Here is a 71,377-nt window from a genome sequence, read left to right as displayed (position 1 = left end):
TTCTGTTTCTAGGCAACAGAGTTTCCCAATCTGGTCCTTCAGAATCCTCAAGTATCCCGGAGCGTGTAATTTTTCCACTATTGCACCGAGGAATCTTTTGATTTTTGAGGGCACGTCCCTCTATAATCCTCAATAGTGGAATTCAGCTTTTTCACATGGGGATGCAGGTTTTCAGGCATGGAACAGAGCAATTCCTATCTCTGCTCCATGGGGAGGGATGGATACTGGAAATAAAATATGGAAAGTTGGAAATAAGGATTCCATGCAGTTAGCATGTTGGTATCCTGAAATACTTTTATTTTTGAATGAAACTATATGGGAAGTTACATGTTTTGGTTCAAATTATGAAGAATTTGGTGAACCTTGGAAATCTTTACATGCAAATGTAATGCAGGTTAATGAAACCTTGAGAAAGGAACTTTTAGCTAATGGTACTTTAAGACCTGGACATAAGACAGGTGAAAGAATTCAATGGGATATTCAGAGAAATCTGTGTAATAAAAGGTTTCTTGGTTCAGCTACTGGACCACTTAAATTGTATACTAAACATACTGCTAAGAAAAAGGTTATCCTATACTCTTTGGGAAAACATTGTATCAATTGGTTAAGAAATGGTTATTCATTTCAGCAAGTACAGGATCATTTAAGTAAATGGATTCCTGTCAATAATTGGTATCAAACTTATAATGCCAATGTGACAGACCTTTTGAATTTGTTCCCTGTCAAAAAGGTTAGAAAAACTAGACAAGCAAATGCTTTCATGGAACATTTTACATGGTCTGAAGTTTTACGGTTCTTACTAGGGATAAATACTGGTTTTGCATTTACTCAGCGTAATTTTCAGGTCACAAAGCAAGCTATTTATCAGCTCAGAGATCAGCTAATAGCTGCTTTGCAAATAATCACAAGTGATCTATCTGAGATTCAGACTGAATTCTTTGCTCATGAAGTGATCCAATCTGTGCAAAGAGAAATTGACATCTTATTGAGTGGAAAACCTGTATGGGAACATATTAATTGGAATGAGATTTTTAACTTATTGAACTTAACTCAATTGCAAAGGATTGCTTTAAAACAGAATGCTCAAGTGAGTATTATAGCTGTCTATGATTTAAATGGCAAAAAGACTAATTATTTTCCTTGGATCTATCCAAGAAATAAATGGATTGTTAAGACTCTTTACAAGGTTCCAATTTATGGGAAGATATATACATCTTGTCAAGAGATCTTAAACTGGGGACATTTTCAAACTCAAGATAATGTAACCTTACATATCTCTCTAGATATGAAACACACACACCTGTGCATGAATGAAGCTTATCAGTTTGAACTTATTCAAGTTGCAAAATGTACTCAGTATCCAATTGTTTTTTGTGAGGAAGTCTATCACTCTCCTTATTCTAATCTTGTAAATTTTACTGACTTTGCTGTCAAAGCAGTTAAAGTTTCTAATAATGTGACTAATCTGTTGCGTTTACCTAACGGATCTTATGCTTTATTATCCACTGATAGTTTTTGTTCAATGCCAAAGGGTAGAACTTTAATTTTAACCACACCTGTAAAGACAGTATGTAATGATTTTGTCTTCTATCCTCCTCTTTCTCAGCAAACAACTAATGTGAGTTATGCATTTCTGCACTCATTGAAATTGAAATATCCACTTTTAGGTGCAATCATTTCTGCTTTGAAAGATATAAAAGTGATTTTGTTGCAGCCTTCAGAAAGCTTTGACTCTGCAGTCTACCGGCTTTCCCAGCTCCTGTCTGCTGCAATAACTACTGACTTTAACTTGTTGAACTCTATATTCCAACACAGTAATTTTTCTGCTTTTGGACCAGTTTTGAGCAACTTTCTCTCTCTTCCAGCGTATTTAGCCTCACAGATCCTGAATTTGGGAACTGGAATTTTTGGCTTTTTTACTGGAACTCTGCATTATTTTTGGCCGTTTTTCCTTCTAGCTGCTGTGTTAATTTTGATTTGCGTCTGTAAAAGATGTCCTCCCTGATGCTACGTGAAAGATGGAGCCTTTCCAGATACAGAGCTAATCTTGCTCGTCTTTTGGGATGTGACAACCTTGCAAAGCTACACCCATTTGGTCGTTTTTTCTTTCAACAAGACCATGGAAGGGTGACGCCTGTCTTCAAATGCTTTACTTGCAACGAGAGAATTTTTCTCAGAGATGTCTCTCTAGCTGGAGATGCCTTTGGAACCCAGATGCGGTCTGCCTGCATGTCGTTAATCAGAGCTCACCTCGATGTCTGCTGTTCGCTTCGTTTCCTGCCCTGGCTGGAAAGCATCACCTTCGAGGAGCCTATGTGTGTGCATTCTGGGCGGCATCTCCTGGAAGTGCTATTTGCTCCGAATCGTGCAGAGCCTCAACCTGATGGCAGAGAAGCTGTGATTCAGCCCCGTGTCCTTCCTGGGCCATCTGGCCAAAATGGAATTGAACCTCGAGGGAATCCACACTCTGTCTGGTTTATGGCGTCTCTGCAAAGCAGCAGCATGCAGTTTTGTTTTTTAACTACGGCCTCACAGCGGAAGTAGAAGCTTCGCTCACAATGAAAGATTTTTTCCAGTGATCGTGCTTTGCGATTTTTGTAGTCTAATAAAGTTTTTTTTTATATAACTTACAAATATATATATATTAACACATTATGCTAAGCATTTATATTTTTGCACCATTTTTATATTTACTGAAATAGTTAATAGTTTTCCGATCAGGGGAGGGTGTTATGCTAATATAGATTAAGATCATATGCCAATAATCAATACTGAACAATACTAGGCCTAACTTCTATACTCTCTAGATGAACTTTTAAACTTTGCATGAACTTTCAGTGTATTTTTTCTATGTATAAGGTAATTCAACAGGTGTGCTTTCATCCTTTGACAATTAATTAAAATAGTGGACTCTACCGAGATTGATGTTCCTCTATCAGAGATTCAACCAATGGTGATCGTCCAACTTAACTTTTCCTGACACTTGTTGGAGATTTGTAGTTTTGTTGTGAAGTTTAGATTATGACATAATTTTTTAACTAATTGGAAGGCTGTACTATGAAATTATGAATATTCAGTGAAGTGTCAAACCAATCAATATTTGTTTGTGCTATCATGTGAATAGACCCTAAATATTTGCATATGATTAGGTATATCATTGCAAACACAGAAAGAATAAGCAGGGTACTGATGGAAGAAATCTCTTGAGAGAATCTAGGTGAGAAACTATTTCTACCTATGTATTTCATGGAAACTTTGAGCAATGCTAAACTTAGGATTTATTAAGAAATGTTAGTGAACTTATTTCTTATTGCCTTTCTATGTTCTGTTATTATAGGATTCATATTAATAGCCATTTATATTTTGATTGCTTGCTTCATTAAAAAACTAGGGTGTATTTTCAATAAAGTGAAATAAACTCTAGATTGGTGTCTGTGTGTTTGATAAGGAGTTGCAAAGCAATATTGAACCCTATATAAATAAATGTACTGATAAACAGCTGGTTCAAAGAACTTATCTGTTTGACAGGTCTAAAGACTAACTGCTTTCTGCTTCCCCGGAGAGAGATCCATCTTTCTCCTGGCAAGTTGAAACTTGGTTTTAGACACGGGAACTGACTCGTTACAATAACACCCGCTCAAAGCGGTTTAAAAAATGTGTTATTATCATCCTCAAAACAATCACCTTATGAGGTGGGTGAGAGGGCTCCAAGAAGCTGTGACTGACCCAAGGTCGCCCAGCTGGCTTCAAGTGGAGGAGTAGGGAATCCATCCCAGTTCTCCAGATTAGAGTCCTGCCGCTCCTAACCACTACACCAAACTAGCTCATGTAGAATTCTTTGTAGAATAGTTGTCTCTATAGCAGACATCTATGAGACAATGACAGATTTCAGGATTGTCTCAGATCATAGCCAAAGTGATGTCATACTACCTGGGGGCACCCTGTAACTGGATTTTCTGTATGGATCTCCTTGGGCTGGGCAAGGGATACTCATGCCTTGGAGAAATAGGTGGGACTGGAGAACTTTTCTTTTCTTTGAACACTGCAATCCAGATAACCTGAGTCTGAGTATTTAGCTGTGCATATATGCTTGACTCTTCACTCTAGGGAGGAAGAATTCAGGTTTTTGTCTCAGTTCCCCATCAGATTTTACCACTGTGCAACTGGCTGCCACTGCTATACCAGATGTAACAGTAATAATCAGCCTCGTCTTCAGCCTGGAGATTAGTGATGGTTATATGGCCTGTATAGCCAGCATTGCCTGATCCTGAAACACTGAACCGATCTGGGACTCCAGTTCCCCTGAAACTGCTATAGAAAAGAAATCGAGGAGCCTGACCAGATCTTTGTTGGAGCCAGCCAATGTGATATTTGTTACTGTTGACAGCGCAGGAGAGCCTCGTTGTTTGTCCAAGAGACACAGACTGGGAGGGAGACTGAGTCAGGGTCGGCTGTGAACTGGCACCTTGACGAAAAGACAAAGACAAAATGATGCTTCTGTCCTCTGAAACAGCACATAACTATCTTTCTCTTATAAATGCACAACATGAAATCATTTTGGTTTGGGCTGATGTTAATTAGGGAATACCCTTACCTGAGCAGTAACCAAGGAGTGTGAGGAGTAACAAGGACCAGGCCATGGTGACTGACAGTCGAACAAGGTTGACTGTATGAGGGAACAGACTCTCTAGCTCGGACCTTCCACCATCATTCTTAAACCCTTCAGGAACTGAAATATCATGCAAATTTGTTCATACCCATTGGATTCACTGGAAATCATACACAACCCATAAACACATATGGGACCCAATCTGAGCCACTGATCAGAGAGCAAATTTGCATGCCGGGAACTTTTATAAAAGAAGAGAAAAGTTTCCTTGCTTTGTTCCATGTGAAAAAGATGCTGCAGAAGGAAAACTCACTATCATAAAAGCGGGCATCATGAACAGAGGGGAGAATTACATGTGAATTTGGCAATAGGATGATACCGGATTGTCATCCATTCTTTTTGAGCTTGAAAAATCCCATTTTGATTTTGCTGCTTCCTTGTGTGAATCAAAACTGCAATTCTTTAGTTTTGTGCCAGTTTCAGTTTACTTAGGCTATTTCCACACGTCCTTAAAGGGATGGCCCACTCACTGAACCCGGGCGGCTTTTCCCATTCACTCCAGATTTTGAAAATGGTTGCAGGCTGTTTGGCTTCCGGATTTTTTGGCGCATTTTCTGAGAACGCACCTTCCCATGGTCCCCGAAAAGGTGCTGAAAAACCAGAAGCCAAACAGCCTGCAACCATTTTGAAAATGGAGACTCCTACAGTGAGGAGGGAAAGCCACCAGCATTCAGTGAGTGAGCCATCCCTTTAAGGACACGTGGAAATGGCCTTAGTTACACTGTATTTTCCTGAGAAAGTGTGCACAGCCTTGGCATGTAAAAGATCAGCTTTATATATTGCAGGCGGGGGCTCCACGAGAATTGCAGAGGGGGATTCCGGACAGCTGCTCCAGGCTTCTGGCCCCGTCTCTCACAGACAGCCTCCCCTTTGCCACCTCCCTTCCAAGCTCCATTCCCCTTTGCACCACCCTCCAAAAGGGAACGGTCATTGGGGGAGCAAAGGGGAAGGTGGTTGGGGGGGGGTAGGGGGCCAAAGGAGCTTGGTGAGGGCAAAGAGGAAGGGTGTTTGGGAGGGAGGGGTGGGGAAAGACGAGGTTTTTGGAAGGGGTGGAAAGGGGGAAGTGATGGTAAGGGTGAGGGGAAGGAGAAGGGTCTGTGGGAAGGGTCCAAAGGAGAAAGGGTCTTTTTCACCCCTCCCTCACTCACATGACAATCTGTGCCTATATGTTCCAACCACACAAATGTGATTTTTTTTTGCCTATATAATGGGAAGGGAAAAGCCCAGGAGAACTAATAAGGATGCAAACATTAGGGACGCTTAGGGTTGTTTACTTCCAAGTGGGGCTTGGACATCTCCCAGATTTATGGCTGACCTCCAGACTACAGAGACCAGTCCCCCCCAGAGAAAATAGTTGCTTTGGAGGATGGAGTCTCTGGCATCAGATCTCCACTGAGCTCCTTCCCAAACTTCCCCTTCCCCAGATACCACCCCCTAGTCTCCAGGAATTCCCAAGCCAGAGTTGGCAGCTACTGGGAAGACAACAGCACAGTCTAATAGCAGAGAGAGGAACAAGATGGAACTGCAGGAGTAGCTATAGAGTGATTCTGCACATGTTGGATAATGCACTTCCAATCCTCTTTATAGATCATTTGGAACGGATTTTTTTTGTGTGCGGAACAAAAAATCCACCTTAAACTATTGATAATGTTCATTGAAAGTGCATTATCCAATGTGTGCTGAATCAGCCATAGTTTAATCACAGAGTTTTGCCCAAATACCAGAGCATCCCCTGCCTACACACTGACTTTACTTTCAGGTGCTCAGGAAGTGACATCAGTGCATTACCAGTACTGTAATGATACCCCCTCCTGTTTCCCACCATTTCTCCTTCACCAGCCAGCTTAGAAGAAGTGGAAAGCACCTCCTGGCAGTGAGGGATCCCGTACTATCAGCGGGGAAAGGTAAGGCTAAGGGAGGCAGGAACTGGGAGTAGCAGGGAGAAAGAAGATAAAAGGCCCCATCAGGAGGAAGTGAGAGAGGAATCAGCTGGCTGGTACAGGCAGGAAGTTGGGAAGGAGAGGAGCCAGCAAGGCCTGAGGTCCATGCAGTGTGGAGGAACCAGAGCCTTTCCTCCAGATTGAGGAGGCAGCATTCCTGCTAAGGAAGACAGCAGATTGCACCTAGCGGGACATTGGGAGTCTAGCTACCCCAAGGGAAGGGTATGATGGCCTGAGGCAGCCAAAAACACTGGGGGAAGGACTCTTGCCTGAAAGTTTGCCTAGAACTTGGGTTAAATGAGACGGAGGTGATGATTGGAGAACTGGCCACCTGGCTGGAGCAGGAATGCTAATCTCATGAGTTGTCTGTTGCATGTGATTTGAGCAATTGAAGAGGTATCTGCAATTCTCATCACTTCGGCAAGTACAAACCAACAACAGGGAAGACGGGGTACCCCAGTGGCCCTGGGAGCTTGACAACGACCATGAATCAGAGCCAGGGCAGTATAGTGGTTAGAGTGTTGGGCTGGGATCAGGGAGACCCAGGTTCAAATCCTCACTCTGCCATGGAAGATCATTGGGTGATGTTGGACAGTCACACACTCTCAGCCCAGCCTACCAAGTGTTATTGCGAGGCGGGAAATGGAAGATAATAGAATGATGTAACCTGCTTTGGGTCCCCATCAGGATCTGTTGATGTGGTTTGTTCAATTGTCGTGTGTTTTATTTAATTGTTTTTCATTCTTTTATTATATGTGTGTATGTTTTGAAGCTTGTTTTAATGGTTTTGATTGCTTGCCACCTTGGGGAACCTGAGCTGGGTCAAAAGGTGGCATAAAAATGTTTAAAATAAATTTTAAAAAGAGACTCAGCAGATCCAAGTGTTATGCACCAAGATTCTGTATCTCCTCCAAAGTGGTGTTTATTGCAAAAATTCTGGTGTAACTTAAGCAAAGGAAAAGCCCAGGAAACAGACCACTCTTCCTGGTTTTACACAAAAGATTCTGCTAATAATCTGAAGATTAAAAAACCCTCTGATCACACTATTAGGGCTGTATCTCTTGGCAATAAAACTAGATAAGGACAAAAACTGGACTGAAGGGGGCCACACTATTGTAGGTTGGGGTGAACAAGACAGGATGTGTGCATTTTTTCTCTTTTTTAAAAAAGATTTTATTTAAAAAGAAAAGATATGGCAATAGAAAGTGCATAGAAACTTATACAAGCACTACATTTGAAATTAATTTAAGCTAATAGAAGGATGTATTCAGAATATATAACAACACAACTAAATTATATAAGGCAGGAAGCAACAAGGGAATTGGGGAGCATAAACTTGGGGGGGGAGTTATGAGATGGGAGTGGGGCACAGAGACAGAGTGAGGCCCAGCTAGATGCCAGCTTGCCTAAAGACTGTGGTTTGATTTTATGCATGATTAGGAAGGACCAGGAAAAAAAACTGAATTTTTTTTTTATGCTTCATTGCATGCTACAGCTGCAGTTCAAAGAAGCACGATTCATTTTCATTCTGTCAAACATAGGAAAGGTAAACCTCCCTGTACAATCCAAAGAAAGAACAGCAGGCATCATGTCAAATGTGTTGCTGTAGTATTACAGAGCCAAATTACACGGCCCTTTTTTTAGCAGTTGGGTCCATTTTTCTCCAATCCGACTGGCTCTTCCTACAGTCACTCAGCCACTGCAAGAAATACCACCTTTCAGGAACTTGAGCAGGCAACAGACAAAGGATGCCTGTTTTTGTCTGACCTCTTCATTGGACTGTATCGCAGTGTATGTGACAGAATCCCTTGTGGTATATGCAAGACAATAATAGTCAGCCTCATCTTCTGCCTGAATGTTGGTGATGGTCAAGTAGCAATTTCTCCTGGAGGAATCCTTGGAGCCAGAGAAACGATTAGGGACCCCAGAACCCTGGTGCTTGTCAGAGTCAGTGTTGTATGCCAGTAAGTATCTTGGGCTCTTTCCAACATTTTGCTGGTACCAGCTAACAGTTCCTAATGTGCCGTCACTGCGACCATGTGTACAGGAGAGCTTCACCGTGCCTCCGAGAGACGCTGAAATTGAGGGCGGCTGAATCAGTGTCAGCTGCCCAAGGCAACCTGGATTAAGAGAGAGAGAGAGAGAATACCTTAAGTAATACTCCTTATCATGCTTAAACATAACCCAAGGAAGTGCTGTAGCTGAGTCCATTGGGAGGATTTCATGCTACAGTGTCACCAATACACTTGGCTGAGAGAACAATACGTTGAAATTTACCAGTGTAATAACTGAAGAACAGGAGGAACCACAGAGGCCAAGCCATGTTGTCGGTTCCAGATGGCTTGCACTCCTTGAGACAAATGGCCCATTGCTTAAATCTCTTAAAGTAAAAGTACATGCAAATTTGCTACCAAGTAATTGGACATTGCTGCATCTGCCCCCCCCCCCCTTGAACCAACTGTGAATCAATACAGCAAACCCATGCACATACATACGCACCAAGCAGGGAAGATCAAGTAACACTCATATGTTATTCCTATGACAGCATTCTGGGAACCTCAGCGTTTCCAATGGACACGGGTTTGATACTAATTCAACTATTGTAGCCTGTTGTAGTTTGTGGCAAAAAAGTTATGGGATTTAGTCTAATGACAATTCTCTTCTTTGAAGTGTATGTATCTCCAAGCAACACATTGTGTATATAACTGAAGGGGGTGTCAGGATCATGTTTGCTTGCCCCACCTTCAGCTTGCCACCTGTAAATCCCAACTTTTGAGTTGAGTATGTGCCGAAAGGCAGCACATGCACAGGCTCTGTACAAACATTCTGCATCTTGCAAAGAATATTTTATTTATTTATTTGATTTGATTTGTATTCCACCCTCCCCGCATCAGCAGGCTCAGGGCTGCTGATTAATACAATAATATAAAATACAAATACGTTCAAAACCAATAAAAACATCTTAAATATTTAAAAAAGAACACACACAAGAAGCATTACTAAAAGCATTTTGGTTGTTACAAAAATCTGGCAATGATCCCCAAATGCTGTTTTTTATATGAAAAATTATGTAACGAGCTGAAAGGTTTTGAAAAAATCACAGCCATTTTTATTCTCCTGTTCCATGTCTGGAACCTTACTGGCCTGGGGGGGGGGAGAACTGGATTGGGGGCAGGGGTTCTCAAATAATGAAATAAAAAATATCACCCTCTCAAAGAGTCAAACAAGCAGGCAGGCTTGACAGCTGCTCCTGACAGCCTTTCCTGTATATCCAGAGGCAGGGTAACTAATTGGCCACTGCAAGAAACAGGACACTTGGTGGAGCATTGGTTGTCACTGTCTGGTCTGACCTGGCAGGGCACCTCTTATGTTCTTATGCAGGAAGGCAGAAGGATAAATGTAGGGCTTAGTCCTCAAGACACACGATGCAAGTCGGGTCAGGGGTTGCATGATCCCAGGACACATGGATCCTGGCAGTAGGACAAAAAGGATCCCGTGCAACCATTCTTGTTTGCAAAAATGGTGATGGAGAGAAGACTGAAGACTTTCTCCACCTGCATTGTCCTATGGAGCAGAATTGGGCTCATAGTGCTTTATAGATAAGTCCCCCAATCCAACATGTGACTGCAAGTCAGGCTGGGGGACCCCAACCCAATTTATTTCACACATTGTATGTGGCTAGGCCCTTAGAAGCACCAGATTCTGAGATGAGAGCAGGGATTAACAAACAGAGCTCAGCTCAGTGAGATGCCAGCTTGCAAAAGTGTAAGGGGCTTTGGTCTCTGTGCATCAGTGAGCAGGAGGACCAGAGAAAAATATGCATTGGTGCTGAACAGTGCCCTGATTCACTTCACACCACTGGCACAGCTTGGATCTCAAAGAACCAAAGCAGACATTATGTCGGCCACAAGTCATGTTAGGGAGCCCAACCCTGCTTACAGAGGGGATAAATGTTCCCAAGCGTTCTGGGGTCCAGTTCTCCTTGGACGCAGGGTGCAGGAGGAGTGCAGTGCAGCATTCTCTCCCACACCCTTTCCCCAAGCCAAAGTGACTATGGGAGGTCTTGTTTGCCCTGCTGCAGGGATCTACATAGCAGACCTCACCCAACTCATGGCAGACATAACATGGAGTTTGGTCCTAAGGTACAGTTACGCTCGGCCAATTCTCCAGGGTGAAGTTCTAAATTAACATTACCTGGGCTGGTTTTCCAGAGCACTGAAGTCATGTGGTGTCTTTTCAGTATTTATTTACAAATATACAGGTAGAGCACATGTGAAGGCACAGTGAGGTCTGACAGATCTTGACTGTGGAATCCACAGATCTGCCACCACACATCAGATCCCCAGGGAGAGGGAAATTATGCATCCTCCAGGTTCTTCACTTCTCTCTGAGTCCTCCAATTCGAATGCAGTCTGTCTTCCCACCCAAGCCCACATACTTGCCTCTATCCTTCAGATGTGAGAGGGGGGTACCTCTTCCAGTCCAGAGCTGCTTGGCCATTAAGAAGCATTCCCAAGCATTAGCATTCCTTTTGTCACATATAGGCAGAGTCACAGTGATTATGTGCCAAATTATGTAGGACAGAACCATTTACGGCTTCCCAACCCCTAAGCAACTTAGATTCTACCAGATGTGAAAATGTCTCCCCCTGCTGACCCAAGGCAGAACACCAGGCATCGAACATCTATCTAACATTTCACATAACAGAAAGCTAAAAATTGGAGCTCACATAAATATTGAACTGATCATGTTCTTCTCAAATGAGGTAGTCTTATAAGGTACAAATGTAAATTCATCTCTGTGCATGCCTGTATTTTTACAAATCGTTTCCCTTTTTTTCTTGCTAGTTAGGTTTTCGGTGTTTTGTTTTCCTCTAAAAGTCTATGTAGGATCCCGATTTGAATGGGCAGAGGGGGAAAGAGCTAAGGCTGCACCCCACAGATGTCCGAAGCCACGTCAGCCACGCCTACGGGATTTGCCAGCATATGATATTCCACCCGTTTCGTGAGAACCACTTCTTCACAGGCACGTTATTCTCATATTACATATTCATATATCTATCTTTCTCCGCCATGTTAATATCAGTTCGATGGTCTAAATGCCAGCATGGCAGACATCGCCCTTCCATCGGCTACTTTACAGCCTCATATCTTCATTGAAGTTTAAAAACTTTTTTGTTATAGTTGTGCCGCCCCTTCTTTGATTGTTCTTCTTCGTGTGCCTGGGAGCACTCACTCACTGTACTGGAGTGCCTGTGAGCACCTCTATATTGCTGTATATTGACTGTTCTTGTTGCCAAGTAGGCCCCCTCCCCTGCTTTAAAGCCTGCTATGAACTGTGTTAAAGTTTCCTGCGTTGCTGTTTTACTGCTGCACCAAAGACTGCTTTGCACGTGTGTGTTCTGATACACGTGCCAGTTTCCTGCCTGCGTGTCAATTACCTTGCTGCTGCAATAGACTGTGTAGTTTACTGACTCCATGTTTGGTTAACTGCACAAAAGGACTCTCTTTCTGGGCAGCCCTGCCCTGACCTGTATCTGGACTTCCCAGTGTGCTTTGGACTGTGTTACAAGTATGCCCCGTGCCTGCATTGCCATCTGCCACGGACCGTGCCTGTTCCCTGCTTTGGACTGTGTTTTAAAGTGTTGTTCCCGCTGCCTCCATGGAAGCCTGCCTCATATGGGCCCAAGCCGCTGCTAGCAGCCGGGCGCCTGCCGGGGAAACCTCCAGCGAGCCTGGCTAGGCGCTCCCTGGTCAGTTCCCGCCTGGAGCCTCCCGCGGGCCGGTCGCCGAGCTTGCCCTCGCTACCGGGCAGCCTGCTATCCAGCCCCAGCTATGCCCAGCCGGCATCCATGTTCTCAGGCAGCCAGATGACCCTGAGAGGAAGACTGCTTTGAGAAGCCATTTCGGCGAAGCGGGCACACCACGTCCGCAGCGAGAGCACCTCGCCCCGCTCTGCATATCTTAGGAGCCGCCCCGGAGAAGAACTAAGTGCCGACCATCCCAAGCACTTAGAGAATGCATCTCAAAGAAACCTCCGCATTCCAGAAGCTGATGACATCAGGACAAGCCCTGTCCGCTGGAACATCCTTTCAGCCCACTTGGATTTCCCCCTCCCTCTTTTGTCCCCTCTTCCTGAGGTGTCACTTATCACAATCTGATTACCAAAGTGGCCCATCCAAGCCATTCAGTAGCCCATTAGGCCCTTTGTTTTAATCTGTGAGAACCACCAAGTACAGCACCAGCCCCAGGGTACGTTTTGGGGTATTTAAGCCGGCCTCTCAGACCGCATGGGGCGCGTGCCATCCTATCCAGACTTCCTTGCTGTCCGTCTGTGGTTCCAGTGCTGGCATTGGACCACCCCCCCTCACTGCTGTGTCTCTGCTTCGCTTCAGGATAAGTGAGTATTCCCCCTATCATCGTTGGGAACCAGCTAATGCGAACGTCTCTGTATTTCCTACTCTGTATTTCTTAGATCTTGTATGTTCTCTTGTATGCTTGTGCAAGTTTAGGCTTACGCCACACTGAATACACGTGTTTGGAACCTATTTGTTGTCTGCCTCTTTTTCACTAGAGTGTCTGGGATCGGGACCTCCGTATACATAGGTTATGATCCGCGCTTAATTTTAAGTTACAGACTGCTATAGCTAATTCCCCATTATAATAAAGAGCAGTTCTGGTAACATTCTGATAAGTGCCTGCGTGCACTTTCCTTGAAATTCTGTTTTGGATAGTTGGTTTATATGTACATTCCTTTGTATTTATGCTTGTATATTTATTGAAGCACAATTTGCACTATTTAGAACGTATATTACATATATTTTTGGTTATTGTGAGTTATTTGTGAGTTTCTCCAGATTACTCAGCTGTTGTGGGTAGCATGGTACTGTGGCAGCCTCAGGTGAAGGGCCATGGAAACTTTCTAATGGTTTTTGTATTTCTCACCACGCCGCAGAGGAAGAGAGGTTTTTTTCTCAGTTCCTCATCAGACTTTATCACTGTGGAACTACGGAGGGCTGCCGTACCACATGTCACAGTAATAGTTAGCCTCATCTTCATCCTGGACATTGGTGGTGGTTAAATAGCCAACATTCCCGGAGACAGAAGCTGTGAACCGATCCAGGATCCCTTCCCCCCTGCTGCCACCAGCACAATGGACATAGCGAGGGGCCTGCCCAGCTCTCTGCTGACACCAGTAAATGTTGTGCATGCTGCTGCTGACGGTGCAGGAGAGTTTGGCCGTTTGTCTCTGGGGAACAGATTGCAACGGTGGCTGAGTCAGAGTTGGTTGGGAACTGACACCTTGACAAAAATAAAGACCACAAATTATCACCTTGGCACATTTTCTGTGCTCCGCAGAGTTCCTTTTAAAAATGCACAACCGTTTTTGTTTGCCAGCAGCCCATAGGGCTATGTTTGATGTGTTCTCGACATTCCTTACCTGAGCAGTAGGTGAGAACTGGAAGGATAAACAGGGCCCAAGTCATGATGAAAGCCTCTGTGAATTCCTGTGTCAACAAAGCTAACTAGATGGGTCCTTCCCCCTCCTTCCTTAAATCCCCCACACATTGAAGAACGGCCCCATCATGCAAATTTCTTCATTCCCATTGGCTTTACTAAAAAATAGAACACCCTCTATAAGGTCATAGGATCTCCAAACCTGGCAAATGAAAAAATACTGAATGAAGAGAATTTTTTAAAAAGAGGAAGGCAGTTGACTTGTTTGTCCTCAATGAAAAAGATGTAGCCCTCACATAACAAAAAAATGACAAAAGCTTACAATGGGCAAAATCACACACCACCACAGTAAATGCATATTTGCTGATTCACAGGAGAGACGCCGCAAATTTTGCTACAAACACATTTGACAGTCAAACTTCCTGTTTTCATAGGTGGAGATGTGAGTCAATCACCTGATCTGTTTGGTTCGCACAGAATGTCCGTGAATGCCTGGCAAACTGCAGTATATATAAATTGGTATATAAATTAAATGTTGTTACTATTATTATTCAATTCACACTGATCAGCAGCCATTAATATCTTGGTGGAGGGGTGGATTAGAAAACCTCTACAGCAGTTGGCTTCTATTTCACACACACACACACAAACACACCATTGCTGTGTGCAGGAAGGCTAAAACACAGTTGGAGATAAGGTGAGAGATAAGCAAGTTCAGATCTCTAACTTTGGTGTATTTCAGCCTTCCTCAAACACAGTGACTGAGGGGGCTGGAAAGAAGGCCAAACTTAGACAGCAAAAAGCACTGGATTCAAATTGTGCAATGTGTGGCTATGGATGTGATATGCAATCTTCCAATGTGTTTTGCATAATTCTGTACTAAAAACATTACAGTTTTCCTTTAAAAATATAGCAACAAGCAACAGTTTATGGCTCCCCTCCTCCGCTAAACAAATGATTGTCCAAAGATTACATCAGACTATATTATGTTTTCTGTCCCAGGTTTATTAGTTGGCATTGGTAACCCTATTGGCCCAGGAAAAAAGAGACTGGATTGAAGGGGGATAGTCAAATGTAGGGTGGGTTCCTCATCTGGCTATCCAGTAGTTTTATATCCAAGTAGTAATCAGCCTCACCCTCCACCTGAATGCCGTGATGGACAAGTAGCCTCTTGGAGGAATTTTTAGAGACAAATGATCAGGGTCTCCATGGCCCCAGCACTTGCTGGAGTCTCTGGAATATCTCATTTGGTAACTTGGACTCTGTCTGGTTCTTTGCTGAAACTGAAGTGAGAAGCCAACAGATCCTTCCCCAATCCTTATCTCTGATTTCTCTCATGTCTGCTAAGTACATGTTCTTGTTGGATGGAGACTCTTCTTCTATCCCTCCCATGTCTGTGGGGACAGGTGGGCTGTCGGTCATGAGTAGAGGAACAAACATGGGCTATTGCCACTGCCAAGCAAGCACAGACCCAGATAATGAAAGAGCTTCCGCAAATTCATGCTTTCCCAGAATCGAAAAGCCCTTCCAACATCCCTGAGAGAGTGCACTGATTAGCAGAAAGTGTAAATGCAGTCTACAGAAATACTCAGTTGGGTGGTCCTGCTTGACTGGAAGTTTGGCTAACTGTGCTAAATGAAGAATGCCACTGTTATTCACCTGTCTGCTGACTTGCCTCCCCTTGATGCCCCTCTGGCTTCCAACTCCCTGGGAAACTGAAACCAGAAAAAGAGCTAGCTCAATAATGGGCACATTGGAAAGTTTCTCACAGCTAATAAACATCTGCAATCTTTCTCTGTGGATTCAGAGCTTTGCTGGTATTTATCAATTGGCATGTTTTGCTTTAGATCTTAATACTTTTTGACTGCACATACTTAGAGTTCATATCCTCTCAAAGGAGACTTGTCCATGGCGCTCATGATGGGCACTCATCAAAGTAAACTTGACATGATTCTTCACTCTGGGGAGGAAGAGTAAAGGTTTTTGTCTCAGTTCCTCATTAGCTTTTACCACTGTGGAACGTGCTACCGCTCCTCTCCCACTTGCCACAGTAATAAACTGCCTCATCTTCAGACTGGATGTTGGTGATGGTTAAGTAGCCAGTGCTGCCAGAAGCAGAAGCCGTGAATCGATCCGGGATCCCGTCTCCCCTGCTGCCTCCTGGATAATGGACATAGCGGGGGGCCTGTCCAGGGTTCTGTTGATACCAAGAAATGGCGTATGTTCCACTGTCAGTAGAGCAGGAGATTTTGGCTGTTTGTCCCGGGGACGCAGATGCTGAGGCAGGCTGACTCCAAGGTGATACGGAAGTGACACCTTTTTTAAAAAAGGAAGCAAAATTTAGAACACTTTCTATGCCCTCAAGTATCACAACAGAATTATTTTTATGACAAAACCAATTCAGATTTTTGTTGATTGGTTGGTAGATGAAAGTTACACCTCCACACATTTACCTGAGTAGTAACTAAGAACTGTGAGGAGAAACAGGGCCCACGCCATGGTGAGAGTCAATAGAAATTTCTGTGGCAAAAGGAAATCTACAAGAGACCTTCCCCTATCCCCTCTTAAATTCCTCCATATCTGAAAAATGGGCTGGTCATGCAAATTTCATCCCACCCTTTGGCTTTTTCTAGAAACTGCAGACTTCCCATAAGGAGATGCAGCATTCTCTCTAGACCAATGACTAGAAAACAAATTAACATGAAGGGGAGTTCTTAAAAGGAAGAAGGGAATGTCTTCACTTTGAAAGATGTAACAGAAGTGATAAAAGGCAAAATGATAAAAGCAAACCAGGAAACGAGGGCAGAATTACATGTTATTTCAGCAAAAAAAAATTGCTGATTAAAAGTATGATGGAGCTGGAGGAATTTATTAGAAAAGATTGATTGATCAGATGGGAAATGTTCATGTCTTCTCTGACCCAACAATTTGGAGTGATTTGCCAAAGAGAATTAACAGATTGGGAGGGGGTCCTTCAATCTTCTCCAGCCATCTCTATAAGGAGGGGTTAAGAACCCTCTCCCCTGTAAAAGTTTCTGCTGGCCCCAAATCTGCATTGCAGCCAAAGCAATTCTAGGAATGCACATCTTTGTCAAGGCAACTTGTAGTTTTGACTTAAGACAAAGGGTATTTTCTTAGTTAACATAACAGGGAAGACAAAGAGGCATCCTAAAGGGCAATGAAAATTTGTTATTTGCCAGGCAGAGAATGTTCATTCAAATAATCTCCACTTCATTCTACCCCTGTTCTGTGTATATTAACACAGACCTTCCGGGGTTGCAGTGTCCCATCTACAGCTTTCTCAAAAAGGGACCTACACATCTGCCCTAGCACAGAGAGCATCAACAGAGGTCCTTCCACATGTGGCCTCATCTGCTAAATGAGGTAACTATGAAAGAATGAGGGTGTTCTTGGCAGCAGCACTGCAAAGACATACCCATCCCCAGCCCTGCTGCTGTCACACTGCATACTGATGTGTTTTTTCTTTACAGGGCCTTTAGCATGTAAACAGTCTGCAGTTACGCTTCAGCCATAAAGCAGCTGTTTGCCTTGACAACTGTTTACAGTGCTTGATGTGTTTTTTCCATAGTGGTTTTTGCATTTGGTAATGGGAGGCTTGGCACATTACCAATGTTGTTACATTAATTGTGAATTAAGTGTATCAGTAACCCTCCCAAAGGTCCGTCATATGATACGATAGCAGGATAAAAAATGTTGTGGCTGTGTGGATGGATGAATCAATGAATGAATGAGTGAGTGCATGAGTGAATGACACATGACAAGGAACATCCTTTTGCCCTTCCCCAGAGATCTACATGGGAACCAAAATGTTTGTACATAGAACCTGCATGTGCCTCAAAACAGTACATGCATAGGCTACAGAAACAACAGACTGCAAAAATATCTGCACCAAAAACATTACAGTTATCCCCCCACAATAACATGCAACAAACCCCAAAGCTTAAATCAGATTACACAATGTTTTCATTCCAGGTTTATTAGTTGGTAACTGGGCAACCCTATTGACCTAGACAAAAAGGATGGGTAGAAGGGAGGCAGTCAAATGAAGGACAGGCAGAACAGGGCAGGAAACATCTTGTTCTTTGTGTTACCAAGGAGAGAAGCAACTAGGAAATGGGGAGCATAAAATGAGGGGGGATGTTAATGAGAAGACACAGAAGAGGATGTCACGGTCTCTTTACCATAATTCAGGGCTATATTCTGCATACACCCACTCCAGGATGGCCTGGTTCACCAGGACTTTTGGTCTATCTGTTAATTATGCCCGGAGGTCAACTAAACAGCATGGTACCAAAAAAACCCCACTACTGGACAGCCACCAACCAGTCCATACGAACTTCGCTCCCATAGAATAGGGTATGTTCACTAACAAACTCACACATGCTTAAGTTTGTGGATCACCTAGGTTTTATTTGAGTTCTTTATCCAGCTGTTCCATAGTGTACACCTCAGAATCTTTTAGGAGACAGCACTAGTCAGTCAGCCTCGCCCTCCACCTGAATGCTAGTGATGGTTAAGCAACCAACGGGAAGACTCTTTAGAGACAGAGAAATGATCAGGGACCCCACAGCCCTGGCACTTCTTGGAGGCTGTGATATACCTCATCAGGTATCTTGGGCTCTCTTTCTTAACTTAAACAGAAGGGATCAGACCCTTGCTCATCACTGATCTTTCTCCTGTCTGCTAAGTAGGTGTCTGTTGGGTGGACTCTCTGCTTCTATCCCTCCCCCCATCCGTGGAACAGGTGGGTGGCCTGTCACAAGTGGCAGAACAAATTTGGGGCATTGCCTACATTCTCCCCTGGTCTCTAAACCATTTCTGATCAGCATTTTCCTTCTCCAGTTGCCATACAGGGCAGAATGTATCGAAAGCTTTCATCTTTCCTTTCCCCCCTTTGCATCCTCCCTTCTTGCGTGCCCCCATCAAACAAAACCAGTGCCTAGCAAGCACAGCCCCAGAGGATGATGTATGTTATACAAATCCAGGATCCAAGCTAACACAGACTCAGAAAGCCCTTCCAATATCCCTGAGAGAATGCACTAGTTGAAGGAAAGTGTTAATGGAATCTACAAAAATGCCCAGTTGGATGATGCTGTTTGGTTGTAAGTTTGCCTACCTGTGGTAGATCAATGACCCTCTTATATACCCATCTGCTGAGCTGTCTGCCCTTCGTGCCTCTCTGGCTTCCAACTCCCTGGGAAACTGAAACTTGCCAGAGAGCTAGCTGAATATTGGGCACACTGGAAGGTTTCTCACTGCTCACAAAAAACTGCAATAATTCTGTGTGGATTCGGAGCATTTATGATATTTATAAATGAGCATAGTTTGAGTTAGATCTTAATATATTTTGCACAGGTTTAGAGCTCCTAACCTCTCAAATGAGCCTGGTTCATGATTCTCATAAACATGAAATTACTCTTCACTCGGGGGAGGAAGAGCAAAGGTTTTTGTCGCAGTTCCTCATTAGCTTTTACCACTGTGGAACTGGCTAGCACTGCTGTACCACTTGAGACAGTAATAATCTGCCTCATCTTCAGGTTGGATGTTGGTGATGGTTAAATAGCCAGTGCTGCCAGAGACAGAAGCCGTAAATCGATCCGGGATCCCCTCTCCCCTGCTGCCTCCTGGATAATGGACATAGCGAGGGGCCTGGCCAGGTTTCTGCTGATGCCAATGAATGTTGTAATTTTCACTGTTGGTCGTGCAGGAGAGTTTGACTGTTTGTCCCCGGGATGCAGATTCTGAGGCAGGCTGACTCCAAGGTGGCTGTGAACTGACACCTTGACCAAAAAACAAGCAAGCAAAATTGACATCATTTTCTATGCCCTCAAATGGTTGATATGAAAAGTTAGTCTTCCACTCCTTTACCTGAATTGTAAGAGAGAACTGTGAGGAGAAGCAGGGCCCAGGCCATGGTGAGGGTCAAAAGGAGTTTCTGTGGCAAAAGAGAATCTACATGGGCCCTTCCCCTCTCTCTCTTAAATCCCTCCATAACCGGAAAATGGGCTGATCATGCAAATTTCATCCCACGCCTTGACTTTGCTAGGAAGGGCAGACTTCCAATAAGGAGACACAACATTCTCTCTAGACCAATGACCACAAAACAAATTAGCTTGAAGGGGAGTTCTTAAAAGGAAGAGGGCCATTTTTTCACATTGAAAAAAGATGTAGCAATAGCTTAACTGACAACAATAAAGGCTATCCAGGAACTGAGGGCAGAATTATATATTACCTCAGAAGACCTGTTTGTTAATTAATAGTAGTATGGGGTTGAAAGAATCTGCTGGAGATAATTGATGGTTAGGAGGGGAAATGCTTAGCCTGTCCCTTAGTTAACAGTTTGAGGGAATTTGTTAGAGAGACTCAGTAGGCAGGAACGGATGCCCCTCAATCAATTTTCTCCAAGTCATTTTTTTCTGGTTTCATAGGTCTCTTGAGATAAGATAGTGAAGGGCTGTGGCGGGGTGAGGTGGGGTGGGGGGCCACAACTGGTGGATTGGGGAATGGTTAAAAGCCCTCCATCATTTCTCCCCTGCAAAAGCCAATGCCCCCAAATTAATTCTGGGAATGCACATCTTTGTCATCAAAGCAACTTGTAGTTTTGACATTAGATAATATTTAACATAACAGGAAAGAGGGAGAAACTTTCTAAATGGTTGTGGAACTCCTTTCAACATACATTTGGTGTTTACAAAGCTAAGAATATGCATTTGAATGATCTCCACCATACTCGACCCCTGTTCAGCATGTATTAATGCTAAAATCCTCTGGGGCCACAGCAGCCCATAGACAGCCTTCTCCAAAACGGACCTATAGAACACCCAAGCACAGAGGCCTTCACCAGAGGTTCTTGTACATGTCCCTTTTCCCTTTCTGAGGTATGGGGGTAGCTCGGGGACAGAGAAAGAGATAGAGAATGTGCTGCAAATTCACACCTGGCTCAGCCCTGCTGGTGTTCTAGTGCCTGCTGAGGATGAGGCTCTTTAACAGGTTCTTTGGTACAAACAAGTTGTGCTTCAGCTGCGATATGGCCATTTGCCTAGAGAAATGCTTATGTTGTTGTTGGTAAATGTGGATGAGTAGTACAGAAAAGATTCTAAATAAAGAACCGATGCATGAATGTTGTTTCGCATTAACATTGTTTTAAGCCTGAGAGCAGTCCCTCAGTAGAACAGGCTTCCTTGGGAGGTGTGATGGGCTCTCCTTCTTTGCAGGTTTCAAAGCAGAGACTAGATGGCCATATGACAGCAATGCTAATTCTGTGAACCTGGGCAGACTGTGAGGGGAAGGGCAGAAGGGGCTGCATCAGTGCTCGGTTCTTGTGGCCCATTTTACATGCCCAGGGTAATGCAGATCACCATCTTGGGGGTCAGGTAGCAATTTTCCACAGGCCAGTTTAGCTAGGGATCCTGAAGGTGTTTCACCATCTTCTGGGCATGGAGTAGGGGTCACTGGGGCATTTGGGGTGGGGGTAGTTGTGAAGTTCCTGCAATGTGCAGGGGGTTGGACTAGATGGCTCTAGAAGTCCCTTCCAACTCTATAATTCTATGATTCTTTGATTCTAAGCTATTCCATAAGTTGAGAGTCCTTATCTATTGACCCAAAAATATTATGCCCAAATAAGAAGTTTAAAGAAGAGCTTTCCCAGATGGTCAAGTGTCTGACACAATTTGCATCATCCATGAAAGGACTTCACTTTTACATTCTGTCTACTCAGCTATTTTGATAGAAAAGCAAATAATCCCGCAAAATTGAAAATCCTGCCTTCAATGCAAAAAAGAATTAAAATCCACAGTTGTCCCAGATAATCAAAATCCATCAATCCAGTTCTCTACATGCACATTTGCAGATTCACAGGAGAGATGCTGCAAATTTGGCCACAAATGCATTTGATAGTCAAACTTACTGTTTTCATAGGTGTCGATCAGATGCAAGTCAATCACCTGATCCGTTTGGTTCACACTGAATGGCCACGAATGCCTAGCGAATGGCAGTATGTATAAATCGGTATATAAATCGAATGTTGTTGTTGTTGTTGTTCAATTCACACTGATCAGCAGCCATTAATGTCTTGGAGGAGGGGTAGATTAGAAAATGGTATAGGACTCCCTCCCAATTATCCTATATGATCAAGGGAATTAAATCGGAATGTAATAGAATAAAAGTCTATTATGCTCATTTATGGTGGGAATGCTCTAAAGTAACAGTCTTCTGACAAATGATGTTCGGAAAGGTGAAGGAGCTTTGCGATGTTGAGATAAATTTAAATGGGGAGATCCTATTTATGGGCATCTGGGGGAATAATAAAGTAAAGGAAAATAGACAGCACTTGTTAAAAGCCATGATTATAGCTGCCCATGCTGTAATAGCGTATGGATGGAAAGATGCCTCTAAATGGACTTTGGAAAGATGGAATTGGTATTTATATGAATGGATCCAATCAGACATTTTATCGATACTAAAACAGAATAAGACATGGGAAAATTAGACACTAATGATAAGAAAGAAATTGTCTAGATATATAAGATGGGTAAGAGGAGGAGAGACCAACCAAATTATATTAACGAAACTCCAAAGAGTGTGCTTATGGTTAAAGATATAAAGCAGATGATTCTTATGGTCATTCCTCCTGGGGGGTGGAGAAAAGGGGGGAAACAAGTTTGTATCGGATGTATAGATTGTTAAATTTATTCTATATGTATATGTACATGAAGTATAGATTGTATGTGGAGGCAATATAAGGCATACATCAGTACAATAAAAAAATTTTTAAAAAAAGATTAGAAAACCTCTGTAGCAGCAGGCTTCTAATTCTCTGTAGCAGTTGGCTTCTAATTCACACACACACATCATTGTTGTGTGTAGGGAAGGCTGAAACACAGTTGGAGATAAGTGAAGGGGGATTTATTTTAGAGAAATCTGCATTTTTTAATTCAAACCCACCTTTCAGCCAATGACTTTACACAGAATCAAAACACCAAAAGCCGTGATCTATAAAGAAATATGGGTTTATTGTTTATAGACACATAGCACCATTTCAGGCAGAAATGTGTAAGGACCAGTTACATTTGAGAGCCTTATATACTCAAATACCAGTTGTTTACAGAATAAGAGATCAACAGGTTAGTATAAACACCCTATCAGTGTGACGCAAAATGATGCATTTCCCAGACAACATGATAACTTCTGACAAGCTTGAGTGACAAATGAATTATACAAACATTTGTGAAGTTGGAGACATATATCTGATATCCTCTTGGGAAGGAATTCATTCAAGGTTAAAATCTTACTTATCTTTAATTATAATGACCGAAACAAGAAAATGTTTACCCTTTGCTCAGTGTCCCTTCCCACCCACTAGAGACCTATCTAACAAGCAGGATATCTCAGAGGAAGAATTTTTACACTGTAGCAAGGCCGGTCTTACTGTTTGCATGTTTTGTATGCTGTCAGCTTTGAATGTATGCTCAGAACAAGATTTTATGAAAAGGGATCTAAAAATCCTTTAACAATAAGATTAGATATGAGCAAGTTCAGATCTCTAACTTTGGTGTATTTCAGCCTTCCTCAAACACACTGACTGAGGGGGCTGGAGAGAAAGCCAAACCTAGACAGCAAAAAGCACTGGATTCAAGCTTTCCTATTGTGCAATGTGTGTCTATGGATGTGATATACAATCTTCCAATGTGTTTTGCATAATTCTGTACTAAAAACATTAGTTTCCTTTAAAAAATAGCAACAAAAAACAGTTTATGGCACCCCTCCACCACTAAACAAATAAGGCAATTGTCCAAAGATGACATCAGACTATACTGTGTTTTCTGTCCCAGGTTTATAAGCTGGCATCCCTATTGGCCCAGGAAAAAAGAGACTGGATTGAAGGGGCTAGTCAAATGTAGGGTGGGCAGAACGCAAAAAAAAATATCTCATTCTCTCCTCCATGTGATCAAGGAAAGAGGCAACTAGGAAACAGGGAGCATAAAATTGGGGGTGGGGTTAATGACAGGATGTGGGAGAGGATGTTTCACTTTCTTTGCTATAATATAATTGGGGGGACCAAGTAAAGATGTTGAGCAGGACAGGTGAAAGAAAGTAGTCATTTTCACAAAACTCATGGAACTCTCATCCCCAAAATTTAGTGAAGTTTATTGGTTTAGACTGCTTGGGAAAGGGGCTATTGATGGCTATTAGCCGTGATAACAAAGTGGGAGAGAGAGAAAGAGCTAGTCTCTGTTCCCTAGGGCTGACTGAGCTTGGAGTAGGCACTACCAGAGGGAAATAGCCACATTTGTTCTGAACAGTTTCCTGCTTCAAAGGTATGGGCAAGAACTTTCTGTGATAAGCATCCAAACAAATGAGGGAAAGATAGACCAAGATCTCCCCCTACAGGCCAAATCTGTGTCTCATTGCAAAGCCTTCACTGAATTTCATATTCTTGGTTTCTCTGACTTTTTCTTTAGTGTCCCCTCCATTACTCACACCCTGAGCCCCACACAAATGCCAGTCTCTCACATTTGGTGCTATAGAACATTGACTTCAATGCAATGACAGAAAAAGAACAAACACTATGACAAAAGACTCTGTGTGTTTGAAAACAAACACATACCCTGCTGCCTTGCCAATGACACAAGAGGCAGACAAAACTTTCTCCCACTTCCAGCTCAGCATGCCCCCAAATGTGCATACCCATGGTGCTCCAGGGCTGGGCTCTGCATGCTCTCTCTCCTGAATCCAGAATGGCCTCGTCCACCAGGTCTCTGTGCCCATCTCCTAATTATGCCCAGAGATCAACTAAATAGTATGGCTAGTAGCAACAAATGATACTGGACAGCCCCCAACCAGTTCATAAGGACTATGTTAAGTTCACCTAACAAACCCACTCTTGTTGAAGTGTGTGCTTTATCTGAGTTTCTCATCTGACTGTCCAGTAGTTTTATAACCAAGTAGTAGTCAGCCTCACCCTCCACCTGAATGCTAGTGATGGACAAGTAGCCCCTTGGAGGATTTTTTAGAGACAAATGATCAGGGTTCCCATGGCCCCGGCACTTGTTGGAGTCTCTGGAATATCTCATTAGGTATCTTGGGATCTGTCTGGCTCTTTGCTGAAAAGGAAGTGAGAAGCCAACAGACACACACCCCCAATCGCCATCATTGATTTTTCTCATGTCTGCTAAGTACATGTTCTAGTTGGATGGAGTATCTGCTTCCATCCCTCCCATGTCTGTGGAGACAAGTGGGCTGTCAGTCATGAACAGAGGAATAAATATGGGATATTGCCACTGCCTAGCAAGTACAGACCCAGATAATGAAAGCGCTTCTGCAAATTCATGCTTTCCCAGAATCAGGGAGCCCTTCCAACATCCCTGAGAGAATTAGCAGGAACAGTAACTCCCTGGAAACTGAAACTAGCCAGAGAGCTAGCTGAATAATGGGCATATTGGAAGGTTTCGCACAACTCACAAACATCTGCAATAATTCTGTGTGGATTCAGAGCAGCTACAGTATTTATAAATGGGCATAGTCTGAGTTAGATTGTAATACATTTTGAATGCACAATTTTAGAGCTCCCATCTTCTCAAATGAGACTAGTCTATGGCTCTCAGGACGGGCACTCATCAAAATAAACTTGCAATGATTCTTCACTCTGGGGAGGAAGAGTAAAGGTTTTTGTCTCAGTTCCTCATTAGCTTTTACCACTGTGGAACTCGCTAAAGCTCCTCTCCCACTTGCCACAGTAATAATCTGCCTCATCTTCAGACTGGACATTGGTGATGGTTAAGTAGCCAGTGCTGCCGGAAGCAGAAGCCGTGAATCGATCCGGGATCCCGTCTCCCCTGCTGTAACCTGCACCATGCACATAGCGAGGGGCCTGTCCAGACTTCTGTTGATACCAAAAGATGGTGTTACTTCCACTGTCAGTAGCGCAGGAGAGTTTTGGTGTTTGTCCCGGGGACGCAGATGCTGAGGCAGGCTGACTCCAAGGTGATACGGAAGTGACACCTTTTTTTAAAAAGCAAGCAAAATTTAGAACATTTTCTATGCCCTCAAGTATCACAACAGAATTAATTTAAGGATACATGGACAAAGCAAATACAGGTTTTTGTGGGTTGGTTGATCTATGAAAGTTACTCGCAACTTTACCTGGGTAGTAACTGAGAACTGTGAGGAGAAACAGGGCCCACGCCATGGTGAGAGTCAAACGGAGTTTCTGTGGCAAAAGGAAGTCTCCAAGGGACCTTCCTCTATCCTCTCTTAAATTCCTGCATAGCTGAGAAATGGGCTGGTCATGCAAATTTCATCCCACCTCTTGGCTGTGCTACAAACTGCAGACTTCACATAAGGAGATGCAGCATTCTCTCTAGACCAATGACTAGTAAAAAAAATCATATGAAGGGGAGTTTCAAAAGGAAGAAGGAAATTTCTTCACTTTGAAAGATGTAAAAGAAGTGATAAAAGTTGAAATGATAAAAGCAAACCAGGAAACGAGGGCAGAATTACATGTTCTTTCAGCAAAGAAATGTTTGCTGATTAAAAGTAAGACGGAGCTGGAGGAATTTACTGAGGAAGATTAATTGATAGGATGGGAAATGCTCATGTCTTCTTTGACCCAACAATTTGGAGTGATTTGCAAAGTAGAATTGTCGGGGGGGGGGGTGCTTAATAAAATGGGAGTCATTATGGGAAAGGAAAGAACCAAGTGAGCAACCTTAGATGAGGGGAATGACCAAAAACTGGTGACCAATAGAGCATAATTAGCACATGGGAACATATGTCACCTTCATGCTCTGCCTGTGGACTTCCCAGAAGCATTATGTTGTTGTTGGTCTTTGTGGATGAGTGGAGGATGCTGGACTAGATGAACCCATCATCTGATCCACCTATCTTCAGTGACATGCCATTTACCAAGGGCTGACGGAGCTTGGGCATTGCACATCAATATGTACTATTAGGGGGAAACAGCCACATTTGTACGGCACAGTCTCCTGCTTCCCATCTGCAGGCAAGGGCTTTCTGTGATAACAGAAGCAAACAAATGTGGGAAAGAGAGAGACCCACATCTCCCCCTCCAGGCCAAATCTCTATTTCACAGCAAAGCCTTCATTGATTTGCATGTTCTTCCTTTGTCTGCTTCTACAACTGAAAATCCTGTCAATCAGACAAAACTTCCGACTCCCCAGTAAAATATACGACTCAGGAAGAGATGCAGGTGAGTGCAAAGGGACTTATTCCCAAGTAACTGGTCATGAAATTGAAGAGGGGGGATTCTCTTGAGGTTATAGAAAAATTCCAATGGCTAATTAATACTCACCATAAGTTGTCAGAGTCAGTTGTATGCTTTTCCATTTCTCAGAAGACATGGAATAGAAATTGTAATATTCATCAATAAACCTGAATGTAAATGTAAATGCTAATAATTTGAATGCAGCAAAAAGGGGATCAAAATCTCTGATGCAACAATGTAATAATGCAACCCTATGTTGCATTATTACATTGTTGCATCAGAAATGAAATGAGAAAATCTGTTCTTGAAATGCAGGCACTAAGGAAGTAGAAAATTACATTGTCAAAACTCCCTTTATAAACAAAGTCCCATATTTCTAATGGTTTTTCTCTTTCTAGTATTGTTTTTATCTCAGGCCACAAACACCTTTCGATTCAGTTCAAGAAGATGGGATGGATCTAGCCAGCTTTTCTGCTGGTATAAAGAGAGGAGGACGTCCCCTTTGAGCACCAAAAAAGGCTATGTTCAGGTATCATGGGACCCACATGGTCAACAGCCACACAGGATGGGGGCTGCAGTAAAGGGGGGAAATGGGTGAGACTGAGTGTAAATGCTAAGTGGATCCAACCTGATATTGCACATGCTTACTACCATTTCATTTCGTTCAGCTCTGCATGATTAGTGTTATAATTAGGACAGAATGTATCAATGAGTTAGATCTCACAAATCTGTTCCACTTGCACTGGTGCTTTACTCTGGCACAAGGGGGATGTGAGATTAGGATGCTGGGAATATACACCAAATTGTCCCTATTTTCACATGTAACATGTTGAAATGATGCTGAAACATCTGGTCAGCTGCAGTGACATAAACCAATCTAGCATGAAGAATCGAGACAGGCTACAGACAAAGGAGGCTGGATTTTATTAAGGATGTCCAAACTCCGGCGGTTTGAAGCATTTAGTAATTAACAGTTGCAAGTATCCACGTGATTGATTGATGATTGGATCAGTCTTTGTTGACTCATTCATCGGCATTCACCGGGCAACTGCACATCTCACTGCACACTGCACATACTGCTCACTGCACATACAGCTCACATGCATACATATTGTGCTGTATAATATGTACGTTTCATAAATGTCCATGAAGTGGTCACTACTTTACAATGTCACTAGTAAGCAAAAGTATCTTTCTTTAGTGCCTGCCCATCATCATTCACACGCTGTGTCCCTCACAAATGCCAGTCTCTCACATTTCATGCAGTGGCAGAGAAAGGGCAATAAGTATGAAAAAAGACCTTGTGCATTTGCAAACAAACACATACTCTGCTGCCACGGGATACAGACAAAATCTTTTCCCCACTTCTCGCTCAGCATGCCCCCAAATGTGCATACCCATGGTGCTCCAGGGCTTGGCTCTGTATACTCCCTCTCCTGAATGCAAAATGGCCTGATTCACCCAGAGTCTGGGCCCATCTGTTAACTATGCCAGAGATCAACCAAATTGTATGGCTAGTAGCAAAAAAAAGTGACTGGACAGCCACCAACCAGTTCATAAGGACTTTATGCCTATGAAATATGTTAAGTTCACCTAACAAGCACACTCATGCTGAAGTTTGCATCATCTCTAGCCTTTATCCGAGTTCCTCGTCTGGCTAGCCAGTAATTCTATAACCAAGTAGTAGTCAGTCTCACCCTCCACCTGAATGCTAGTGATGGTTAAATAGCCACTTGGGGGAATTTTTAGAGTCAGAGAAGTGATCAGGGGCCCCAGGCCCCTGGCACTTGTTGCAGTCTCTGGAATAGCTCATTAAGTATCTTAGGCTCAGTCTGATTCTTTGCTGAAACAGAAGTGAGAAGCCAACAGATCCTTCCCCAATCACCATTGCTGATTTTTCTCATGTCTGCTAAGTACATGTGCTTGTTGGGTGGAGTCTCTGTTTCTATCCCTCCCATGTCTGTGGGGACAGGTGGGCTGTCGGTCATGAGTAGAGGAACAAACATGGGATATTGTTGCTGCCCAGCAAGCACAGACCCAGATAATGAAATAGCTTCTGCAAACTCATGCTTTCCCAGAATTAGAGAGCCCTTCCAACATCCCTGAGAGAGTGCACTAATTAGCAGAAAGTATAAATGCAGTCTACAGAAATTCTCAGTTGGGTGGTCTTGCATGACTGGAAGTTTGGCTAACTGTGCAACACAGATAACGTCACCATTATATGCCTGCCTGCTGAGTCGCCTCCCCCGATGCCCCTCCAGCTTCCAACTCCATGGGAAACAGAAAGCAGCCATAGCGCTAACTGAATAATGGGTGTATTGGAAGGTTTCTCATAGCTAATAAACATCTGCAATAATTCTGTGTGGATTCAGAGCAGCTACAGTATTTATAAATGGGCATAGTTTGAGTTAGATTTTAATACAATTTGACTGCACATTTTTAGAGCTCTTAGCCTCTCAAATGAGCCTCTCAAATGATTCTCATGATGGGCATTCATTGCAATGATTCTTCGTTCTGAGGAGGAAGAATAAAGGTTTTTGTCTCAGTTCCTCATTAGCTTTTACCACTGTGGAACTCGCTACCGCTCCTCTCCCACTTGCCACAGTAATAAACTGCCTCATCTTCAGGCTGGATGTTGGCGATGGTTAAGTAGCCAGTGCTGCCAGAAGCAGAAGCCGTGAAGCGATCCGGGATCCCCTCTCCCCTGCTGCCTCCTGGATAATGGACATAGCGAGGGGCCTGGCCAGACTTCTGCTGATACCAGTGAATGTTGTAACTTCCACTGTCGGTAGAGCAGGAGAGTTTTGCTGTTTGTCCCGGCGATGCAGATGCTGAGGCAGGCTGACTCCAAGGTGACAAGGATGTGACGCCTTGACCAAAAAAGAAGCAAGCAAAATTTAGAACATTTTCTATACCCTCAAATATCAGAATTATTTTTAGGATACATGTACAAAACAAAGACAGATTTTTGTTGGTTGGTTGGTCTATGAAAGTTAGTCCTCCACACCTTTACCTGAGTAGTAACTGAGAACTGTGAGGAGAAACAGGGCCCACGCCATGGTGAGAGTCAAAAAGAGTTTCTGTGGCAAAAGAAAAATCTGCAAAGGGCCTTCCCCTATCCGCTCTTAAATTCCTCCATATTAAAAAAATGGGCCGGTCATGCAAATTTCATCCCACCCTTTGGCTTTTTCTAGAAACTGCAGACTTCCCATAAGGAGATGCAGCATTCTCTCTAGACCAATGACTAGAAAACAAATTAACATGAAGGGGAGTTTTTAAAAGAAAGACGGAACTTTCTTCACTTTGAAAGTTGTAGCAGAAGTGATAAAAGGTGAAATGATCAAAGCAAACCAGGAAATGAGGGCAGAATGACATCTTATTTCAACAAAGAAATGTTTACTGATTGAAGGAGGATGGAGCTGCTTATTGGAGAAGATTGATTAGTAGGAAGGGAAATGCGTACCTGTTCTCAGACCTAACAATTTGGAGTGATTTGCAAAAGAGAATTAACAACCTTGAGGCGGCGTGGGTGGGGTCGTCAGCTGATTTTCTCTAGCCATCTCTATTAAGAAAGGTTAAGAGCCTTCTCCCCTGTTACAGTTCCTGATGGTCCCAAATTTGCATCGCAGCAAAAACAATTCTAGGAATGCACATCTTTGTAAAGATAACTTTTAATTTTGACATAGGACAAAGAGTATTTTCATAGGTGACATAACAGGGAAAACACAGAAGCATTCTAAAAGGAATTGGAAGTTTTATTTACCAGACTCAGAGTGTTCATTCAAATAATCTCCACCTCACTGTACCCCTGTTCTGTGTGTATTAACCCAGACCTTCTGGGGTTGCAGTGTCCCATCTACAGCTTCCGCAAAAAGGGACCTACACATCTGCCCAAGCACAGAAAGCATCAACAGAGTTCCTCCTACATGTGGCCTCATCTGCTAGATGAGGTAACTATGAAAGAATGAGGGTGTTCTTGGCAGCAGTACCGCAATGTCATACCTGTCCCTAGCCAGGTATGACATTTTCTTTAACAGGGCCTTTGGCATATAAACAGTCTGAAGTTGCATTAATGTATTTTTTTCTATAATGGTTTCTGTATTTTGGTAATGGGAGGCTGTTCATTGAATTTACAGATTGCCAATGTTCTTGCAGTAATGGTGAATGCATTGTACCAGTAACCCACTCAAGCGTCCATCATATGATACAATAGCAGGATTAAAATGTTGTGGGTGGGTGGATGGATGAATCAATGAATGAATGAGTGAGTGAATAAATGAATGACATGTAGCAAGGAAGATCTTTTGCCCTGCCCCAAAGATCTACATTGAATCCAAAATGTTTACACCTAGAACCAGCATGTGTTTGAAAACAGTACATGCACAGGCTATGGAAACACAAACTGAAACATTCCTGTACTAAAAAAATTAGTTATCCCCCTTTCCCCCGCAAAAAAAAACATGCAAGAAGCTGCAAAGATTACATCAGATTGTGCAATGTTTTCATTCCAGGTTTAGTAGTTGGCAACTTGGAAATCCTACTGACCAGACCTATATCTAAAGAGGCTGGGTTGAAGGGGGCAGTCAAATGAAGGACAGGCAGAACAGGGCAGGAAATATCCATTCTCTGCCTTATCAAGGAGAGAGGCAGCTAGGAAAGGGGGAGCAAACATGGGTGGGGGGTGTTAATGAAAGGATAAAGGAGAGGATATCACTCTCTCTTTGCCATAATTTTATAACTTGGGGGAACCATGTGAAGTTGTTGGGCAGGACAGACAAAAGAAAGTAGTTATTTCAAAACACCTGGAACTCACAGTCACAAGATTTATTGATGTTCGCTGGCTTAGACGGCTTGGGAGAGAGGCTCATCAATAGCTACTAATGACTATTAGCCACAATAGCAAAGTGGAGCTTCCACGTTCAGAGGCAGTGTACTTCCGAATACCAGTTGCTATCAAGAAACAACAAAGAAGAGCCATTTGCTCATTAAAATGTTTCCATCCCACATTTCCTTTGGGCTCAAAATGGTTTAGTTTGTGCAGTTGAACAAAACGTAATTAATTAAAACTAGTCTTAAAAACAAAGCCAAGGTGATTCCAAGATGTTTCAATGAGTTAGATCCCAGGGGTCAGTTTCACTAGCATGGGTGCATGACTCTGGCACAGGGGACCTTCCTGTGGCACAAGAGGAGGGTCCTGAATGATGCAACTGCTTCTTGTGCCAGAGCAAACCCTCATTGCCAGCAGACAAATTAAAAAGCCAAGGGAGAGAGTGTGGCTCAGTAAATGAACGCGGTAAACAGGAAACCAGAGAAGAGCTCACAATTCTGGGAGACTCGGCCAGTGGTCATTGATGTGAGGATGCTGAAAATACACACTAGAGTGTCCCTATTTTCACATGTAATATGTTGAAGGTATCTAGATGCTGCAACATCTGGACAGCTGCAGAGACATAAGCCAATGTAGCATGAAGAACCTGAACAGGCTACAGGCTGCAGAAGCTGGGTTCTTTAAGGATGCCCACACTCCTGTAGGTTTGGATCACATTGAAATTGCCAGGTGCAAATATATTCCTGATTGACTGATGATCGGATTGAATGTTTGATGACTTATTCATCTGTGTTCATCAGGCAGCTCCATTTCTGGCACAGGCACACATGCATGCACGATTGTGCTGTGTAACATGTACGTTTCATAAATGGCCATGAAGCTGTCACTACTCTGCAATGTCACTAGTTAGCAATAGCATCTTTCTTTACACACACCCCATCACTCACACATGCCAGTCTCTCACATATGGTGCTTCAGAATGGTAGCCTCAGTGTGTCCACAGAGAAAGAACGTATCAGCGCTCTGAGAAAAGACTGGGTATGTTTGTGCTTGCAGGAAAAAAATGCACTCACAAGCTTGCAGGGAAAAAATGCCCCCTTCTGGCTCAGGATGCACCCAAATGTGCACACCCATGGTGCTTCAGGGTTCCATTCTGCACACACCCACTCCGGAATGGCCTGGTTTACCAGGACTCTGGGCCCATTTGCTAGTTATGCCCAGGGAGCAACCAAACAGCATGGCTAATACCAAAACAAAAACTCTACTGGACACTCAACAACCAGTTCATAAGAACTTAGGTCCCATTGAACAGGGTAGGTTCACCTAACAAACTCACTCATGCTGAAGATTGTGAAATGCCTAGGTTTTGAATTCTTTATCCAGCTGTTCCACCGTGTACATCTCAGAATCTTTTAGGAGACAGTGCTAGTCAGTCAGCCTCACCCTCCACCTGAATGTGAGTGCTGGTTAAGCAACCAACTGGAAGACTCTTTAGAGACAGAGAAATGATCAGGGACCCCACAGCCCTGGGACTTGCTGGAATCTCTGGTGTATCGTGTTAGGTATCTTGGGCTCTGTCTGGTTCTTTGCTGAAACAGAAGTGAGAAGCCAACAGATCTTGCCCCAAACCCCATCATTGATTTTTCTCATGTCTGCTGTTTTCTCAATGTGTGCCTGTTGAATGGAGTCTTTGTTTCTATCCGTCCTCAGTCTGTGGGACAGGTGGGTTGTCTGTCATGAGTAGAGGAACAAACATGGGATATTGCTGATGCCTAGCAAGCACAGACCCAGATAAAGAAAGAGCTTCTGCAAAGTCATGCTTTCCCAGAATTAGAGAGCCCTTCCGACATCCCTGAGAGAGTGCACTAATTAGCAGAAAGTGTAAATGCAGTCTACAGAAATTCTCAGTTGGGTGGTCCTGCTTGACTGGAAGTTTGGTTAACTTAGAGCCAAACTACAAGTGACGTCTTACACAGGTTGGACACTAGTCGGCTTCCCTCAAGTTTTGATGGGAAATGTAGGCTGTCCGGGGTCTGGGTCCCAGCCCCCAGACTTGGTAGGAGGGAACAGCGGGTCAGCCGGGCTGACGGGCAAACAGAGGGGGCAGCCAGCAGACAGCAGGTCAACTGGTCAGCCAGCTGACAGCAGGTCAACCAGTCTGACTGGCAGGCAGAGGGGGCAGCTGGGGTACAGCAGGTCAACCCCTCCCACAGGCAAATGGAGCCAGAACCTGCCAGTGCCAGGGGCAAGGGGCAAAAGCCCAGGGCCTCAGGAGGCAGAGGGAGACAGAGAGAGGCCAGCGAGTCCCACTCCCCTAGGAAGGGAAAGGGGGCTAGGCAAGGTGGAAGGGGGCAAGGGCAGAGGGACTGGGAGCCCAGCAGTCACCCACCCAAAGACCTTACCTGAGGAGGAGAAGCAGCAGCAGCCCCAACAACCCAAAGCCATGCCCCAGCTAGGAAATAGTAGCCTGGCCCAGGAGTTGCCAAAAGCCAAGCCACTCCAGGTGGGGCTATTGGAGGCACTCTGCAGGAAGCCCTGGGCAACCAGCCAAGGAGCCGCAGCTGGACCCACCTTCAGCCATCAGCTCTGCCAGGGAGGCTGGGCTGCTAGCCGGGGGACTGCAGCTGGACATGCCTTCAGCAATCAGCCAAGGCAGGGAGGCTGGGCAGCCAGAGAACAAGGCACAGCTGGTGCTGGTCAGTGGGGCCAGATCAGCTACCCCAGCTGCAACTGCTTGGTGCAGCCCAAGGCCAGGCTGGAAGAGGGGTGGGGCAGTAGAAGGAAGCCCTATAAAAGCTGGCTGGGAAGAGCCCTGTGGTGGTGGGTGTGAGTGAGGAGTGATGATGTGGAGTGAGAGCAGTAAGATGCAAGGGTGGAGGTTTGGAGGAGAGTTCTGGAAGGAGGAGATGAAGGAGGACGCAGAGGGTAAGCAGGCCAGGTTGAGCAGGCCAGCGAGTGGACTGAGAGGGAGTCTGGGTGAGGTATACCGCCCCTCCTTCCACAGAGCAGGGTCCTGCAGAATCCCTGGCCCCCCTGTGACGTCAGGAGCAGACCGCCCAGTGCCACGCCCAGCGGCAGCAGCGGCAAGCCCTGACAAGTTGGTGGCCCGTACGGGGAGAGACGTTCCAACGCAGGCACCAGTCAAGGGGCGGCCTCCCAAGGCCGCCGCCCCAGCGGAGCTTGGACCGTGGCTGGAGGAACGCCAGGATAGGATGTGGGGAAAGCTGGAGGCAGCCTACCCAGCCGCTCCAGTAGAACTAGCACAGACAGCGGAGCTGCAGAGGCAAGCCGGCGTGCTCACTGAGGCCTTGCCAAGGGTTTGCGCCCTCGTTTGGGAAAATAACCCACCGCCTGGCAAGCAGGTGCAGAGTCTATGCGCCACCGTGAAGATAGGCCGGCTGATCCTACAAGCCCTGTTGGACTCTGGGAGTGCAGTCTCAGCAATTCGGCCCCAGCTCCTCCCAGCTGCCACCCCAGTGTACCGCTGGATCCCGGTGATGGATGTGATGGGCCGCACCCAGCCGTACCCTACGGCCCTAATCACGATAGAGTACCTAGGGGTCCGCCACCAAATGGAAGTTGCCCAGTTAGCTCACCTACCCGTACCAATACTGCTGGGAAGAGATGCCCCAGGTTTCTTCAGGCTCCTCCAGCAGGCAGCGAAGAAATTGGGAAGAGACACCCCAGGGACCGCCGGGTCTCGGCTGAAGGCGGCAGGGGAAGTGACAGGCCCACAAGTTGCCACCGCTCTGCAAGTGGAGGAGGCCAACGACCCGGGAGAGGGTCCCTCCACCAGGCCAGGGGCAGAACCATGGACGGGAGGCCCAGCTGGAACCCTGACAGACCGCCCATTCCGTGATGCCCAAGGGGCAGATGAGTCCTTGCAGCGCTTGCGAGAGACAGCCGCTCGTGAGGAGGAGCAAGTGCGGGATGAACGGAGGTCCCAACGGCTCCCTCGCATCGAGAAGCAAGGAGGGGTCTGGATTCGCATAGCTCGTGCCCCAAATGGCCAGGGGGAGGTCCGCCAACTACTTGTGCCAGCAGCCTATCGGGCGGAAGTCCTCCGCACGGCCCATGAGCATGCTTGGTCCGGGCACCTCGGGCACCACAAGACCCTGAGGAAGGTTCTTGAGCAATTCTTCTGGCCCTCCGTGAATGCAGACGTGAAGGCCCACTGCCGCTCGTGTCCCACCTGCCAGCGGGTGGCAGCCCGCCGCCCGCCGAAGGCCCCCCTCTCCCCGCTGCCCGTCATGGAGACGCCCTTCCAACGCATCGCAATGGACTTCATCGGACCGCTGCCACGCACACCCCGGGGCCATCGCTTTGCCCTGGTGATTGTGGACTATGCCACGCGGTTCCCCGAGGTCATCCCGCTGAAGACCATGCAGACCCCGGGGATGGTACGGGCACTGTCCAAGTTTTTCGCGATGGTGGGGCTGCCAGATGAAATTTTGACGGATCGGGGGGGCCCGTTCCGTGCCACAGCCATGCGTCAGCTCTGCCGGAATTTGGGGATCCGGCAGGTGTTCACCTCGGCGTACCACCCTCAAACAGACGGGTTGGCAGAGCGGCTGAACCAGACTGTCAAGGAGGCCCTGAAGAAGATGACGCGGGACAAGCCTCACCAGTGGGACTTGTACATCGACCCGCTCATGTTCGCCCTCCGGGAGACCACGCAGGCCTCCACTGGCTTCAGCCCATTCGAGCTGCTATATGGGCGCAAGCCAAGGGGGATGCTCTCCCGGCTGACGGAACGCTGGGGGCCCCGGGCCAGCAGCCCCGCGCCCCCCATACAGGAGTACGTGAGCCGGCTCCGTGACCGGGTGCAACAGTCCCAAGCGGAGGCAAATCGCAGACTGACTCGCACCCAGTCAAAGCAAAAGGCCGCCTATGACCGGGGTGCGCGGATGAGGACTTTCCAGGCCGGAGAGGAGGTCCTCGTGCACCACTCGGTGTTCCCAAGAGAGGAAGGGGACCCATGGAGGGGTCCCTACCAGATTCGAAGGGTGCTGGGCCCCACCACCTACGAAGTCCAGTGTGGGGTCGGCCGGCGTCGGCGGAAGACCCTGCATGTGAACCTCCTAAAGCAGTGGCACGAGCGCCCAAAAGAGGAGTGCGGCGTGGCTGAGGATCCGCTAGAGCTCCCTGACAGTGTGCTGCCTTGGACCACTGATGCCCCGGAGTTTGAGGAGCCCAAGGTGGACCCTCAGCTCGACCCAGCTCAGAGGGCCCAGCTACAAGACCTCTGGGCTCGGATTCCCGGGGTCTTCTCCCGCAGGCCGGGCAGCACGAGCCTGATCCAACATGCCATTCCAACGGACCCGGGGCAGACAGCCCGGGCTACCTGGCGCCCCATCCCCAGGAAGCGGTGGGAGGCAGTGGAGAAGGAGACCGACGAGATGCTCAGGCTTGGGGTAATCGAGCCCTCGCGAAGCGCTTGGAGGAGCCCGATAGTCTTGGTGCCCAAGCCGGATGGGACCACCCGATTCTGCATCGACTATCGCGAACTGAATAAGGTGGCCCAGTTCGATGCATACCCCATGCCCCGAGCAGATGTGTTGGTAGACCACCTAGGGTCCGCCCGCTACCTGTCGGCCCTAGACTTGACGAAGGGCTACTGGCAAGTGCCCGTGCGGCCAGCGGACCGGGAGAAGACAGCCTTTGCCACCCCACGAGGCCTCTTCCAGTTCAAGAAGATGCCGTTTGGTCTACACGGGGCAGCAGCCACGTTTCAGCGGCTGGTGGACCAAGTGCTGGGAGAGTGCCGGGCGTATGCAATGGCGTACATAGATGACATCATCATCTTCAGCCCGGACTGGCCCACCCACCTCCAACACTTGGAAGCTGTCATGAGGGCCCTCCAGCGAGCCGGACTACGGGCTAACCCAAAGAAGAGCCACCTGGGGTTCCAGGAACTCCAGTACCTGGGCTTTGTGGTCGGGGGAGGCCGAGTTCGCCCACCACCAGACAAGGTGGCCTCAATAGCTGATGCCCCCCAGCCCCGGACCAAGAAGCAGGTCCGACGTTTCCTGGGACTACTGGGGTATTACGGGCGGTTCATCCCCCACTTTGCCTCCCGAGCCGCCCCCCTGACAGACTGCTTAAAGAAGGGGCTGCCCAACCAAGTCCGGTGGACCCCAGCACTAGAAGCAGCTTTCAAGGACCTGCGGTCAGCCCTCTCTAATACCACAGCCCTGTGGAACCCGGACTTTGACCGACCCTTTACGCTGGCCACAGACGCTTCTGACACCGGCCTTGGGGCAGTCCTGACTCAGGAACGTGACGGAACCGACGTCCCCATCCTCTTCCTGAGTCGGAAGCTGCAGCCCGCAGAGAGGCGCTATGCAACAGTGGAGCGGGAGGCCCTAGCGGTCAAGTGGGCAGTGGGGGCCCTGCAATACTACCTGGCCAATAATCCCTTTGTCCTACTAACGGACCATGCGCCCCTGCAGTGGCTCCACCACATGAAGGCACACAACCCCCGTGTGCTGCGGTGGTACCTCTCCCTCCTCCCCTTCCGGTTCACCATCAAGTACCGCAAGGGGGCGCAGCATGTGGATGCGGACTTCATGTCCCGCATGTTTGAGTCTGACCCTGACCCCCACAACTCAAAGCTAAGCGGGGGGGTGTGTCCGGGGTCTGGGTCCCAGCCCCCAGACTTGGTAGGAGGGAACAGCGGGTCAGCCGGGCTGACGGGCAAACAGAGGGGGCAGCCAGCAGACAGCAGGTCAACTGGTCAGCCAGCTGACAGCAGGTCAACCAGTCTGACTGGCAGGCAGAGGGGGCAGCTGGGGTACAGCAGGTCAACCCCTCCCACAGGCAAATGGAGCCAGAACCTGCCAGTGCCAGGGGCAAGGGGCAAAAGCCCAGGGCCTCAGGAGGCAGAGGGAGACAGAGAGAGGCCAGCGAGTCCCACTCCCCTAGGAAGGGAAAGGGGGCTAGGCAAGGTGGAAGGGGGCAAGGGCAGAGGGACTGGGAGCCCAGCAGTCACCCACCCAAAGACCTTACCTGAGGAGGAGAAGCAGCAGCAGCCCCAACAACCCAAAGCCATGCCCCAGCTAGGAAATAGTAGCCTGGCCCAGGAGTTGCCAAAAGCCAAGCCACTCCAGGTGGGGCTATTGGAGGCACTCTGCAGGAAGCCCTGGGCAACCAGCCAAGGAGCCGCAGCTGGACCCACCTTCAGCCATCAGCTCTGCCAGGGAGGCTGGGCTGCTAGCCGGGGGACTGCAGCTGGACATGCCTTCAGCAATCAGCCAAGGCAGGGAGGCTGGGCAGCCAGAGAACAAGGCACAGCTGGTGCTGGTCAGTGGGGCCAGATCAGCTACCCCAGCTGCAACTGCTTGGTGCAGCCCAAGGCCAGGCTGGAAGAGGGGTGGGGCAGTAGAAGGAAGCCCTATAAAAGCTGGCTGGGAAGAGCCCTGTGGTGGTGGGTGTGAGTGAGGAGTGATGATGTGGAGTGAGAGCAGTAAGATGCAAGGGTGGAGGTTTGGAGGAGAGTTCTGGAAGGAGGAGATGAAGGAGGACGCAGAGGGTAAGCAGGCCAGGTTGAGCAGGCCAGCGAGTGGACTGAGAGGGAGTCTGGGTGAGGTATACCGCCCCTCCTTCCACAGAGCAGGGTCCTGCAGAATCCCTGGCCCCCCTGTGACGTCAGGAGCAGACCGCCCAGTGCCACGCCCAGCGGCAGCAGCGGCAAGCCCTGACAAGTTGGTGGCCCGTACGGGGAGAGACGTTCCAACGCAGGCACCAGTCAAGGGGCGGCCTCCCAAGGCCGCCGCCCCAGCGGAGCTTGGACCGTGGCTGGAGGAACGCCAGGATAGGATGTGGGGAAAGCTGGAGGCAGCCTACCCAGCCGCTCCAGTAGAACTAGCACAGACAGCGGAGCTGCAGAGGCAAGCCGGCGTGCTCACTGAGGCCTTGCCAAGGGTTTGCGCCCTCGTTTGGGAAAATAACCCACCGCCTGGCAAGCAGGTGCAGAGTCTATGCGCCACCGTGAAGATAGGCCGGCTGATCCTACAAGCCCTGTTGGACTCTGGGAGTGCAGTCTCAGCAATTCGGCCCCAGCTCCTCCCAGCTGCCACCCCAGTGTACCGCTGGATCCCGGTGATGGATGTGATGGGCCGCACCCAGCCGTACCCTACGGCCCTAATCACGATAGAGTACCTAGGGGTCCGCCACCAAATGGAAGTTGCCCAGTTAGCTCACCTACCCGTACCAATACTGCTGGGAAGAGATGCCCCAGGTTTCTTCAGGCTCCTCCAGCAGGCAGCGAAGAAATTGGGAAGAGACACCCCAGGGACCGCCGGGTCTCGGCTGAAGGCGGCAGGGGAAGTGACAGGCCCACAAGTTGCCACCGCTCTGCAAGTGGAGGAGGCCAACGACCCGGGAGAGGGTCCCTCCACCAGGCCAGGGGCAGAACCATGGACGGGAGGCCCAGCTGGAACCCTGACAGACCGCCCATTCCGTGATGCCCAAGGGGCAGATGAGTCCTTGCAGCGCTTGCGAGAGACAGCCGCTCGTGAGGAGGAGCAAGTGCGGGATGAACGGAGGTCCCAACGGCTCCCTCGCATCGAGAAGCAAGGAGGGGTCTGGATTCGCATAGCTCGTGCCCCAAATGGCCAGGGGGAGGTCCGCCAACTACTTGTGCCAGCAGCCTATCGGGCGGAAGTCCTCCGCACGGCCCATGAGCATGCTTGGTCCGGGCACCTCGGGCACCACAAGACCCTGAGGAAGGTTCTTGAGCAATTCTTCTGGCCCTCCGTGAATGCAGACGTGAAGGCCCACTGCCGCTCGTGTCCCACCTGCCAGCGGGTGGCAGCCCGCCGCCCGCCGAAGGCCCCCCTCTCCCCGCTGCCCGTCATGGAGACGCCCTTCCAACGCATCGCAATGGACTTCATCGGACCGCTGCCACGCACACCCCGGGGCCATCGCTTTGCCCTGGTGATTGTGGACTATGCCACGCGGTTCCCCGAGGTCATCCCGCTGAAGACCATGCAGACCCCGGGGATGGTACGGGCACTGTCCAAGTTTTTCGCGATGGTGGGGCTGCCAGATGAAATTTTGACGGATCGGGGGGGCCCGTTCCGTGCCACAGCCATGCGTCAGCTCTGCCGGAATTTGGGGATCCGGCAGGTGTTCACCTCGGCGTACCACCCTCAAACAGACGGGTTGGCAGAGCGGCTGAACCAGACTGTCAAGGAGGCCCTGAAGAAGATGACGCGGGACAAGCCTCACCAGTGGGACTTGTACATCGACCCGCTCATGTTCGCCCTCCGGGAGACCACGCAGGCCTCCACTGGCTTCAGCCCATTCGAGCTGCTATATGGGCGCAAGCCAAGGGGGATGCTCTCCCGGCTGACGGAACGCTGGGGGCCCCGGGCCAGCAGCCCCGCGCCCCCCATACAGGAGTACGTGAGCCGGCTCCGTGACCGGGTGCAACAGTCCCAAGCGGAGGCAAATCGCAGACTGACTCGCACCCAGTCAAAGCAAAAGGCCGCCTATGACCGGGGTGCGCGGATGAGGACTTTCCAGGCCGGAGAGGAGGTCCTCGTGCACCACTCGGTGTTCCCAAGAGAGGAAGGGGACCCATGGAGGGGTCCCTACCAGATTCGAAGGGTGCTGGGCCCCACCACCTACGAAGTCCAGTGTGGGGTCGGCCGGCGTCGGCGGAAGACCCTGCATGTGAACCTCCTAAAGCAGTGGCACGAGCGCCCAAAAGAGGAGTGCGGCGTGGCTGAGGATCCGCTAGAGCTCCCTGACAGTGTGCTGCCTTGGACCACTGATGCCCCGGAGTTTGAGGAGCCCAAGGTGGACCCTCAGCTCGACCCAGCTCAGAGGGCCCAGCTACAAGACCTCTGGGCTCGGATTCCCGGGGTCTTCTCCCGCAGGCCGGGCAGCACGAGCCTGATCCAACATGCCATTCCAACGGACCCGGGGCAGACAGCCCGGGCTACCTGGCGCCCCATCCCCAGGAAGCGGTGGGAGGCAGTGGAGAAGGAGACCGACGAGATGCTCAGGCTTGGGGTAATCGAGCCCTCGCGAAGCGCTTGGAGGAGCCCGATAGTCTTGGTGCCCAAGCCGGATGGGACCACCCGATTCTGCATCGACTATCGCGAACTGAATAAGGTGGCCCAGTTCGATGCATACCCCATGCCCCGAGCAGATGTGTTGGTAGACCACCTAGGGTCCGCCCGCTACCTGTCGGCCCTAGACTTGACGAAGGGCTACTGGCAAGTGCCCGTGCGGCCAGCGGACCGGGAGAAGACAGCCTTTGCCACCCCACGAGGCCTCTTCCAGTTCAAGAAGATGCCGTTTGGTCTACACGGGGCAGCAGCCACGTTTCAGCGGCTGGTGGACCAAGTGCTGGGAGAGTGCCGGGCGTATGCAATGGCGTACATAGATGACATCATCATCTTCAGCCCGGACTGGCCCACCCACCTCCAACACTTGGAAGCTGTCATGAGGGCCCTCCAGCGAGCCGGACTACGGGCTAACCCAAAGAAGAGCCACCTGGGGTTCCAGGAACTCCAGTACCTGGGCTTTGTGGTCGGGGGAGGCCGAGTTCGCCCACCACCAGACAAGGTGGCCTCAATAGCTGATGCCCCCCAGCCCCGGACCAAGAAGCAGGTCCGACGTTTCCTGGGACTACTGGGGTATTACGGGCGGTTCATCCCCCACTTTGCCTCCCGAGCCGCCCCCCTGACAGACTGCTTAAAGAAGGGGCTGCCCAACCAAGTCCGGTGGACCCCAGCACTAGAAGCAGCTTTCAAGGACCTGCGGTCAGCCCTCTCTAATACCACAGCCCTGTGGAACCCGGACTTTGACCGACCCTTTACGCTGGCCACAGACGCTTCTGACACCGGCCTTGGGGCAGTCCTGACTCAGGAACGTGACGGAACCGACGTCCCCATCCTCTTCCTGAGTCGGAAGCTGCAGCCCGCAGAGAGGCGCTATGCAACAGTGGAGCGGGAGGCCCTAGCGGTCAAGTGGGCAGTGGGGGCCCTGCAATACTACCTGGCCAATAATCCCTTTGTCCTACTAACGGACCATGCGCCCCTGCAGTGGCTCCACCACATGAAGGCACACAACCCCCGTGTGCTGCGGTGGTACCTCTCCCTCCTCCCCTTCCGGTTCACCATCAAGTACCGCAAGGGGGCGCAGCATGTGGATGCGGACTTCATGTCCCGCATGTTTGAGTCTGACCCTGACCCCCACAACTCAAAGCTAAGCGGGGGGGTGTGTCCGGGGTCTGGGTCCCAGCCCCCAGACTTGGTAGGAGGGAACAGCGGGTCAGCCGGGCTGACGGGCAAACAGAGGGGGCAGCCAGCAGACAGCAGGTCAACTGGTCAGCCAGCTGACAGCAGGTCAACCAGTCTGACTGGCAGGCAGAGGGGGCAGCTGGGGTACAGCAGGTCAACCCCTCCCACAGGCAAATGGAGCCAGAACCTGCCAGTGCCAGGGGCAAGGGGCAAAAGCCCAGGGCCTCAGGAGGCAGAGGGAGACAGAGAGAGGCCAGCGAGTCCCACTCCCCTAGGAAGGGAAAGGGGGCTAGGCAAGGTGGAAGGGGGCAAGGGCAGAGGGACTGGGAGCCCAGCAGTCACCCACCCAAAGACCTTACCTGAGGAGGAGAAGCAGCAGCAGCCCCAACAACCCAAAGCCATGCCCCAGCTAGGAAATAGTAGCCTGGCCCAGGAGTTGCCAAAAGCCAAGCCACTCCAGGTGGGGCTATTGGAGGCACTCTGCAGGAAGCCCTGGGCAACCAGCCAAGGAGCCGCAGCTGGACCCACCTTCAGCCATCAGCTCTGCCAGGGAGGCTGGGCTGCTAGCCGGGGGACTGCAGCTGGACATGCCTTCAGCAATCAGCCAAGGCAGGGAGGCTGGGCAGCCAGAGAACAAGGCACAGCTGGTGCTGGTCAGTGGGGCCAGATCAGCTACCCCAGCTGCAACTGCTTGGTGCAGCCCAAGGCCAGGCTGGAAGAGGGGTGGGGCAGTAGAAGGAAGCCCTATAAAAGCTGGCTGGGAAGAGCCCTGTGGTGGTGGGTGTGAGTGAGGAGTGATGATGTGGAGTGAGAGCAGTAAGATGCAAGGGTGGAGGTTTGGAGGAGAGTTCTGGAAGGAGGAGATGAAGGAGGACGCAGAGGGTAAGCAGGCCAGGTTGAGCAGGCCAGCGAGTGGACTGAGAGGGAGTCTGGGTGAGGTATACCGCCCCTCCTTCCACAGAGCAGGGTCCTGCAGAATCCCTGGCCCCCCTGTGACGTCAGGAGCAGACCGCCCAGTGCCACGCCCAGCGGCAGCAGCGGCAAGCCCTGACATAGGCATCCTGGTCTTGCAGCTGTAATGGAGAGCCAAGCTGTAAAACCAGGGTGCCTACATTTCCCATCAAAACTTGAGGGAAGCCGACTAGTGTCCAACCTGTGTAAGACGACACTTGTAGTTTGGCTCTGAGCTAAATGGATAATGTCACTGTTATACACCTGCCTGCTGAGTCACCTCCCCTTGATGCCCCACCAGCTTCCATCTCCCGGAGAAACTGAAACCAGATAGACAGCTAGCTGAATATCGGGCACATTGGAAGGTTTCTCATAGCTAATAATGATTCTGTGTGGATTTAGAGCATCTCTGGTATTTATCAATTGGCATGTTTTGACTTAGATCTTAATACATTTTGACTGCACATACTTAGAGTTCATATCCTCTCAAAGGAGACTTGTCTGCGGCTCTCAGGATGGGCACCCATCAAAATAAATTTGAAATGATTCTTCACTCTGGGGAGGAAGAGCAAAGGTTTTTGTCTCAGTTCCTTATTAGCTTTTACCACTGTGGATCTCGCTACCACTCCTCTCCCACTTAGCACAGTAATAATCTGCCTCATCTTCAGGCTGGACGTTGGTGATGGTTAAGTAGCCAGTGCTGCCAGAAGCAGAAGCCGTGAATCGATCCGGGATCCCCTCTCCCCTGCTGCCTCCTGGATAATGGACATAGCGAGGGACCTGGCCAGGCTTCTGTTGATACCAAGAAATGTCGTACGTTCCACTGTCAGTAGAGCAGGAGAGTTTTGCTGTTTGTCCCGGGGACGCAGATGCTGAAGCAGGCTGACTCCAAGGTGACAAGGATGTGACACCTTGACCAAAAAAGAAGCAAGCAAAATTTAGAACATTTTCTATGCTCTCAAATATCACAGCCCTCAAATATCACATATATATATATATACAAAACAAATACAGGTTTTTGTTGGTTGGTTGGCTCGTCTATGAAAGATAGACCTCCACACCTTTACCTGAGTAGTAACTGAGAACTGTAAGGAGAAATAGGGCCCAAACCATGGTGAGAGTCAAAAGGAGTTTCTGTGGCAAAAGAAAAATCTACAAGGGACCTTTCCCTATCCCCACTTAAATTCCTCCATATCTGAAAAATGGGCCGGTCATGCAAATTTCATTCCACCCCTTTATGTGATCACATCTGCAAGTGATTCTGGAGGGAATAGCACCAATTCAGCTCTGTTTTCGCTGCAAGAACAAGTACTGTAGGCTCCTTTTACTTGGCAATTTACATTTCTTTAAGGTGTGAGAAGGTGTAAAGATCTGCATTTCAATGGATGTGGGAGAAATTGGGTATTTTTAGCAGTTGAAGAGGAACTGATATTGAACGTGTGAATGTAGTCACACAGAGCAAATTGAAATGTGACTGTGCGAGCAAGAGTATGGAAAGGTGGAGAGGGCACAAGAAATGAGATACACTTGAGCATCCTTGGGTACTTACTAACATGTATTTCCACCCTAAGACAGAGCCATTCACAGCTTCCCAGACCTCAAGGAACTTTGATTCTACATGTGAAAGCATCTCCCCCTGCTGGCCAAAAGTAGAATAGCAGGCATCCAATATGCTGTCTAACATTTCATGCAGAGAGAAACCTGTAAAAATTGGAGCTTGCTTAAATATTGAATTAAGCTGAACGTGTTCTTCTCAAATGAGGTGGTCTTATACAGCACAAGTGTAAATTCATCTCTTTGCATGCCTGTATTTTTACAAATGGTTTTACTTTTTTCTTGTTAGTCCAATCCACTTTTTGCTGTTTTGTTTCCTCTAAAAAACTGCTATGTGGGATCCCGATTTGAATTGAGCATAGAGGGAAATGATTAAGACTGCACCCCACAGACTGTTCTCCTGAATCAAAACAGCTTCAGGAAGCTGCTATTGGCCCTTTTGGGAAAACGTACAGCCCGGGATTTTGTGTTTGTGTAGGTAAGTAATACTGATTTAAGACTTCTGGACTGTCCTATCTCCTTTCAATCCACATTCCAACAGCTTTAAGATTGAATTAGACAAAAGCCTGGAGAAAAAAATCTTGTTAGTTCTGTCTCCCTGCAACTCTGTAATAAAGACATAAGAATAATCATTTCAAGCATGACAGTTCCTTTGCAGATTAGAAGTCTTGGTGACTTTTGACACCATCCTATTGTCTCTTATTACATTGATTAAAGTGACGGCTGTTTAGTGGAGACAATGGACCTCATTGCTGCAATGATTTGGATGTGTCTTTCCTCTCCCTCCACCTCCCTGCCCGAAACAGAGCCAAAGGCTCTGTCAATTTAATCACTCTACACAGAGCCAGCAGAGATTAGATCACTCCTTAGAGGGTTTGTTAATTTCATCTTCACCTCCCTGAAGGCTCTGTTAATTTCACTTCCCCTTCCAGAGGAGAAGATGAAATTAACAAACCCTCTGAGGAGCGATCTCCACCTGCTGCCTTTTTAAACTATGCTTCCTGGCTAACAATGCGTCTCCCTACACTTGAGCATCCCCATGTAAGATGTCTCATGTAGAGAGACCCTTAGTCCACGGAATTCAGTGAGCTTGTAGAGGTATGATTCTGCTTGGGATGGCTCTGTGGCAGCCTCATGTGAACGGCCATGGAAACTTTTTAATGGTTTTTGAGTCAGAGTTGATTGTGAATTGACACCATGACAAAAATAAAGACCACAAATGATCACCTTGGCTCATTGTTTGTGCTCCGCAGAGTTCCTTTTAAAAATGCACAACCATTTTTGTTTGCCAGCAGCCCAAAGGGCTATGTTTGATGTGTTCTCAACTTTCTTTACCTGAGCAGTAGGTGAGAACTGGAAGGATAAACAGGGCCCAAGTCATGATGAAAGCCTCTATGAATTCCTGTGTCAGCAAAGCTAACTAGATGGTTCCTTCCCCCTCCTTCCTTAAATCCCCCAAGAACGGCCCCATCATGCAAATTTCTTCATTCCCATTGGCTTTACTAAAAAATAGAACACCCTCTATAAGGGCATAGGATCTCCAAAACGGGCAAATGAAAAAATACTGAATAAAGAGAATTTTTTAAAAAGAGGAAGGCAGTTGACTTGTTTGTCCTCAATGAAAAAGATGTAGCCCTCACATAACAAAAAAATGACAAAAGCTTACAATGGGCAAAATCACACACCACCACAGTAAATGCATATTTGCTGATTCACAGGAGAGACGCCGCAAATTTTGCTACAAACACATTTGACAGTCAAACTTCCTGTTTTCATAGGTGTAGATGTGAGTCAATCACCTGATCTGTTTGGTTCACACAGAATGGCCGTGAATGCCTGGCAATGATGTTATTATTATTATTCAATTCACACTGATCAGCAGCCATTAATATCTTGGTGGAGGGGTGGATTAGAAAACCTCTATAGCAGTCGGCTTCTAATTCACACACACACCATTGCTGTGTGCAGAAAGGCTAAAACACAGTTGGAGATAAGGTGAGAGATAAGCAAGTTCAGATCTCTAACTTTGGTATATTTCAACCTTCCTCAAACACAGCGATTGAGGGGGAGGAATAGAAAGTCACAGCTAGGCAGCAAAAAGCACTGGATTTGAGCTTTTTTCAATTGTGCAATGTGTGTCTATGGATGTGATATACAATCTTCCAATGTACTAAAAACATTACAGTTTTCCTTTAAAAAAACAGCAACAAGCAACAGTTTATTACTCCCCTCCCCCTCCAATCAAATCAGACAGTTGTCCAAAGATTACATCAGACTATATTGTGTTTTCTGTTCCAGGTTTATTAGCTGGCAACCCTATTGACCCAGAAAAAAAGAGACTGGATTGAAGGGGGATAGTCAAATGTAGGGTGGGCAGAACACAAAAGAAAATATCTCATTCTCTCCTCCATATGTTCAAGGAAAGAGGCAATAAGGGAACAGGGAGCATAAAATTGGAGGGGGTGTTAATGAGAGGATGTTTTTCTCTCTTTGCCACAATACAACTGAGGGACTCAAGTAAAGGTGAAAGAACAGATGAAAGGAAGTATTTATTTGCACAAAGCTCATGGAACTCTCAACCGCAAAATGTAGTGATGTTCACTAGTTTAGATTGCTTGGGAAGAGAGGCCCATCAATGGCTATTGATGATGACTGATGATAACAAAATGGAAGAGAGAGAGAGTCTCTGTTCCCTAGGGCTGTCTGGGCTTGCAGTAGGCACTACCAGAGGGAAAGAGACACATTTGTACTGAACAGTTTCCTGTTTCAAAGGTATAGGCAGGGACTTTCTGCAATAAGCATCCAAACAAATGTGGGAAAAATAGACCAACTTCTCCCCCTACAGGCCAAATTTCATTGCAAAGCCATCACTGAATTTAATCTTCTTGGCTTGTCTGACACTTTCTTTAGCCCATCATCACTCATATGCTGTGTCCCACACAAATGCCAGTCTCTCACATTTGGTGCTATAGAACATTGACCTTCGTGCAGTGGCAGAAAAAGAACAAACACTATGACAAAAGACTGTGTGTGTTTGCAAACAAACATATACCCTGTTGCCTTGCCAATGACACAGGAGGCAGACAAACCTTTCCCCGACTTCTAGCTCAGCATGCCCCCAAATGTGCATACCCTCTCCTGAATGCCGAATGGCCTCCTCCACCAGGACTCTGTGTCCATCTCCTAATTATGCCCAGAGATCAACTAAATTGTATGGCTAGTAGCAACAAAAAGCGACTGGACAGTGACCAACCAGTTCATAAGGACCTTGCTCCCATGGAATATGTTAAGTTCACTTTTTAAAACCACTCATGCTGAAGTTTGTGCCATCCCTAGCGTTTATCTGAGGTCCTCATCTGGCTATCCAGTAATTTTATAACCAAGTAGTCAGTCTCATCCTCCACCTGAATGCTAGTGATGGTTAAATAGCCACTTGGAGGAATTTTTAGAGTCAGAGAAGTGATCAGGGTCCCCATGGCCCTGGCACTTGCTGGAGTCTCTGGAATATCTCATTAAGTATCTTGGGCTCTGTCTGGTTCTTTGCTGAAATGGAAGTGAGAAGCCAACAGATCCTTCCCCAATCCTCATCACTGTTTTTTTTTTCTCATGACTGCTTAAGTATGTGTGCCTGTTGGGTAGAGTCTCTGCTTCTATCTTTCCCTAGTCTCTGGTATAAGTGGGTTGTCTTTCACAACTATAAGAACAAACATGGGATATTGCCACTGCCTATCAAACACAGACCCAGATAATGAAATACTTCTGCAAATACATGCTTTCCCAGAATCAGAAAGCCCTTCTAACATCCCTGAAATAATGCACTAATTAGCAGAAAGTGCAAATGCAGTCTGCGGAAATTCTCAGTTGGGTGGTCCTACTGGACTAGAAGTTTGACTAACTGTGCTAAATGGAGAATGTCACTGTTATACCTGTCTCCTCCTGAGGTCGCCCCCGCTTGATGCCCCTTTGGCTTCCAACTCCCTGGGAAACTGAAACCAGAAAAAGAGCTAGCTGAATAATGGTCACATTGGAGGGTTTCTCAAAACTAATAAACATCTGCAATCTTTCTCTGTGGATTCGGAGCATCTCTGGTATTTATCAATCGGCATGTTTTGACTTAGATCTTAATACATTTTGACTGCACATACTTAGAGTTCATATCCTCTTAAAGGAGACTTGTCTGCGGCTCTTAGGATGGGCACCCATCAAAATAAACTTGCAATGATTCTTCACTCTGGGGAGGAAGGGTAAAGGTTTTTGTCTCAGTTCCTCATTAGCTTTTACCACTGTGGATCTCGCTACCACTCCTCTCCCACTTAGCACAGTAATAATCTGCCTCATCTTCAGGCTGGACGTTGGTGATGGTTAAGTAGCCAGTGCTGCCAGAAGCAGAAGCCGTGAATCGATCCGGGATCCCCTCTCCCCTGCTGCCTCCTGGATAATGGACATAGCGAGGGGCCTGTCCAGGGTTCTGTTGATACCAATAAATGGTGTTACTTCCACTGTCGGTAGAGCAGGAGATTTTGGCTGTTTGTCCCGGGGACGCAGATGCTGAGGCAGGCTGACTCCAAGGTGATACGGAAGTGACACCTTTTTTAAAAAAGCAAGCAAGCAACATTTAGAACATTTTCTATGCCTTCAAGTATCACAGCCCTCAAATATTACAGTATATATGTACAAAACAAATTCAGGTTTTGGTTGGTTGGCTCGTCTATGAAAGTTAGTCCTCCACTCCTTTACCTGTGTAGTAACTGAGAACTGTGAGGAGAAGCAGAGCCCAAGCCATGGTGAGAGTCAAGAGGAGTTTCTGGGGCAAAAGAAAAATCTTCAAGGGACCTTCCCCTATCCCCTCTTAAATTCCTCCATATCTGAGAAATGGGCCGGTCATGCAAATTTCATCCCACCCCTTGGCCTTGCTAGAAACTGCAGACTTCCCATAAGGAGAAGCAGCATTCTCTCTAGATCGATGACTAGAAACGAAATCACATGAAGGGGAGTTTTAAAAGGGAAAAAGAAGATTCTTCACTTTGAAAGATGTAGCAGAAGTTATAAAAGGATAAATGATAAAAGCAAACCAGGAATTGAGGGCAGAAATACATGTTTTTTCAGGAAAGAAATAATTGCTGATTAAAGTAGCATGGGGCTGGAGGAATTTATTAGAAAAGATTGATTGATCAGATGGGAAATGGGTCTTCTCTGACCCAACAATTTGGAGTGATTTGCAAAAGAGAATTAACAGATTGGGAGGGGGTCTTCAATCTTCTCCAGCCATTTCTATACGGAGGGGTTAAGAACCCTCTTCCCTGTAAAAGTTTCTGCTGGCCCCAAATCTGCATTGCAGCCAAAGCAATTCTAGGAATGCACATCTTTGTCAAGGCAACTTGTAGTTTTGACTTAGGACAAGGGATATTTTCTCAATTGACATAACAGGGAAGACACAGAAGCATCATAAAGGGCAATGGAAGGTCTGCATCATAAAGGTCTGCTACGCAGGAAGGCTGTGTTTGGCCGTAAGAGCTGCCTCTCAGGCTTTGCAGGGATGAGATTCGAGTGCCCATGGCTACAGAAGAACACCCCCTTCCCCCGCCCTCCCCTCCCTTCTCCCAAATGGACGAGACGGGCGCACACTTTTCTGGCTGCTCCGTGGTTGGAAGGAAGCCCTGCTGATCAAGGAAAGCTGGGCTTCCATTCACGTTTCCAGGGTGACAGAAGGAGGACAAACAGCTCCGGCATTCCCCAGGCTCCGTTTCCACGGGACTCCGTTCCCTCGGGAACAGATGGCTGGCGCCAGACTGTCTGTAGACTGCAATCCCGAACGTAAACCGATCGATCCGATTGAGACCCGATAGAGCGCCCCACCCGAGCGCTGAACCAGGAGCCGTGGACAGAACCGATCAGCCCAGTCCCGATGGCGCAAACGCCAAAATCGGGTCAATTTTCAGACCGTAATTCTGACCGTGCCCATGTCTACTTCCGAATACCAGTTGCTATAAAAAAAACCCCAAAAAAGAGCCATTTGCTTATTAAAATGTCCCACATTTCCTTCGGGCTCAAAGTGAAGTTGACCCAGTTGAACAAAACATAATTAATTAAAACTAGTTTTTATTAGCTAGTTTTTAAAACTAGTTAGATCTTAATACATTTCGACTGCACAGTTTCAGAGCTCCTATCTTCTCAAATGGGATTTGTCTATGGTTCTCATGATGGGCACTCATCAAAGTAAACTTGACATGATTCTTCATTCTGAGAAGGAAGAACAAAAGTTTTTGTCTCAGTTCCTCATTAGCTTTTACCACTGTGGAACTGGCTAGCACTGTTGTACCACTTGAGACAATAATAATCTGCCTCATCTTCAGGCTGGATGTTGGTGATGGTTAAGTAGCCAGTGCTGCCAGAGACAGAAGCTGTGAATCGATCTGGGATCCCGTCTCCCCTGCTGCCTCCTGGATAATGGACATAGCGAGGGGCCTGGCCAGACTTCTGCTGATACCAAGAAATGATGTAATTTTCACTGTTGGTAGTGCAGGAAATTTTGGCTGTTTGTCCCGGGGACACAGATTCTGAGGCAGGCTGACTCCAAGGTGGCTGTGAACTGACACCTTGACCAAAAAAGAAGCAAGCAAAATTTAGAACTTCTTCTGTGCCCCCAAATATCAAAGCAGAATTATGTTTAGGATACATGTAACAAAACAAAGACAGGTTTTTGTTGGTTGGTTGGTCTATGAAAGTTAGACCTCCACACCTTTACCTGAGTAGTAACTGAGAACTGTGAGGAGAACCAGTGCCCAGGCCATGGTGAGAGTCAAAAGGAGTCTCTGTGGTAAAAGGAAATCTACAACGGACCTTCCTCTATCCCCACTTAAATCCCATCAAAACTGAAAATGGGCCGGTCATGCAAATTTCATTCCCATCCCCCTTGGGCTTGCTAGAAACTGCAGATTTCCCATAAGAAGTTGCCGCATTCTCTCTTTTTTAAAAAAAATTATTTAATAAAAACATTACATTAAAACATTAAAAACAATACATTAAAAATATAGAATTACGAGACTAAAAAATACAGTACATTTGACCAGCATTTTTCCTCTACAGACTTTGACATTAACCTAGAGCTATAAAACTATATCCAGCATTCTTGGTTGAATATAGAATAAGGTAAACTTCCTTTGGTCTTCCTAGAGTTTTCCATACAACTTTCCAGCACAGCTTTATACAAGACAAATTCATACATATACATATAACTTTCATAAATTCAAAAACATTTCATTTTGCTGTTCTAAGTAGTTCAGGATAGGTTACCAATTAGCTTCAAAATTGGGATTATAGGTGCCTAAAAGTCTATAATTTAAAGAGTCAGTTATCTTCGCCATTACATAATGTTCCCAGATTTTTATGCCATAAAGACAATGGCGGGGGGAGTGGGGCGTGCTGGATATTTCCAATAATGAGCGATCGTTGTTTTCGCTATGGCTAATAAAATAACACAATTACACGAATGCAGTTGGATTCTATCTAGTTTATAATTCAAAAAAAGAGATTCAGGAGTAAATTCAAGAGTGTACCTTGTGATAGAAAATATTCTTTGTATAATCATTTCCCAGCAATGTACATATGACCCGATATGCCCACATTGTTTCCAACAATATGGGCTTATACTACTATCTAGATTCGAAAGCATTTTGGGAGTACAATACCATCGGGTAAGAATCTTAAAAGTCTGAAACCTTATTAAAAGAGTAGATGAATTATAATCTATAGATGTCTACATTTTCCCCAAATTTCTTCATTCAAAATAATTTCACAATCCTTTTGCCATTTATCCTTTTTTTTTTGAAAAGTTTTTTATTGGGTTAGAACATTATTATTTTTACATTACAATCAATTTTCCCCTAATTTTTCGTTTCTAACCCCCTCCCTTTCCCCCCCTTTTATTGACTTCCAACAGCTTTCCCACCCTCTGTCCCTTTTCCCTTACTTCTATTAAATTCCTCTATCTAAAACAAATATACATTCTCCGTTATATTAAGCAGTACATCTTTAACTCCTTTACTTATTATACACCCAAACTATACGTCTTTAGATAAACAATTTATCCCATTTTCCAGTTTTGAATATTTCTATATAAACCTATATATCATAAACCATAAAAATTTCCCACATTTAAATCAAACAATTTGATTTGTTCTCTATGTATTACTCATTTCATCTTTTTATGGTAATTCTATATAACTCCTCAGATACTCAATCAATTTAACTCTTCTGTACATTCAGTTTGGTGCATATAAATCTTGTCAAAGAAAGAAAATATTGTTAATTACTCAATCCTCATGTTTAAACCTTATCATTAATTATTCTCTATCAGTTAACCTATACATATCTATATATATCTCAATCAATTAATCTAACTGCTTATAAATTCACATTTCTCTTCTCCCCCGGCAAAGTCACCCCTCTCTTTTATACTTTTATTATACTTCAGTAGTTCTCAAACTGCCACAGTTTTCCTCCCACCTCCCATTTCTTCTCCAGATATTGTTTCAGCTTCTCCCAGTCTGTGTTAAACTGCCCTGAGTCCAGATCTCTCAGTTTTCTTGTCATCTTGTCCATTTCAGCCATATACAGCAATTTGTAGATCCAATCTTCAATAGTTGGCACTTCTTGTACTTTCCATTTCTGCGCATACAAAAGTCTAGCTGCTGCAGTCATATAAAAAATCAACGTCCTATGATGGGCTGGAATTCCCTCCATTCCCAAGTTTAGCAGCAGGAGTTCTGGGTTCTTATTTATTTGAAACTGTAAAATTTCACTCATTTCTCTTATTATTTCCCCCCAGAACTGCCTAGCTACCGCACACGACCACCACATATGATAGAGGGAGCCCTCATGTTTCTTACATTTCCAGCATTTATTAGAAGTATTCAAGTTCCCTAGCGCAATCTTCTTTGGTGTCATGTACCAACGATAGATCATTTTGAAAATGTTCTCTTTAATATTGATACATGTCGTTGTCTTCATTGTAGTTTTCCACAAGTATTCCCATGCCTCCATTGTTATTTCTTTGTTGAAATTTATAGCCCATTTCACCATCTGTGTTTTAACTATCTCATCCTCAGTATACCATTTCAACAATACTTGGTATACCTTGGATATTCTTTTCTTGTCTTCTTTAAGAAGGGTCTGCTCTAGTTCCGAGTTCTCTGTTCGTATGCCCCCTTTTGCAGAGTCCGAATTGTATAAATCTCTAATCTGTCTGTACTGGAACCAATCGTAGTTAGGTGATAGTTCCTCTTGCGTCTTTATTCTAAGTTTAGATACTTCAATTTTAGTTATTTCTTTGTATGTTAAACATTGTTGTTCATTATCAACAGCTCTCGGATCTATCACCTCGTATGGAACCACCCACAAGGGGGTTCCTTCTTGTAAGTAAATTCTGTACTTCTTCCAGATTGTATATAAACTTCTCCTTACAAAATGATGTAGGAACATCGAGTTGACCTTTACTTTGTCGTGCCATAGGTATGCGTGCCATCCAAAAAATTTTTTATATCCCTCTAGGGCTAGTAGTTTCTTATTCTTTAACGTCATCCACTCTTTTAACCAAACTAGGCAGATTGCATCATGATAAAGTCTCAAGTTGGGCAGTTGCATTCCGCCTCTTTCCTTTGCATCTTGTAGAACTTTTACTTTCACTCGAGGCTTCTTGCCTGCCCAAACAAAATCTGATATTTTCCTCTGCCATTTTTCAAATTGTTTAGAGTCTCTGATGATTGGTATTGTCTGTAGCAAAAACATTACTCTTGGTAACACATTCATCTTAACTGCTGCAATCCTGCCCAACCATGACAGATTCAGTCTATTCCATTTGATCAAGTCTCTCTCTATCTGAGTCCATAATTTTTCATAATTATTCTTGAACAAATCTATATTTTTTGCAGTCAGCTCAACTCCCAAATATTTCACCTTACTAGTTACTTCACAGTCCGTTGTTTCCATTAACAATTGTTGTTTCTGCTTAGTCATGTTTTTGCATAATATCTTTGACTTCTTTTTGTTAATGAAGAAACCTGCCAAGTCACCAAACTCCTTGATCTTATCTATCACTTTTGGCATGTTCTCCAATGGATCTTCTACAATTAACATTATGTCATCAGCAAATGCTCTAACCTTGTATGAATAGTCCTTTATTTTCATTCCTCGTATTTCCTCATCTTGTCGTATTTGTATCATCAGAATCTCCAATACTAAAATGAACAACAATGGAGATAACGGGCAACCTTGTCTTGTTCCTTTACTAATCGTCAATTTCTTGGTCAATTCATCATTCACTACAATTGCTGCAGTCTGGTCTCTATAGATTTCTTTAATTGCTCTGATGAATCTTTCTCCCAATTGTAGCTTTTCCATAGTGGCAAACAAAAAGTCCCAGTTTAAATTGTCAAACGCTTTTTCAGCGTCTACAAAGAAGAAACCAACCTCTTTATCACAACGCTTATCATAGTATTCAATAGCATTGATCACTGTCCTTAAATTGTCTCTTATTTGTCTGTCTGGCAAAAAGCCTGCTTGTTCTTCCTCTATGACTTCCGAGAGCCACCCCTTCAGTCTCTCCGCCAATATCTTCGCAAAAATTTTATAATCATTGTTAAGTAGTGATATAGGTCTGTAATTTTTCACGTTAGTCAAATCTTGGCCCTCTTTAGGGATCAATGATATATTCGCTTCGCTCCAAGTGTCTGGAATTCTTTGATCCCTAAAAACTCCATTCATCACCTCTTTTAGGAATGGTGCCAGTTCATTGGCCATTGTCTTATAAAATTTAGCCGTAAGTCCATCTGGCCCTGGCGCCTTTCCTAGATTTGCGGATTGTATTGCCTTACTTATTTCCTCATCAGTTACTTCACTATTCAACTTATTTCTCCAAGCTTCCGAGATCTCTGGAAGTTTAGTTTTCTCCAAATATGATGCTATTGATTCTTTGGTTACTTCTTTTTTATTATACAGCTTAGCATAAAATTTATAAAAGGCTCTACTAATGGTAGTCTGTTCCAGATACGTTTTATTTTCTTCACAGATTTTATTTATTATTTTCTTTTCCCTTTTCTTCTTCAATTGCCATGCCAAATATTTCCCAGGTTTATTAGCACCCTCAAAAGCTTTTTGATTCAGTCTTTTAAGGTTCCACTCCAATTCTTTATTACTCATTGCTGTTAACTGTTCTTGAAGAATTTTGATTTCCTGATATATTTTCTTTTTCCCTGGTCTCTTTTTTAACTGTGCTTCTTTGGCCTTTATTTTCTCCTCAATCTCTTGTCTTTTCTCCTCTTTCTTTTTCCTTGCTCTGCCATTTAAGTCCATTAGTATGCCCCTTACAACCGCCTTGTAAGCATCCCAAACTTTATTGGTTGGTACTTCTTTATTCACGTTGTATTGTATAAAAAACTTTGTCTCTCTTCTCAATATTTCCATATTCTCACTTTCCTGTAACAAGTCCTCATTTATTCTCCAGGCTTTCCTTTTCCTCCTTTTTCCAAATTTCCACATAATTGGATTGTGATCTGAGCCTACCCTCAGCATTATTTCTACCTCCTTAGTCCATAACGCTAAGTCCTTTGAGGCCCAGATCATATCAATTCTTGATAATGTAAGATGCCTTGCAGAATAAAAAGTAAACTGTTTGGTTTTAGGATATTCTCTCCTCCATACGTCTTCGAGAGTCTCTTGTTGAATCAACTCAAAAAAAAGCTTTGGCAATAGTCCTCTTTTCTTTTGTGCTGTTGTAGTCTTTTTGTCTAGTTCCAAATCTGTCACTCCATTGAAATCTCCAGCAAGAATTATCTGGTCATATACAAGATCGTCTAAATGCTTCCTTAAATCCTCAAAGAAGCTTTCCTTTGCACCGTTAGGTGCATAAAGTCCGACTACCAACACTCTCTTTAAATTCCAATTACATTCCACTGCTACAAATCTAGCTTCCACATCTCTCATAACAAATTTTGGCTGCAGCTCCTCTTTTATGTACAACACCACTCCTCTTTTTTTCTTGTTAGAGGCCGCTACAAATTCTTTGCCCAATTTTCCAGATTTTAAATATTTTACATCCTGTTTTCTAATATGGGTCTCCTGCAAACAAACAATATCACATTTTTGTTTTAGTAGCCAATGAAAAATATTTTTCCTCTTATTCGGTGAGTTTAGTCCATTTACATTCCAAGATAATACTTTACACTCCATATTCATGGTTTTGTTGGTAAGTCTTTTTCATTGTCCTTGATAAATCTCTCCATCTCCCGCTCAGATCTGATGCGTTTTTTTGCCCCTCCAAACTCAAAGGACACTCCTTCCGGTAACTCCCATCTGTACCTGATATTCATGTCCTTCAAAGTCTGAATTAGCACTCTATATTTTTTCCTGTCCAGTAACACTGATCTGGGCAGTTCCTTCATTATAATAATCGTCTTGCCATCAATCTCCAATGGATCTTGAAATTGTTTTGTCACAATCCTCTCTTTCATGTTTCTAGTTGTAAACTGCACAATCACATCCCTTGGTAGTTTCCTCTGGGTTGCAATTCTCGAGTTCACACGGTACGCCACATCTAGGATAGCCACAATTTCCTCCTCCTCCTTCCCCAGGTAATCAGCCAACACCTCAGTCATCTGTTCTTGCGCTGACTTCCCTTCCACTTCCGGCAGACCACGAAAACGAAGCTGCTTCTCCATGTGTTTAGTTTCTGCAACTGACATCCTTCCCTTCACCAGTCTCATCTCTGTTTGTTGCGTGTCTATTAAATTCTCCATCGCGTCTTCTACTGTTTTAACTCTCTGCTGCGTTCCTTGTAATTCACTACTAATCGTTTCCACGCCTTTTTTCACTTCTGACAGCTCCGACTTTACTGTCTGTGTAACTTCTTTGACCTCTTTAATAAGCTCCAATTTCGTGTCCTTAAGTTCTTTCATCATGTCTATAAGTTTTTTGTCCAAATTTTCTATCGCCGATTGCCACTCTTTTTTCGACATCGTGGGGCTTGCTTTAGCTCGCTCCCACGAATCTGCTCTCTTCCTTAGCTCCGTGGCGTATATTTAAACGTTTTCCTTTTTTTCAAATGTCCCAATCTTTGCCAAAATTAATTTTTTTGTATCCAAAATGTCGGGCGTCTTTTCTCTATGGTTTCTCTATGTTATTGTAATCCAAGATGGCCTACTTCCTCTTCCGCTGAAGCCGCGACTAGGGATGTGCGTTTCGGCATTCAGAATGCCGAAAGAATGCCGAAATAAAAGTGTTTCGGCTTCTTTCGGGGAATGCCGAAACGTTTCGGGGAATGCCGAAACGTTTCGGGTAGCCGAAAGAAAAAAGCCGAAACGTTTCGGGATTCTTTCGGCTTTCTTTCGGCTTTTCAATGGGAAAATGCCTCCGTCTTCCCGGACGTCTGGGGGAGGCATTTTCCCACCGAATAAGCCCAAAATTGGTGGGGACCTTCCTCTAACCCTTCTCTAACAACCACCCAAGTTTCAGACAGATTGGACTTTGGGGGGCCATGTTATGGCCCCCCAAAGCAGGTCCCCCCATCCTCCCATAAGAAAGCGAAGGAGCAGCATATTGTTAGCATGCTGCTGCTAATCTTTCTTCATTATTTCCTATGGGGAAAAAATGAAGAGGCAGGCTTCCTTTGCCAGGGGTGGCATTTTGCATGCAAAATGCCCCCTCACCCTCAGGGGCCCTTCTCCCACCCCTCCTCCCACCCCCCACCAAGGCTCAGCCTGCTCCCACTTGGGGGGGCCATTTCATGGCCTCCCCAAGTAGGTGCTCTAATCTCTACCACTGACAGCTGGGGGAGGCTTGTGTTGCCAGGGGTGGCATTTTGCATGCAAAATGCCCCCAAGCCCTCAGGGGCCCTTCTCCCACCCTTCCCCCCACCCCCCACCCAGGCTCAGACTGCTCCCACTTGGGGGGGCCATTTCATGGCCTCCCCAAGTAGGTGCTCTTTTCTCTACCACTGACAGCTGGGGAAGGCTTGTCTTGCCAGGGGTGGCATTTTGCATACAAAATGCCCCCCAGCCCTCTGGGGCCCTTCTCTCACCCTTCCTCCCACCCCCCACCAAGGCTCAGACTGCTCCTACTTGGGGGGGGGGCATTTCATGGCCTCCCCAAGTAGGTCCTCTCAGCCCCTAAAGTCCACCCCTTACAGCCCCACACAAACCCAATTCCCCCCCAGCTGCCACACACAGACCCAAATCCCCACATTAGCCCCTCACAGACCCAAATCCACCCCCACCTGCCCCACACCCATAACCACAGGAACAGGCTGGCAAAGGCCAGCCCTCTCCCTTTGTTCCCTATGCTGGGAACTTCTAAACTCTCTTTCCCTGGGCAATTCTGCACAGCCCAGGGGTGCCACAATGGTGGGCACACTTCTGAGTGCCAGCTGGTCCCTGTGAAAGAGCACCTGAACCACAGACACCCTCCCTCAAATTCCCCCACCACCTACAGAGATGGCTGGCCAGCCAGCCCCATTGTTCCCTATGATGGGAACCAACTGCACAACAAAGAATAAAACAAGAACAACACAAAATAAAGTTTTAAATTTTTTTTTCTCCCTTCCAAAGTACAAGTAGGCAAAGCATTATGACACATTACACCAACAGTCCCCCACACAGAAAAATAACACAACTCACTTAACATCAGAGAATCACAAAGCATGATTCCTGTCAAAAACACTTTATTTCTTGAACAGCTTTAGGTTACACAGCAGGGGGGAACACCAAAGGGCATGGCAGCACTATCTTACACAAAAATAACACAACTCACTTAACATCAGAGAATCACAAAAACACAATTCCTGGCAAAAACACTTTATTTCTTGAACAGCTTTAGGTTACACAGCAGGGGGGAACACCAAAGGGCATGGCAGCACTATCTTACACAAAAATAACACAACTCACTTAACATCAGAGAATCACAAAAACACAATTCCTGGCAAAAACACTTTATTTCTTGAACAGCTTTAGGTTACACAGTAGGAGGGCACAACAGGGCATGATAGCAATGTACTACAAAAAATGATACAACCCACTTCACTGTTTTTGCCAGGAATTGTGTTTTTGTGATTCTCTGATGTGAAGTGAGTTGTGTTATTTTTGTGTAGTACACTGCTTTCCTGCTCTGTGGTGCCTTCCTACTGTGTAACCTAAAGCAGTTACAGAAATAAAGTGCTTTTGACAGCAATTTTTTGGGGTGATTCTTTAATGTGAAGTGAGTTGTGTTATTTTTGTGTAAGATACTGCTTCCATGCCCTTTGGTGTTCCCCCCCTGCTGTGTAGCCTAAAGCTGTTCAAGAAATAAAGTGTTTTTGACAGGAATTGTGCTTTTGTGATTCTCTGATGTTAAGTGAGTTGTGTTATTTTTGTGTAAGATAGTGCTGCCATGCCCTTTGGTGTTCCCCCTGCTGTGTAACCTAAAGCTGTTCAAGAAATAAAGTGTTTTTGACAGGAATCGTGTTTTGTGATTCTCTGATGTTAAGTGAGTTGTGTTATTTTTGTGTAAGATAGTGCTGCCATGCCCTTTGGTGTTCCCCCCTGCTGTGTAACCTAAAGCTGTTCAAGAAATAAAGTGTTTTTGACAGGAATCATGCTTTGTGATTCTCTGATGTTAAGTGAGTTTTGTTTTAATTTTTCTGTGTGGGGGACTGCTGGTGTAATGTGTCATAATGCTTTGCCTACTTGTACTTTGGAAGGGAGAAAATAATTTTTTTAAAACTTTATTTTGTGTTGTTCTTGTTTTATTCTTTGTTGTGCAGTTGGTTCCCATCATAGGGAACAATGGGGCTGGCTGGCCAGCCATCTCTGTAGGTGGTGGGGGAATTTGAGGGAGGGTGTCTGTGGTTCAGGTGCTCTTTCACAGGGACCAGCTGGCACTCAGAAGTGTGCCCACCATTGTGGCACCCCTGGGCTGTGCAGAATTGCCCAGGGAAAGAGAGTTTAGAAGTTCCCAGCATAGGGAACAAAGGGAGAGGGCTGGCCTTTGCCAGCCTGTTCCTGTGGTTATGGGTGTGGGGCAGGTGGGGGTGGATTTGGGTCTGTGAGGGGCTAATGTGGGGATTTGGGTCTGTGTGTGGCAGCTGGGGGGGAATTGGGTTTGTGTGGGGCTGTAAGGGGTGGACTTTAGGGGCTGAGAGGACCTACTTGGGGAGGCCATGAAATGGCCCCCCCAAGTGGGAGCAGTCTGAGCCTTGGTGGGGGGTGGGAGGAAGGGTGAGAGAAGGGCCCCAGAAAGCTGGGGGGCATTTTGTATGCAAAATGCCACCCCTGGCAAGACAAGCCTCTCCCAGCTGTCAGTGGTAGAGATGAGAGCAGAGCACCTACTTGGGGAGGCCATGAAATGCCCCCCCCAAGTGGGAGCAGGCTGAGCCTTGGTGGGGGGTGGGAGGAGGGGTGGGAGAAGGGCCCCAGAGGGTTGGGGGGCATTTTGCATGCAAAATGCCACCCCTGGCAACACAAGCCTCCCCCAGCTGTCAGCGGTAGAGATTAGAGCACCTACTTGGGGAGGCCATGAAATGGCCCCCCCAAGTGGGAGCAGGCTGAGCCTTGATGGGGGGTGGGAGGAGGGGTGGGAGAAGGGCCCCTGAGGGTGAGGGGGCATTTTGCATGCAAAATGCCACCCCTGTCAAAGGAAGCCTGCTTCTTCATTTTTCCCCATAGGAAATAATGAAGAAAGATTAGCAGCAGCATGCTAACAATATGCTGCTCCTTCGCTTTCTTATGGGAGGATGGGGGGACCTGCTTTGGGGGGCCATAACATGGCCCCCCAAAGTCCAATCTGTCTGAAACTTGGGTGGTTGTTAGAGAAGGGTTAGAGGAAGGTCCCCACCAATTTTGGGCTTATTCGGTGGGAAAATGCCTCCTCCAAGCGTCCTGGAAGACGGAGGCATTTTCCCTTAGAAAAAAGCTGAAAGAATGCCGAAATAATGCCGAAAGAATCCCGAAAGCCGAAAGCCGAAAGAGATTCTTGTTTCGGCTTTCGGCTTTAACGATAGAGAATCTTCTTTCGGCTTTCTACTTTCGGCTATAGCCGAAAATTTTTGGCTTGCACACCCCTAGCCGCGACCCTTCCCCTTTCAAAAATGGCGATTCCCTGCTTCCTGTCCGTCGGCAAGGGCCGCTTCCCTCCAGCCACTCTATTGTTGTTACGCACTTCCTGTCTCCCGTCTTCCCTCAGCAGGTCTCGCGATGGTGTCTTTTTCCCACAGCTCCGAAACCACAGGTATTCAAAACAATAGTCCAATTTTTGCAATAACTTCTTTAAATTTAGTCTCTTTTAAAATACAACTCCTGCCGAGTCTTCGCCTCCTTTTCACTAGTCTGCTGCAGTTTAAAAATCTACTTTCTTTCTTCTCTGTTTTTATCAATCTGTCCCGTTTCAAGAGATAGCGATCTTTACCTTCTCTTCAGCTTTCTCGGGTTGTAATCGCTGTTTCGATCTTAAATTCTCCTCTCGACTTCCCTCCCCGATCGAAGCTTGGGTATGTAGGTCTTATGCCAGCCGAATTGGCCCCAAAACTGCCGCAGAGATTATAGCCGACCCGTCGCAAGGTGGGACCTCAAGGATCAGGGGGGAGACTCCTTGAGTAGAGCCCCCCCTCGTCCGAGATCTAGCTCACCCTAGGGTCTTGAGCGTTCTTTGCCTGCTCCCCGCCTGAGAGCAGTCGGCCGCGGGTTATTTTCACCCCTCCGGCCGGTTAAAACGGCAGTCCGGTCAGCTCCGCAAATGGAGCTGCGTTAGACCTCCATGAATCCCAAACCGGACCTTTTGCCATTTATCCTGATATGATAGCTTACCAAATGGTTCGGTTTCATTTAAAATCTTACACAATTTAGAAATTAATCCTTTCCTGTTATATTCACACGATTTAAGCATATTCTCAAATTCTGTTAATGGAGATTTTAATATATTTGAGAGCTGAATAGTACTACTTAAATGAAGAAGCTGATAAAATGCATACCAGGAGATTCTCTCTAGGCCAATGACTAGAAAACAAATTAACATGTGGGGGAGTTCTTAAAAGGAAGAAGGAAATTTCTTCATTTGGAAAAGATATAAAGGAAGTGATAAAAGTAGAAATGGTAAAAGGAAACCTGGAAATGAGGGCTGTATTGCATGTTATCTCAGCAAAGAAATCATTGCTGATTAAAAGCAGCATGGAGGAATTTACTTGAGAAAATGAGCGGGTAAGAAGAGAAATGCTTATCCCTTCTCAGATCCAACAGTTTGGAGTGATTGCAAGAGAGAATAAATAGACTTGGGGTGGGGCTCAGTTGATTTTCTCAAGTTACCCTTCCTCCTGGTCTTTTTTCCATGTAGTCATTTCTGGTTTCATAGATAGCTGGAGATAAAATAGCAGATTGGAGAATGGCTACAAGGAAGGGGGGATGAGTGGATAAGGAAGCCTGGGCATTGCACATCAATATGTAGTATTGGGGGGAAACAGCCACATTTGTACAGTACAGTTTCCTGCTTCCCATCTGCAGGCGACGGCTTTCTCTGATGATAACCAGTCAAACAAAAGTGGGAAAGAGAGAGACAAACATCTCCCCCTGCAGGCCAAATCTCTATTTCACAGCAAAGCCTTCATTGATTTGCGTGTTCTTCCTTTGTCAGATTCTACAACGGAAAATCTTGTCAATCAGACAAATCTTCCGTTCCGACTCCCCAGTAAAATATAAGACTCGGGAAGAGATGCAGGTGAGTACAAAGGGACTTACTCCCAAGTAACTGGGCATGAAATTGCAAGGAGTTTTTTGTTGTGTGGTTATAGAGAAATTCACTGATGGCTAAATATTCAGTTGTGTGTTTTTTTCCATTTCTCAGAAGACATGGAATAGAAATTGTCAAAACTCCTTATCTCAGGCCACAAACACCTTTCGATTCAGTTCAAGAAGATGGGTTGGATCTAACCAGCTTTTCTGCTGGTATAAAGGGAGGAGGAGGTCTCCTTTGACCACCAAAAAAGGCTATGTCAGGTATCATGGGACCCACATGGTCAACAGCAACACAGGATGGGGGCTGCAGTAAAGGGGGGAAATGGGTGAGACTGAATATAAATGCTGAGTGGAGCCAACCTGATACTGCACATGCTTGCCACTGTTCTTTTTCATTCAGCTCTGCATGACTAATGTGTCCGGGGTCCAAGGTTCAGCCCCCAGACTTACCAGGAGGAAGGAACGGGAGACAGATGGGAGACAGCTACTCAGCCACCCAGACAGACACCAGGGCCCTGCCCATCCCAGGAACCATGGAGGGAAAGAGGCACCCAAGCCACAGTGAGCCAAGCGGGGCAGGTGGAGGCCAGCCAGCCCCACCTTTCAGCCCCAGGTGAGGAAAGAAAAGGCAACCAGGAGGGGGCCCAACCAGAGGAAGAAGGCACAGGAGACAGGGACAGCCAGCCAGCATCCCCACCAGGCCAGCAATAGAGGAAAGGCAGCACTGGGCCACACCCTTACCAGCAGGCAGCCTAGAGGAGGGTAGAAAGGACCGGGGGACGTTGGGAGCAAAGCAGCCCCAGGCCATCGTCCAGAGGCTTGCACCAAGCCTACAGGAGGCCTCACAGAAGCCCTTGGCAGGCACTAAGGCATCACGAGCAGCTGAGTCCCAACCGGGGCGGGGAAAGGCCACTTACAGGCAGCCCATGTGCAGTGCTAGGATGCCCAGCACAGCAATGGGCCAGATGGCGCTGGGTGGAGATGACACCTGAGGGCACTCAACAGGCGGCAGGCCAACAGATGCAGCTACACCCAGGTGCAGACCTGACAAAGTGTTCTAATTAGGACAGAATGTGTCAATGAGAGAGATCCCATGGATCTGTTCCCCTGGCACTGGTGCTTTACTCTGGCACAAGGGACCTTCCCGTGGCACAAGAGGAGGCTCCTGAATCCAGTGACTGCTTCTCGTGCCAGAGGAAAGCACCACTGCTAGCAGACAGGTGGTTGGATACAAGCCAATTAAAAAGCCAAAAGAGAGGGCTTGGCTCAGTAAATGAGAACAGCAAACAGCAAACCAGGGAAGAGCCCCACAGGGGGACTCAGCCAGCAGTCACTGATGTGAGGTTAGGATGCTGGGAATACACACCAGAGTGTCCCTATTTTCACATCTAACATGTTGACATGATGCTGCAACATCTGGTCAGCTGCAGAGACATAAGCCCATCTAGCATAAAGAACTGAGACAGGCTACAGACAGAGGAGGCTGGTTTTGATTAAGGATGTCCAAATTCCTGGGGTTTGGAGCATTTGGTAATTAACAGTTCCAATATCCTCTTGATTAATTGATGATCGTATCAGAGTTTGTTGACACATCCATCGGCATTCACCAGGCAGCTGCACATCTAGAAATACAGCTCACATGCATGTACAATTGTGCTGTATAATATGTACGATTCATAAATGTCCATCAAGCGGTCACTACTTTACAATGTCACTAGTAAGCCAAAGTGTATTTCTTTAGCGCCTGCTCATCATCACTCACACGCTGTGTCCCTCACAAATGCCAGTCACTCACATTTCATGCTGTGGAATATTGATCTTGGTGCAGTGGCCAAGAAAGGGCAATCAGTATGAAAAAAGACTGTGTGCATTTGCAAACAAACACACTCTGCTGCCTTGCCAATGCCACAGGAGGCAGACAAAACCTTTTCCCCACTTCTCGCTCAGCCTGCACCCAAAGGTGCATACCCGTGGTGCTCCAGGGCTGGGCTCATCTGGCCCATCTGCTAATTATGCCCAAAGATCAATCAAATAGTAGGGCTAGCCTAATAGCAAAAAAACTATTGTTCAGTCACCAACCAGTTCATAAGGATTTTGCTCCCATGGGATATGTTAAGTTCACCTAACAAACCCACTCATGCTGAAGTTTGTGGCATCCCTAGTTTTTGTCAGAGTTCCTCATCTGGCTATCCAGTAATTTTATAACCAAGTAGTAGTCAGTCTCACCCTCCACCTGAATGGTAGTGAAGGTTAAATAGCCACTTGGAGGAATATTTAGAGTCAGAGAAGTGAGCAGGGGCCCCAGGCCTCTGGCACTTGCTGATGTCTCTGGAATATCTCATTAAGTATCTTGGGCTCAGTCTGATTCTCTGCTGAAACTTAAGTGAGAAGCTGAGAGATCCTTCCCCAGTCCCCATTGCTGATTTTTCTCATGTCTGCTAAGTACATGTGCATGTTGGGGGGAGTCTCTGTTTCTATCCCTCCCATGTATGTGGGGACAGGTGGGTTGTCTGTCATGAATAGAGGAACAAACATGGGATATTGCTGCTGCCTAACAAGCACAAACCCAGAAAATGAAATAGCTTCTGCAAATTCATGCTTTCCCAGAATCAGAGAGCCCTTCCAACATCTCTGAGAGAGTGCACTAATTAGCAGAAGGTGTAAATGCCGGCTACAGAAATTCTCAACTGGGGGGTCCTGCTGGAGTTTTGGTTAATTGTGCTACATGGAGAATGTCACTGTTATATGCCTGTCTGCTGATTTGCCTCCCCTTGCTGCCCCTCCAGCTTCCAACTCCCTGGGAAACTGAAACCAGAAAAAGAGCTAGCTGAATAATGGATGCATTGGAAGGTTTCTCACAGCTCACAAATGTCTGCAATATTTCTGTGTGAATTCAGAGCATCTCTGGTATTTATAAATCGGCATAGTTTGAGTTAGATTTTAATACATTTGGACTGCACAGTTTTAGACCTAGCCTCTCAAATGAGCCTTGTCCATGGCTCTCATGATGGGCACTCATCAAAGTAAACTTGACATGATTCTTCAGTCTGGGGAGGAAGAGCAAAGGTTTTTATCTCAGTTCCTCATTAGCTTTTGCCACTGTGAATCTCGCTAGCACTGTTGTACCACTTGGCACAGTAATAATCTGCCTCATCTTCAAGCTGGACATTGGTGATGGTTAAATAGCCACTGCTGCCAGAAACAGAAGCCGTAAATCGATCCGGGATCCCGTCTCCTCTGCTGTAACCCTCACTATGCACATAGTGGGGGGCCTGTCCAGGTTTCTGTCGATACCAATCAATGGCACTACTTCCACTGTTGGTAGAGCAGGAGAGTTTTGCTGTTTGTCCCTGGGATGCAGATGCTGAGGCAGGCTGACTCCAAGGTGACAAGGAAGTGACACCTTTTAAAAGAAACAAGCATTAGCATTCCATTAGCATTCCACACCCTGGGAAACTCTTACAGGATGACTCAGCCCAACCCCTGAGTAGATATAAATGACCTGCCAACATCTTTTCCACACTGTGACACTGAGAGATCTCTGTCTTTTGGTGCTACACCTCTGAAGATGCCAGTCACAGCTGCTGGAGAAACGTCAGGAACTACAATGCCAAGACCACGGCTATACAGCCCGGAAAATCCACAACAACCAAGCAAACAAAATTTAGAACATTTTCTACGCCCTCAGATATCACACCAAAATTATTTTTAGGATACATGGAAAAAGCATATACAGGTTTTTGTTGGTTGGTTGATCTATGAAAGTTAGACATCCACACCATTACCTGAGTAGTAACTGAGAACTGTGAGGAGAAACAGGGCCAACGCCATGGTGAGAGTCAATAGAAATTTCTGTGGCAAAAGGAAATATCCAAGGGCCTTCCCCTATCCTCTCTTAAATTCCTCCATATCTGAAAAATGGGCCGGTCATGCAAATTTCATCCCAATTAACATGAAGGGGAGTTTTTGAAAAGAAGGAAATTTCTTCACTTTGAAAGTTGTAGCAGAAGTGATAAAAGGTGAAATGATAAAAGCAAACCAGGCAATGAGGGCAGAATTATAGGTTATTCCAGCAAAGAAATGTTTGTTGATTAGAGTAGGATGGAGCTGGAGGAACTTACTGGAGAAGATTGATTCGTAGGAAGGGAAATGCTTACCTGTTTTCAGGCCCAGCAGTTTGGAGTGATTGGCAAAATAGAATTAACAACCTTGTGGCGGGGAGGGGGTCCTCAGCTGATTTTCTCTAGCCATCTCTATTAAGAAGGGTTAAGAACCGTCTCCCCTGTAACAGTTCTTGGTGGTCCAGAATCTGCATCGCAGCCAAAACAATTCTAGGAATGCACATCTTTGTCAAGATAACTTTAGTTTTGATGTAGGACAAAGAGTGTTTTCATAGGTGACATAACAGGGAAAACACAGAAGCATTCTAAAAGGAATTGGAAGTTTATTTACCAGACTGAGGGCCAAGCTACACATGACGAATGACACTTGAACAGCAAGTGGATTGAGTGGAGGGCAAGTGAACAGGGAGAAATACACTTGCTGTCATTCGTCATGTGTAGCTTGGCCCTCAGAATGTTCATAATCTCCACCTCACTTTACCCCTGTTCTGTGTACATTAACCCAGACCTTCTGGGGTTGCAGTGTCCCATCTACAGCTTTCGCAAAAAGGGACCTACACATCTGCCCTAGCACAGAGAGCATCAACAGAGTTCCTCCTACATGTGGCCTCATCTGCTAGATGAGGTAACTATGAAATAATGAGGGTGTTCTTGGTAGCAGCACTGCAAAGACATACCTGGCCCCAGCCCTGCTGCTGTCCCACTGCATACTGAAGTGTTTTTTCTTTAACAGGGCCTTTGGCATACAAACAGTCTGAAGCTGCGCTTAATGTATTTTTTCTATAATGGTATTTGTCTTCTGGTAATGGGAGGCTGTTTGTTGAGTTTACAAACTACCAATGTTCTGGCGTTAATGTTGAATTCATTGTACCAGTAACCCACTTAAGCGTCCATCACATGATATGATAGCAGGATTTTAAAAGTTGTGGGTGCGTGGATGGATGGATGGATGGATGGATGGATGGATGGATGGATGGATGGATGGATGACAGACACTTGGCAAGGAACATCTTTTGCCCTGCCGCAGAGATCTACATGGAAACCAAAATGTTTGCACTTAGAACCTGCTTGTGTCTGAAAACAGTACATACATAGGCTATGGAAACACAAACTGAAACATTCTTGTACTAAAAAAATTACAGTTGTCCCCTCTCCCCACCCCCCCAAAAGCATGCAAGGTTATATCAGATTGCACAGTGTTTTCATTTCAGGTTTATTAGTTGGCAACTTGGAAATCCTACTGACCTATACAAAAAGAGGCTGGGATGAAGGAGGGTAGTCAAACGAAGGACAGGTAGAACAGGGCAGGAAACATCTTGTTCTTTGTGTTACCAAGGAGAGAGGCAGCTAGGAAATTGAGGTGGGGGGTGATGATGAGAGGACAAAGGAGAGGATATTGTCAGGGCTTGCCGCCGCTGCCGCTGGGCGTGGCACTGGGCAGTCTGCTCCTGACGTCACAGGGGGGCCAGGGATGCTGCAGGACCCTGCTCTGTGGAAGGAGGGGCGGTATACCTCACCCAGACTCCCTCTCAGTCCACTCGCTGGCCTGCTCAACCTGGCCTGCTTACCCTCTGCATCCTCCTTCATCTCCTCCTTCCAGGACTCTCCTCCAAGCCTCCACCCTTGCATCTTACTGCTCTCACTCCACATCAACACTCCTCACTCACACCCACCACCGCAGAGCTCTTCCCAGCCACCCTTTATAGGGTTTCCTTTCTCCACCCCGCCCTCCTTCCAGGCTTGTTCCCTCTCCTGACTGGGCCCAGCTGTGCATTCCTCCAGGTGTTTCCCTCCAACCACTAATCCCTCCTGGGCTCTTTTGCCTTGCTGGCAGGGTGGGGTTGAGTGCGAGCCATCCCCAGCTGAGGGCTCCTTGGCCTTGCTCACGAGGAGCTGCTCCAGCCAGCCTCTGTGCTATTGAGCTTGCCTGGCCTTGCTCACGAGGAGCTGCCCCAGCCAGCCTCTGTGCTATTGGGCTTGCCTGGCCTTGCTCACGAGGAGCTGCCCCAGCCAGCCTCTGTGCTATTGGGCTTGCCTGGCCTTGCTCACGAGGAGCTGCCCCAGCCAGCCTCTGAGCTACTGAGCTTGCCTGGCCCTGCTCACGAGGAGCTGCCTTAGCCAGCTCCTGCGCTGCCTGCTCAGCAATGCTGGGCGTGGTTACCCATCTCTTCCCCCAGAATGCCTGTGGCAGCCCCCCCTGGAGAGGCTTGGCTTCTAGCAACTCCTGAGCCAGGATGCTGTCTTCTAGCCATGGTGTGGCTCTGGGCTGCAGCAGCGGCGTCCTCTCCCTGCCAGGTAAGGGCTCTGCTTGGGCTGCTGCTGCTGCTGGACCCACCTTCCCCCTGCTGTGGCCCTTTCCCTCCAGCCTGCTTAGCCCCCTCTCTTCCCCCTGGAAGGTGGGGCTGGCTGGTCTCTCCTTGCCCCCTCCACCCCTCTGAGGTCCTGGCCTTTTGCCCCTTCCCCATGGAGTAGGTAGGTTCTGGCCCTGGTTGCCGGCTTGGGGGGTGGAGTTGCTGCCACCCTTTTGTCCCCTGCTGTTCCCTCTTGTCAAGTCTGGGGGCTGGGGCTCAGAACCCGGACACACACCCCCGCTTGGCTTTGAGTTGTGGGGGT

The 71,377-nt window shown here is 46.5% G+C and overlaps 8 gene segments (V, D, J or C); all 8 read right to left on the bottom strand.

Moving 5' to 3' along the window:
• Nucleotides 1-13,614: 13,614 nt before the first annotated feature.
• Nucleotides 13,615-16,590, bottom strand: LOC129340985 (immunoglobulin lambda variable 9-49-like). The segment is given in 4 exon segments: nt 13,615-13,910; nt 14,050-14,067; nt 16,077-16,382; nt 16,520-16,590. Coding segments are annotated over 4 exon segments (666 nt in total).
• Nucleotides 16,591-19,550: 2,960 nt separating this feature from the next.
• LOC129340983 (immunoglobulin lambda variable 2-23-like) lies at nt 19,551-20,020 on the bottom strand. The segment is given in 2 exon segments: nt 19,551-19,867; nt 19,956-20,020. Coding segments are annotated over 2 exon segments (363 nt in total).
• Nucleotides 20,021-25,770: 5,750 nt separating this feature from the next.
• On the bottom strand, nt 25,771-26,286 carry LOC129340982 (immunoglobulin lambda variable 2-23-like). The segment is given in 2 exon segments: nt 25,771-26,087; nt 26,229-26,286. Coding segments are annotated over 2 exon segments (363 nt in total).
• Nucleotides 26,287-29,862: 3,576 nt separating this feature from the next.
• On the bottom strand, nt 29,863-30,394 carry LOC129340981 (immunoglobulin lambda variable 2-23-like). The segment is given in 2 exon segments: nt 29,863-30,179; nt 30,323-30,394. Coding segments are annotated over 2 exon segments (363 nt in total).
• Nucleotides 30,395-44,937: 14,543 nt separating this feature from the next.
• Nucleotides 44,938-45,476, bottom strand: LOC129340980 (immunoglobulin lambda variable 2-23-like). The segment is given in 2 exon segments: nt 44,938-45,254; nt 45,411-45,476. Coding segments are annotated over 2 exon segments (363 nt in total).
• Nucleotides 45,477-50,167: 4,691 nt separating this feature from the next.
• Nucleotides 50,168-50,698, bottom strand: LOC129340979 (immunoglobulin lambda variable 2-23-like). The segment is given in 2 exon segments: nt 50,168-50,484; nt 50,635-50,698. Coding segments are annotated over 2 exon segments (363 nt in total).
• A 1,478-nt stretch (nt 50,699-52,176) lies between these two features.
• Nucleotides 52,177-52,701, bottom strand: LOC129340978 (immunoglobulin lambda variable 2-23-like). The segment is given in 2 exon segments: nt 52,177-52,493; nt 52,643-52,701. Coding segments are annotated over 2 exon segments (363 nt in total).
• A 15,028-nt stretch (nt 52,702-67,729) lies between these two features.
• LOC129340977 (immunoglobulin lambda variable 4-60-like) lies at nt 67,730-68,474 on the bottom strand. The segment is given in 2 exon segments: nt 67,730-68,046; nt 68,429-68,474. Coding segments are annotated over 2 exon segments (363 nt in total).
• Between the last annotated feature and the right edge of the window lie 2,903 nt (nt 68,475-71,377).

The sequence above is a fragment of the Eublepharis macularius genome, chromosome 13 (genome assembly GCF_028583425.1).
Source record: "Eublepharis macularius isolate TG4126 chromosome 13, MPM_Emac_v1.0, whole genome shotgun sequence".
Classification (NCBI taxonomy): Eukaryota; Metazoa; Chordata; class Lepidosauria; order Squamata; family Eublepharidae; genus Eublepharis; species Eublepharis macularius.
Note: the sequence above shows the minus strand (reverse complement) of the source record. Positions and strands in the feature narration are given on the sequence as shown.